At 41.9% G+C, this 53,500-nt stretch overlaps 1 protein-coding gene and 1 long non-coding RNA gene across 2 annotated transcripts; both read right to left on the bottom strand.

Moving 5' to 3' along the window:
• Positions 1 to 2,027: 2,027 nt before the first annotated feature.
• LOC101946216 (C-type lectin domain family 1 member B-like) lies at positions 2,028 to 8,445 on the bottom strand. Its single transcript, XM_065571895.1, has 3 exons — positions 8,267 to 8,445; positions 4,918 to 5,016; positions 2,028 to 2,611 (listed from the first exon to the last, which is right to left on the bottom strand). The coding sequence occupies exons 1-3, from the start codon at positions 8,385 to 8,387 to the stop codon at positions 2,265 to 2,267; spliced, it is 567 nt and encodes a 188-aa protein (XP_065427967.1). The 5' UTR covers positions 8,388 to 8,445; the 3' UTR covers positions 2,028 to 2,264.
• A 13,425-nt stretch (positions 8,446 to 21,870) lies between these two features.
• On the bottom strand, positions 21,871 to 25,350 carry LOC135976434 (uncharacterized). The gene is made up of 3 exons (XR_010593544.1): positions 25,199 to 25,350; positions 23,452 to 23,558; positions 21,871 to 22,580 (listed from the first exon to the last, which is right to left on the bottom strand). It is a non-coding gene; the product is annotated as an uncharacterized LOC135976434 (long non-coding RNA).
• Positions 25,351 to 53,500: the final 28,150 nt, after the last annotated feature.

Here is a 53,500-nt window from a genome sequence, read left to right as displayed (position 1 = left end):
AGTGCAGAATTGGGTCCTTAGATTGAAACCATATTGTACAATCACTGCAAATAGTACTCAGACATGTAATCAATGTACCAGCATTAGCTGCATTCCATATCACTACTCTAATTGATTTCAATAAGACTACTTGTGAAATAACGTTGCACATGTGTGGAAATGTTTGAAGGATTGGGCCCTAATCTACTAATTTAGGGAGTGCCACTTGTGAGTCACAAAACTCTGGAACTGCTAACTTAATCAGCACTCATTCCTGAAGCATTTCCCATAGTCTGCCTTGTGTCTGCCTTGCAAAACATGCATGCATGGTAAATAATTTTTGGGGGTGGGGGCGGGGGGTATGCAAGTAAAATATTGCTTTCATTAAAATATTGTAAGTTCAGGTTAGTAGAATTTGTGCCTTCGCTGGTAAATTTTCATAACAATTTTGCAAGCATGACTCAAATGTAAAATGTATTCATAGTCAAGGAAGAATGAATAACTTGCACCAAGTTACCTTGATATGGCTCACATGTCAGTTACTCAGTTCCATACCCTTGCATGACAATTGCTTTTAAATGTTCTACAAGTGTTGGCTGCAGATTTTTTTTAAAATGCCCGAAGAGCAATAATTGTTGCCTCAAAGAAGGCAATAACCTCCAGACACACAGACCAAGACTCCCCCTCACCCCGCGTTTAAATATGCGCCCCAGTTAGGCTCCGAAATAAGTGACCCAATTTTTCAAAAATGAAACTGATGGGTGCTTTGAAAAACTGAGACACTTACTTAGGAACCTCTATAAGGATTTAGGGCTCTGATCATGTTCCCATTGAGATCAACGGCAATGGTATCCTTGAGTTCAGTGATGCAAGATAATGCCCTATGTGCCTATCTTAAGCACCCATTCTTTAAAGTCTCATTCCTAATATTTTAATAAATACTCTGTCCTTCTATAGCACATTCTTCCAAAATTTTGCAGACAAGTTCATTATCAAATGCCCTTCTTAGCTAAGAATTTACAGATAGGGAAACTAAGGCAGAGAGAAATTAAGCAACTTGCATAAAGGAAGTCTGTGGCAAAATAATAATATTTAGGTCTTATAAAGAGAAGTCAGTGTTTTAACCACAAGATCTTTCTCTCCCTCCTTTGAATTTAATATCAACACATAACAAACATTTGGAGAATGCACTGGAGTTTTAAGGGCTCACCAGATACTAGTAGGCTGGCCCAGATCACATGAGAAGTGAAATATGAGTCTGATTCTGTACTCATGCAATATTTGGAACTTAGGCAGGGCCTTATTTAAAGTAAAATACCTGTTTCCTACCCTTATGGCTTTAAAGGAATCCTGTGCATTGCTAAAAGCACATCAGGGATTTCCGTCTAGCTTATTGGGTGGCCAGAGGAACCCAGACCAAGAAACCTCTCTCTCACACAGAAATCCCCCATTGCTAGTCCCTAGCCCTGCTGCTCCCCCCCCCCCCCCCCCGACACCCATCCAGGCTGGCCACATGGCTCCTTCTTTGCCCCTCCCCCAACCAGACCCTCAGCCCTGGCCTATGCTGCCTCCCCGTCCCCCCCATTATCCCCAGGATCATCCCCAGTGTCCTTGGTGGACCCTCCTTCCTCCCTGCTCACTTTCCTCCCTCCCCTGAGCCCTCTCATTTTGCCCCATTGCTGCAAGAAAGAAGCTCCCCTTCTTAATCACAGGCAGCAGCAGGAAGAGCGACTCCAGAAAGCTCAAGCAGGCAGGCTAGGTGCCTGAGCACAGCTGGTGGGCGGGACAGGACAGGGACAACTTCACTCCTACCCCCTCTGGAATGTGCCCCCCAAGGCATCTGGGGAGGGGCATGTGACCATTCATGCCCCTCCCTAGTGTCTTCCCTGGTGAATACCATCTGGTCCTGGTGACTTATTACTGTTTAGTTTGTCAATTTGTTCCAAAACCTCCTCTAATGACATTTCAATCTGGGACTGTTCCTCAGATTTGTCACCTAAAAAGAATGGCTCAGGTTTGGGAATCTCCCTCATATCCTCAACCATGAAGACCGATGCAAAGAATTCAAGAGCTCACATTACAGCTACAGCCCTTCTACCTATGGATACCTGAAGACTGGATGTGTTTCCCCTGGTTAATGATAGTAAGCAGCCACAGCGCTTGAGCACTCTTGGCCTTTGCTGGTCATAGGAGAGTGAGATACTCACATCTGTTATGTGGCAGTGGAAAGCACTGGTTTGAAGGACCTTTCACATTACATTGCCATTGATTCCTTCTGTCAGTTTTTAAATGTCTTTTATTACCTTCTCTAATGTAATGCATTGTCTGCCAAGTTTCCCTTGATTCTGACCAAGAATACAATGCATAGGTGGTATCATTTTATCAGTGGCAATATGAACATGCAATATAAAACCTACACCCATTGCCGCATTCATTCCTCGTTTGGTATCTACAGTAAGTGAAGAAGGAAAAGACATTACCAGTTCTTCCTTGTTTTCTATTTTAAGAAGTCTGGAATCATGAGAAGAACAATAATCTTTACTTCCTTGCCATGTTTTCCATTCAGTAGACAGGTGGTAACAGACTTGTCCATACCAGAACCAATTCTCTGGGCAAAGGTTGCATTTGTGGCCTTGAAAAGAGAATACATATTTCTGTGCTCATGGCTGATGCTGATTAATACTGAATATTGTGTAACGTACTGGCTGTTCTGTGTCACCACTGCTCTACCATGAGGCCTCATATCCCACTAAATATGCATGGGTGGGTGGGTATGGGTGTGTACAACTGAATTCTCTTGGTTAGAATTAGACTTATATGTTCCCATTGCCATCCAGGAGCCCAAACGTCTGCACTGAAATTTTATAGCCCCTCAGCCCAAGCTCCGTGAGTCTGAGTCCGTTGACATGGGCCAGCCACAGGTCTTTTAACACGGTGTAGACATAACTTATAACTGCTACATCCTTTCCAGCAGTACCACTGCCAAGCCAGTTATTCCCGATTTGATTGTTTATTCCTAAATGAAGCCCTCAAATCTATATCACTAGCTTAGTTTCCCAACGGTATCTAATTACTCTGAAATCTAAGAGCTGCGGTATGTGGCCAGGCCAAATCATTTTACTATTAAAAGAACAATTGTGGAGAAAGATGTAAATGTTGCAAAGGAATAATAAATGAAGTCATGGGAAATCTAGAAGCAGCAGTAGAATTTTATCTATATAGCACAGATTATTTTTCAGTCCCTACTGACACAAGGAACTGACTGAGATGAGGGATAATTTGTATATATTAGACTTCTGACTCACATTAGTAGAAATATTTTTAACCTCAGTATATTGGGACATCTGATGTACCTTCAAGGTTAGACACAGCATCAAAGTTTCTAGATGTGCCAGGGCCTTCTAGGTCTGTAGACAAAGCTGTCTCCCCACATGCAGGGCATGCAGAATTTGTCATGGGATAATCTTATCCAGTGAAAAGTTGTCAGTGGATTTACAAAATCCAGTGCAAGAATAATATCAAATTATAATGAGCTTCCCAATTTTGCTGTTTCATGGATGTCTGGATATCAGGTAAGGTAATGTGGTCAACAAGTCCTGGTGGACTGAAGCTTCTCCGGTGGTTCAGGACCCATATTGGCCACACCAGTCACATTCTTGATTTTCTCTAAGAATTTTGGCTGTAGATTTTATGTTGACAACATTCCACACACACCCCTCCTTTACCCAACTTTCAGATCTTCTTTTATCTCAATATTACTAGAGAGGATTCCCTTGGGAATTTGCCAGTGCTGCTCCATAATTCTCCAAGCAATCACGGATAAGAAAGATAAGTGATTGCTTCCTCCCAGAAGATGCATATGCCCCCTGAAGTATTGAGTCCTTGCTGTCCCCACAGAGTGAAAGGTTGTAACAAAGAGTTAACAGATCTTCTCTCTCTCACTGAGGAAACTGGTCCAGTAAAAAAGATATTACCTAACCCATCTTGTTTTGATGAAGTCTAGATAGATTAGCTTTACTGCATTTCCCTTGTCTAAAAAACAGCTATCTGATCAAGGAAGATCTCAGGTTAGTCTGGTCCCACCACATGGTTACCTCCGTCACGTGTCAGCTGCTGGAGAATCTCTGAGAGGTTTGCATTTTTGGCTTGGAGTAATTCTAGCTGCTGTGAGAGATTTTTCAGTGATGCACTTGCTAAATGTGATGCCTGAGTCACTTAAAAGCAGAATAAGAAAATACAATATTGCTCTTAAAAATACAGTAAGTATACAAACTTTAGCATTATAGAGGAATGAGAAACAGAAGTTTCTTTCATAGTCTTTTTGCCGCCAAAAGGACTTTAAAACAACTGCCGCATTCTTAAAATAAAAATGTGTTATTTATTATGAAATATTTTTGATAAACCACTCTACCTGGGCACATATTTTCTGCCAATGCCATCTGCTGCCCAGGAGCTGGTTACAGCTGCCCAATTCTCCAGCTAGCTTTATGCCAGATATGCAGCCTGCAGGGGTTGTCTAAACTCCTTCAGCTGGGAAGGGCCTATGAGAGAACATCTGCCATCTAGGAACAGCTGGCCTGCCCCTGACACACACTTTCATGAGGTCTGCAAGGAAGAGCTATGATGGATGCTACCCTATGCTAGTGGAATTCCCAGCTGGGCAGATATAGGTAGTTTCCACACCCTTTGTGTGGGTCAGAGGATCATTGTATAATAAAATATAACCATATTTATTTAGGGTGAAAGTCACCCCTCTGCATTTGAATTTTTACTTATCACTGAACTATATTAAATAGTTTTATAAGGAGAATGGCTCTCAGTTGCACTGGAGTAAATATAGAATCTCTCTCCTGTAGTCAGTGGCATTAACTCCAAATTTTCATCAGTGCCAGTGAGTGCAGAATCTGTCCCTTAGACTTTTTCCTTGTAAATACTTACCCTGGATACCCAAGATCCCTGCTGTTACCAGCAGCGTCAGGCAGAGGATCCCCAAAATCAGTGCTGTGCATCGCCATTTGGAAGGCAAAGGGATGGATTCTAACAAAGAAAAGTGAGATGTGAACAGAAAGACGAGAATCTAGTGTCACTCTGGAGTATATTTGGGTTGTACCTGTCTAAGCTAGGAGCCCACATAATTGCCAGTGACCAAATATCAGTACCTACCAACTCCACTCCCCATGAGATTTGGCTATGTTGCTCACCCTTCTCCCTATAAGGGTGCTTCCTATCCAGTCTCATGCTTAGAAGTAAACAGGCCAATCACAACATACCATTTATTATTGTTGTGTTAAACCAACAACAGGAGGTCCCTAACCAAAATCAGAGCCCTAGCATGCTAGGCCTTGTACAAACACAAAGTAAGAGGCAGTCCATGCTCTAAAGACATTAGGATCTAAATTTAACAAAGGATGAGAGGGGAAACAGGTGAAGTGATTTGCCCAAGGTCATACATCAGGTCAGAGGCAGAGCTGGGAATATAACCCTCGCCTCCTATCTCCCAGCCCACTGCACTGCTCTTCTGTTTGGCTTAATGCCCTTGTCTTCAGTACAGTTATAGCAAAAATGAATTTGGGCCATTAGCGAAATTAGTGTAGAAGGTTGAAAAATGCATAACTTTTTTTTTACATGGAAATTTGGGTTTTCTACTGAATAGATGTAAAGTTCTTATTTTCCATGAAAAACGCCAACCTCTGTATCAAAAAATAGAATACTCAAAAACTGAAACATCATGCGGAGACTAGAAAATTCCCGACCAGTTCTAATATCAGCCAATGAAACATTTTTCAATTAGAAACTGTCATTTAATTGAACCTGTTCCCAAGAAAGGGTCAGTTTTGGTTAATCTAACTAAACAAACAACTCTGAAAAAAGTTTTAAAATTGTCAAAATAGGACAATATATTTATTGTATACTAAAAATTTTATACTAAAAAAAGTTTAACATTTTTTAAAAAGTCAAAATCAAAACAAAATGTTCCAAGATTATTCAAATGAAATGTTGCATTTGAACAAATTAGATTTTTTTCTGGGTTATCAGTTGAAGAAATGTTTTCAGATTTTTACTTTGTCATCTTGTTTTGAGAGAGGAAAAATTTTAACATCTTGAAAACTCATGGGAAAACTGCCCAGATCTACTGAAAATCAAAAATATTCAGCTGAAATTTTTGGTGTAATATTATTAGTTGAAAACGGAAGTTTTCAATCTGAAAGTGTCGAAACATTTTGATTTGGTTTAGCAAACCAAAATATTCTATCATGGGTTAGCCAATTCAAAACTAAATATTTTGTTTTGATTTTCCTGTTGGAACCATTCCATTTTTTGATGAAAGTTTTCAGGTTTGGGGTTTTTGACAAAAAGTAGAAATTCTCCTGGGGTAAAAAAATAAATTCAGATGATCAATATATTATTTGTTGACAATCCTTACATTTAACATTGGTTACTTGACATGGCAAAAAATAGACAGTCTTGGTTTTGCCATGGCCAAAAATAAGAAAGTAATAACTGTACTTGAGAGACAATAAGGGAAAAGTTATGATGAATAATATTTTAATTATTATGAAGTTTATTCTTCATTAGAAAAGATACATGGCTCTTACAGATTGTTTGGGACAGCAATATAGCAAAACATGTAAATAGGGCTGGTTGTCTGTTGCGGTAAACAGAAAATATGCATGGAAATGAGTAAAAGATACAAAATTTTCAAACTTTTATTTAATATTTAACAAATGCTGTAGTCTAAAAGCAGTTTTTTTTTAAAGGTTTCAGAGTAGCAGCCGTGTTAGTCTGTATCCGCAAAAAGAAGAACAGGAGGACTTGTGGCACCTTAGAGACTAACAAATTTATTAGAGCATAAGCTTTCGTGGACTACAGCCCACTTCTTTGCATCCGAAGAAGTGGGCTGTAGTCCACGAAAGCTTATGCTCTAATAAATTTGTTAGTCTCTAAGGTGCCACAAGTCCTCCTGTTCTTCTTTTTTTTTTAAAGTCATTCCCCTATACTCCATGATACGTACAGAGAGCTTGCTTAGAACCAGGTTAATGGAGGTGACAGAGACCATCATTCCCTTTTTGAAGTGAAAAAGCCAAGATATTTTAAAGATTTTGTCATGGAAATCATGTCCCTAGCAAACAATACAACCTGGTTTAGATTATCATGTTCAGCCAGCTAGTTTAATCGGCGCTTGAGAGTAGATTTTTTAAAAACACAAATACCATGTGATTTATGCATTGAGGCAAAACAGGAGTTCTCCTAAGAGAAGGAACGTCCTGTAACAGATCACTTCATTAACTACACAACTCAAATCTCCAGACAAAGAGCCAATCAGCCCTGCACATTTCAGATGACATAGATCACAAAGCACAGCTATACTGTCAAATCCTCTTAGTGTAGATGTAGCTAAACCAGTAAAAGAGTGCTTTTTTTCAGAATTTATACCAGTTCCCTGAATGGAATAATCTACACCAGCATTTAGAGTGATTGCTCTGGCCTGATTTTGTATTGCCTTGTCAGTTAAAAGTTTTCATGTGCCCTTTTTTCATTTGTTTGTGTTTTGGGTCCCCCCCCCCACACACACACACTTAGGACATGTTGGAGCACTCTACAATTCACACCCCCATAGTCCAGAATGAGGGTTTGTGTTAGGATAAGGTAAGAAAAAACAAACATCAAAATACACTGTTATTTTGTGTGTGTAAAATGGTTCTCTAAAACCTTTTAGTAATAATTAGTTATCGCTAGCACTAGAACCCTTTTTGTTGATGCAGGGGTGGTCAGTGTCTGTTTTTTCTGTATCTCAGACAGGTGGCAACCCTACTGGCATAAGGACTTTTTTGCCAGTATAACCCTACTAGTAGGGTTGTGATTTTTCCACATTCCTAACCAATCTTGTTATGCCAGCAAAACCTTTAAGCATAGACCAGGCCTAATTCTTTACTCCCAGACTGGTTACTGTTTAAAGGCCAGAGTGCAACAAAACACTTAGAGCGCACATGATTGGAAAGAAGTCACAGCAGCGTGCAAAAAAGTTATAAGAACTGTAAAATGCTGATGTGACCTGGTGTTTTTAAAGGAATGTCATATCTGAGGAACCCCTTCCCCAAAATGCCCCCAAATATGGATCACTAGCCCTATGCGAAGCCCTTGTAACACTCAGCAAATTTCCAGGCAATCTGAGTACACGTTCTGATTCTAGATCATTTAGAAAAATTGGTTGTTAAACAGTAGACTAGACTCAAGATTAAGAATAGCATTGCTACCATTTCACTAAAATCCCTAGCAAATATCTTACCACTGGGAACATCAGGAGCTTTAGGCGGTGTGATACCTTTGTTTGTTCCTGAAGGTTCATGGGTGAAGGCTGGATTCCTAGAACGAAAATTTAAAATGGTGTATCCATCCTCATCCTCCATATCCACTTCTCTGCTGCCGCCTTCTGAGATATAATACCATGGACAGACACACAGTACAATTGCCTGTTAGAACAGGACCAGCAGTGACCTACAGAGGAAATGTTATACTGTTTGAAGATAGAAACTGAAACCATACATGGGAAGTCCAGCCTGGTAGTTTGAGATGTCCTTCTCTTAGCAAAGTGTTAAGAGCAAAGAGACTTTTGTCTTTACAAGTTAAAGTTACACTGTTAAGCTTAACAGCTCTAAAATCCAACCTCGATTTTTCTTACAAATTGCGTGTAATTTCTCTTTCTCCAAATGTAATGCTGTGCTCATCACCATAGTATTTGATCAGCACTAGAGCTGTCGAGCAATTAAAAAAATTAATCGCAATTAACCGTGCGATTAATCTCACTGTTAAACAATAATAGAATACTATTTATTTAAATATTTTTGATGATTTCTACATTTTCAAATATATTGATTTCAATTACAAGAAAGAATACAAACTGTATACTGCTCACTTTATATTTATTTTTGATTACAAGTATTTGCACTTAAAAAACCCAAAAGAAATAGTATTTTTCAATTCACCTCATACAAGTACTACAGTGCAATCTCTTTATCATGAAAGTTGAACTTACAAATGTAGAATTATGTACAAAAGAACTGCATTCAAAAATAAAACAATGTAAAATTTTAGAGCCTGTAACTCCACTTAGTCTTACTTCTTGTTCAGCCAGTCACTCAGACAAACAAATTTATTTACATTTGCAGGATATAATGCTGCCCGTTTCTCGTTTACAATGTCACCTGAAAGTGAGAACAGGCGTTCACATGGTAGCAGGCATCACAAGATATTTGCGTACCAGATGCGCTAAAGATTCATATGTCCCTTCATGCTTCAACTGCCATTCCAGGGGACATGCATCCATGCTAATGACAGGTTCTGCTCGATAACGATCCAAAGCAGTACGGACCAACGCATGTTCATTTTCATTATCTGAGTCAGATGCCACTAGCAGAAGGTTGATTTTCCTTTTTGGTGGTTCAGGTTCTGTAGTTTCCGCATTGGACTGTCTCAGATTTTGGAAGGCACTTCTGATTCTTAAACCTTGGATCAAGTGCTGTAGCTGCCTTTAGGAATCTCACATTGGTATCTTTGCGTTTTGTCAAATCTGCAGTGAAAGTGTTCTTACAAAGGACAACATGTGCTGGGTCATCATCCGAGACTCCTATAACATGAAATATATGGCAGGATATGGGTAAAACAGAGTTACATACAATTCTCCCCCAAGGAGTTCAGTCACAACTTTAATTAACACATTATTTTTTTAACGAGTATCATCAGCATGGAAGCATGTCCTTTGGCATGGTGGCCGAAGCATGAAGGGGAATACAAATGTTTAGCATATCTGGCACATAAATACCTTGCAATACCAGCTACAAAGGTGCCATGTAAATGCCTGTTCTCACTTTCTGGTGACATTGTAAATAAGAAGAGGGCAGCATTATATCCTGCAAATGTAAACAAGCTTTTTTGTCTTAACGATTGGCTGAACAAGAAGAAGGACTGAATGGACTTGTAGGGTCTGAAGTTTTACATTGTTTTGTTTTTAAGTGTAGTTATGTAACAAAAACAATCTACATTTGTAAGTTGCACTTGCATGACAAAGAGATTGCACTACAGTATTTGTATCAGGTGAATTGGAAAATACTATTTCTTTTGTTTATCATTTTTACAGTGCAAATATTTGTAATAAAAATAATATACACTTGGATTTCAATTACAACACAGAATTACAACACAGTCAACCTGTGGAACTCCTTGACAGAGGATGTTGTGAAGGCCAAGACTATAACAGGGTTCAAAAAAGAACTAGATAAGTTAATGGAGGATAGGCCATCAATGGCTATTAGTTGGGATGGGCAGGTATGGTGACCCTAGCCTCTGTTTGCCAGACGCTGGGAAAAGGCCACAGGGGATGGATCACTTGGTGATTACCTGCTCTGTTCATTCCCGCTACGGCACCTGACATTGGCCACTGTCGGAAGACAGGATACTGGGCTAAATGGACCTTTGGTCTGACCCAGTATGTCTGTTCTTATGTTCTTACAATACAATATATATGGAAATGTAGAAAAACATCCAAAATATTTAATACATTTCAATTGGTATTCTATTGTTTAACAGTGCGCTTAAAACTGCGATTAATCATGATTAATTTTTTTGAGTTAATTGCATGAGTTAACTGTGATTAATTGACAGCCCTAATCAGCAGATATATTTTAACAGAAAGACACAGGACACACATTTGCCTTACCATCCCCCAGCTGGAAGGAAATATTCATTCTTTGTTTGTGTGGGTGGGTGGCTATCAGAGGTGAGATTTTCAATTTCATTCTAAAGGTGAAACATTTGTGGCCTTGATGACTTAGTTCTAGGAGGGAGCTTCATGTTTCTGGACAGCTACTGAGATATCTGTCTCCAGTGCTGTCTGGTGTTACTCATGTGATTGACAACTCCATTGTTCCTGTAGAATTTAGCTGTCAAAAGTTGTCATGGTCACAGAGGAAGAGATATTTAAGTTTGTCACAGTTCAGGGTAATTGTACATCTATTCCCTCTCCACAGTAGACCGAGAGCATCCACTTAAAGGTTTCCAGCTCGCAGCTGTTCCCTCTGGGGAAGAGGCCTGAATGTCTCTCTCTACTGACCAGGGTTTTTTTCAGAACGTACAGTTGTCTGAGTTCACTGTGACATCCCCAGCCAGCCACTCCACCCAAAGAAGCCAACATCTGTGCTTTTCTTTCTCTCAGAAGTTATGACAAGTGTATTGCCAGTGGTTACAAGTTACCACACAGCTCTTTATAAGCAAGCACACTTATTCTGAGGATACAAATACAACATATTAAAAACAAGAAGTGACCCTATACACATGCTAAAAACTTACTAGAGTTCATCCGAACTCCAACCTCGGTCTCTGCTAGGTATCAGTCCTTCAAGACCGACAACTGGGTTCTCCCCGGATTTACAAGTTCATACATGTTTCAGATTCAGAACCAGAACAACAGCGAATAATTCAGTCTTTCCTTTATACAGCATAAGCCTTTGATCTTGAACTCACATAACAGGTGATCAACAGACTATGAACCCCCTTCTCAGGGCACAGCTTCAACAGGCTGGGTTTTTGCATAACTGGAGGTGGGGAGTTGGCATTCACCTCCCCCTACATATTTCCCAAGAAAACTACTTAACGCTTTTTGTTCCAAAAGTCCATTCTTGCCTGGCACATTGTTCAATATAGTCCCTTAACCCCCCCCCCCCACATCTCACATCTGTCACAGCTCCTCCCATGAGACATATACTCCGAGCTCACACCACCACATAAACCATGAATTTAATATAATGGATCCCAAAGATATTTAAACTTAATTCAATACAATCTCCCAAGGATATGTCAGGAAATTGCCATACCTGTCACAAAGGTAACTGGAACTTTTTCCATGAAAGAATTGGCAGATCAGGGCCAAAGACCAAAAATTGACTCAGCACACATCAGTTTCTGTTCCCAAACTTCATTATCAAATGCTGTCAAAATGGCAATAATAAATAATGAAGAGTTTCCAAGCATATATGAAATATATTTCAGTGAAGAACTAAAAATCAGATTCCTGTTCTGCTCACCTAAATTCTTCTAAAACCAGTTGAGATTATACAATGAACTGAGGAGTAGAAAAACAAATCTACTTTCTGCACTCATTGTTTCTCTGGAAATCATGGTAAAGTCTATGGTAAGAGATGTATTTAAAGCTGCTCCTGCTTTATCTTTTTCTCCTCTTAAATGGTGTTTTGAGAATAAGGGGCAGGAAGAGGAATAAAAATAGAAGTAATCCCTAAAGCCAAGATAACTATTAAAAGAGACTAAAAAGCATTATTTCCTTTAAATGGAAAATGTCTAAGTAAAGAGGACCTCACTCAGAGAACAAGAGTAAAGAATGCTTAGAGGCAAAACAAAGTTCCATGTATAGTAAAGATATCTAGACAACAGGACATAAACAGTAAAATTGTTTGATGGGGCAGGCTGAATTCAGAATCAGATGCAAAGCAATAGTCACTCTTCATAAGGCTCCAGATTTAGCCCATCTCCTAGGAAACTATGTTCCAGGAAGCAAGGGCCAAGAGCAGAAAGCTGATTGGTGATGTTTGGCAGTGGGTGTGGTTCTAGTTCCTCACTGGAAGAGTTAATTCCCAAATCCTCCTTTATAAACTCACTGAAAGCAGAATGATTACAGCACAGAATATCAAGGTAGTTTTGCTGAATAGTATAAAAACAACAAATCAATTCCAACAAAGTCAAAAGGTGGTGATTATTCTGAGTTCTCTTTTTGTTTGGGAGATCTCCTTTATAGTTCTTCTTTTTATGTACCTTCTTGTTCCCATTCCAAAGACTTTAGCAAACAGTCCTCTTCTCACAAATATTGCTACTCAATTTGCATAAGCATATGCATGGGCATCTCCATTTGCCAAAATTCCACAGTAAGCAATATAGTAACCAAACACTTGGGATAACTTGGGCTGGAAAGACACATATCTCTGTCTGCCTGACAAGTCATTACGTTATTAACACTGAGATAATTGTGGAAAGTAGGTAAGTTGATAAATATTAACTAGTACTCATGAAGATAACTAGAATTGATTAGAATGAGTTATAGTGCAGACAGATACTGTTGTTGCTCAATCCTGATTTACACCCCCTACTATTCCAGTTTTGGTCTCCCCATATAGCTGTGCCAATGCCCCTCAATCCTGCCCAGCAGCCCTTCTGTTTAGAATAGTCCTGGGTCACCACCGAGCTTTTGTCAATACTCCATAGACTTTACATGCACATCTTCCTGTTCCATTCTAGGTATAAATAGCAGTCTCTGCCCTAAGCATCTCCTGCTTATTTTCAAACGCAGACTAATGAGGATGGTAAATATAAATCAAATTCACATTTACTGGGAAAAATGAATAATACTAAGCAGAAGAAAATAATCTGAAGATACATGCACCTGCCCAATAATAGTAATGAATGAAATAGAACACATAGGCTGAAGAATGTGAATTGTAGCTAAATAAGCCTCATCAATCATTAATAAGCATGTGGTTTTCACATGGACTGCATTAGAAGGCTTGGAAATTTACACTAAACTGCAATCCTCACCCAGTCAAAAACACTTCTGATCTCAAGATTCAGTGCTTCCCTCTCCATTTGCTTCTCATCTGTGCTCCTTGTTTAGATTCTGCAATAAGTATACAGGGAACTGAGCAGGTCTAGGTCAGTGACAGAACTTACACAGTAGTGGAGGAAGCTGTGCCAACTTCTCAGTGTCAAGACATTTTGACTTCATTAGAGGATAATCCCATTCAGTAAAACAGAAAGGCACTTAGAACAACAGCCCTTGCCCTCTGCTACTCAACGGCATCGTACTGTTTTCCTGTCTGGTGTTGCTTGTCTCATACGAGACTGGTTGATGTAGAGCTTTGTAAAGCTATGCGTATTGTTACCAGGACTTTACATGCCACTCCGTTGCCGTGGTTGCCAATACTTAGTAGCATAGCACCGCCCCATATTTGCCATAAGGAAGCCTCCCTCACACTGCTGGCCAAGATCTGTGAGAATAGTGACCTGCCTTTGTATGCAGATCACTTTAACCACCTGCCAGCTCACCTCTCTTCTAGACATCCTTCATGGTCATTTATGCCATCACAGGATATGACAATGGGATCTTCTTGTTGCCAAGAAGGCTAATGGCATTTTGGGCTGTATAAGTAGGAGCATTGCCAGCAGATCGGGGGACGTGATCATTCCCCTCTATTTGGCACTGTTGAGGCCTCATCTGAAATACTGTGTCCAGTTTTGGGACCCACACTACAAGGAGGATGTGGAAAAATTGGAAAGAGTCCAGCGGAGGGCAACAAAAATTATTAGGGGGCTGGAGCACATGATTTATGAGGAGAGGCTGAGGAAACTGGGATTTTTTAGTCTGCAGAAGAGAAGAGTGAGGGGGGATTTGATAGCTGCTTTCAACTACCTGAAAGGGGGTTCCAAAGAAGATGGATCTAGACTGTTCTCAGTGGTACCAGATGACAGAACAAGGAGTAATGGTCTCAAGTTGCAGTGGGGGAGGTTTAGGTTGGATTTTAGGAAAAACTTTTTCACTAGGAGGGTGGTGAAGCACTGAAATGGGTTACCTAGGGAGGTGGTGGAATCTGCTTACTTAGAGGTTTTTAAAGCCTGGCTTGACAAAGCCCTGGCTGGGATGATTTAGTTGGGGATTGGTCCTGCTTTGAGAAGGGGGTTGGACTAGATGACCTCCTGAGGTCCCTTCCAATCCTGATATTCTATGATTCTATGACAATGGGATCTGCTTGGTGTAGCGAACGGGCAACACAACAGTCATTAATCACTCTCTCGTCACCAACACAACCATCTGCCCACTGGGTTTTGATGTGCCAAGGCACCTGTGGTCATCTTTGAACTGGTTCGAAACAGGTCACGGCACTTATGTGGCAAACTTCTTCAAATGAGGTTTTTCAAATGATCCACGATGCAGCTGCTGCCAACTTCAAACTATGTTGCATGTTCTTGATGCATGCCTGCTGACTTATTTTGATGGTGGGTGCCAGCTCTCCACCTGGCTGAAGAAGATGCTATTAAATGGCTGGGCACATTGCACCTATGCCAAGAGAGAGCAGAAAGAGAAAGCGAATCCCATCGGGAACAAGCACAAATATGTCATCTAAGGGCTCATATACTCATAGACTCATAGACTTTAAGGTCAGAAGGGACCATCATGATCATCTGGTCTGACCCCCTGCATGCCGCAGGCCACAAAACCCTTCCCTGGACTCTGCCGTTGAAGTCCCCAATCCTGTGTTTCAGTGACTTCATCGGCAGAGACCCTCCTGCTAGTGATCCCTGCCCCATGCTGCGGAGGAAGGCGAAAAACCTCCAGAGGCTCAGCCAATCTACCCTGGAGGAAAATTCCCTCCCGACCCCAAATATGGCGATCAGTAAGACCCCGAGCATGTAGGCAAGAGTCTCTAGCCTGACCCCTGTTGGCCATTATACTATTTCCGTACCATTGCTTGGTTTTCCTTGGCTACTATGTTTTACCATTAAACCATTCCCTCCATAAACTTATCTAACTTAATCTTAAAACCAGACAGGTCCGTCGCCCCCACCGTTTCCCTCGGAAGGCCGTTCCAATATTTCACCCCTCTAGACGGGCTAGTCTACATTAGAAAGTTTTGCTGCTTTAACTGTATTTACATAGTTAGTGGCAAACCCCTATTAGAAGAATAAGTTATCATATATTAGTATATAGGTCTGTCGCATCTTAGGCGCATTTAACATGCACGATTTCAGCTTTACGCAGTCGGCAAAACCAAACAAAAAAAAAAAAAAGAGAGAAAAATAACTATTTAAATACTGTTTCTGTGGTGCGGGCGATTCCGCCTGCCATTACACTCAATGTAATTTTGACTATATGCGATTTTCGCTTTAGGCACTGACTGCGGAACGTAACCCCAGCGTAAGATGAGACAGACCTGTAAGTCACCTTTATACCAATATAACTGCATCCACACTAGGCCTTTGACTGGTATAAACATAATGGTAAAAATTATATCCCTAACCAACATACTTACATGGTAAAACTTTTAATTGTTGACCAGGCCTATTCAGTCTCCCACTTCCACTCCTGCCCTTGTATGGATAGGAAGGAAGGGAACTTGGCTAATGAAGCACCTAAAGAGATCAGATCTCTTACTGGACAGTCACATGATTGTCTCCATTTTTTCCTCCGAGGACCATTTCTTTTAGGACCATTTTTCCATTTAACTACTACACTTCCCAACGAAGAGACAGATGAAACAGTCATCATTTTTCCAGTTTTAAAGGACTGTGCAGGATTTCTTTGAGAGCCGGTCTATGCTCCTATACTAGTCAGAACAGTCCTCGTTCAGAGACGCAAGAGATTCTTTCCCTCAACACTGAAGCACATTATGCCAGCAGGAGCCAGCCCTGGGTGAGATCACAACAGAAAATGAAAGCTAGATTTCACACTTATCAACAAAAACCACTAGCCATAGAGATGCTGAGCCTACAAAAAACTCCCACACCCAGCTGCTGCTATTGAGCATGAAACTGGGAACCAACCCACACCTAGGCTGGCTATAGCATTCTTCCCAAACTCTCTTCCTTTTACTCCTTCAATCAATTAGTCACATTTCTACGTTAGTGTGAGTCATAAGTGGAACTATGTTCCCATGCAAGGGAATACAAGTAGAGCTGGGTGGGAAATGGCTTCCCATGTGTGAAACTTTTTGCAATTTGAAATATTTTATCATTTTACCTCAGGAAGAAACAGAGGTCTTTCTAAGTTATTCATGAAAAAACAGTGCACCACACTGCCCATGACACAGATATATGCCCTCACCGTCCCCCTTCCCCCATAATAGGCTATAGCTTGGTTATGAGGATACTCACTTCTGATCCAGGAGACAGGTTCAAGTCCCTTTTCTGAATCAGGCAAATCAGGGACTTGAATCTGGATCTCACATAACCCAGATAACCACTGGGCTATTGGCCATTCTGGGGTAACTCATGCTCTCTCTCATCAGATGTTCCTTCCTAGACATGAAAAACTTCCCAGCAAAAGTTTTATAAAAAGTAATAAGTTTCAGTTACCATGAAAAACTTATGTTGAAATATTTCCAACCTGTTCTAACTATGAAAAAGTAAGAAATCCCCTTAAACTGATAGGCTACTTGTACCTTGGGTCCATGTGTGAAGGAGTAGTCAGTATTTGCAGTTTGGGATATACAGAAACAAAAGGAAAAGAATAATAGACTCTACAAGTTCTTCCTTACTGTCTATCTTCAGAAGTCTGGAACCAAGGTTTTATTTGGTAACAGTCCTTTCCATGCTGTATCCAGTTCTCTGGGTAAAGTGTGCACTCTTCTGCTTCAGAAGAAAATACCAATTTAGGAATATCAGGTAGATCAGATTTCTGTGTTGCTGAGTGTGATGCAATCTGAGACCAGGGTCTTTTGATCCACAAACCCTCCTGAGACCTGCTTGTAGAACTGTTCATTTCTCATACTTTATTTTTTGACCATGCCATTTGCAAGATAATTATAACTAGTGAAGAGCTGAGAGTGGGTCATTTTCTTTATACCCCCAGAGTCATTTTTGAAGAGTTTTGTTTTGTTGTATTCTGGATGCTATGGGTAAGGATGAAGCTGACACTGCCCGATGCAGGGCTAATTAATTAGTTAATATCCTGACAGACCCCATACCAGATTCCTTGCAAGAAATGCACACGGATGCAGGCACCATAAGTACATGGGAACATGCATGCGGGGCATCCAGGCTACAGTATTCTGCTTTCTCAGAGAAATAGCACATGTTCACAGCATATCAGAAGTTTGGCAAATTCTGCCCAATATGTTTTCCCCATAAGTGAAGCACTATGGTAACTGATATATTAAGTTAGCAAAAATGATAAACAGGGATCCCAGTGATCCGTTTGCCATGGGAAAATGCAGAGTTTGCATTTTTACAGAGAATCTTTAATTTTTACATTTTGTGAAAAAATAAAAACATATATTAACTACAGTGGATCCCCATTTGTCTGATCTAATTGGGACTGGGACTGGGGCCAGATCGGATAAGCAAAAATTCAAATAATCTGGAGAATGGGGAAAGAGCTTCAACCCTGGGCAGGGACGCGCTGGCCGCTGCTTCCCGCAGCTCTCTTTTGGCCACTGGGAGCTGCAGGGGGCCGTGCCTGAGGATAGTCAACATAAACAAATGTCTTGCGGCACGCCAGTGGATTAGCCTGATGGGCCACATGCCGAAGATTGCCAACCCCTGTTATAGAGTCAAATCTCAGCTAGAAAGAGAGTGGGGAAAAAAATCACTAAAGAAAAACTTTACTAAATCGCTCTCTTTTGCTCTCTCTCTCACTCTATACATACATAAGTTTATTTATAACCAGACATGCCGTCAAAAAATGCAGAAATTGGGCTTGGTTTTGGCTTAATTGGCTTGAGAGTTGCTTGTTTTTGGATTTTTGGATTTTAGCTTGTTGGGCTTGTAGCTTGTTGCTTCTTTTTCTTTTATCAGCTCCCGGCAAACATGGGGAGGGGAAGCAGGGGTAAGGGGGGGAGAGAGTCAGGGGTGCACAGCAGGCCCACCACAATCCCAGACTGCACATTAGGAAGATCTAGTCACATAGAGTGTTGAGATTCTTAGGGATTGGCTTGTTTTGGCCTTGTTTTGAAATGGGATTAGCTTGATTTTTGGCTTATTGTGAAAGTCGGTGTGCTTATTTACCATGTGAAAGTTGGCAACTGTGTTTATAACCCTTAAAACAATCATGAATATCATCAACATTCCTTGTTCAATGACAACACTTTCGGGGGGAAATGTAAATGAAAAATATAAGTATGCATTCACACATGCATCCTTTGGGAGGATTTACCTTTCTCAGTCTCTATGGAATGGTGTCCAAATCCTCTATAGACCTCACCTGTTTTCAGAGGCTACTTACTGGACCAGGACCCATTCATAATATGGCCAGAGGAGAAGGTAGTGGTGCTGTGTGCCTCATAACCCTTAGATCAGTGGTTAAAGTACTGATCTAGGATGCTGGTGACCCCTGGTTCAAGTGCCCCATCTCTGCAGAGGTGGGTAAAAGGACTTGAACAAGGGATCTCCCATTTCTCAAGAGAGTACTCAAACCACTGAGTTATGGGATATTCTGATGTGGAGGAAGGTCCTTCTGTTACCTAAACAACAAAGAGTCTGGTGGCACCTTAAAGACTAACAGATTTATTTGGGCATAAACTTTCGTGAGTAAAACTTTCAACCCAAAGCTCTTCGTAACTTTGTGTGAGGCAATATCGGGAAATAAATCAATGGAGACACAGCCGTCCGACCGATAGATGGCTGGCACAAACAGGACAATACAAGAGTGCTCTCACTTAAAGCTATACTTTACTTAGTTTCAATCACTTACACATGTCCACAACAAATTAGTAAAACACCCCAAAAAATCCCAGATTCATATTTACCCAGGCTCTTGAGGAGGTCTCAACTGAATAACTGCAGGCATCCAGTGGGCAGCCGGCCGTCTGCTGGGGAACTGAGAGGTATTCAAGTGTCCATCGAGCTCAGATTTTCTTTTCTTTTTATAGCCAACTTGTTAGTACTGCATAACTTGTTCATTATCAAAATGGCTGAATAGAAGCTAAGTTAAGTGTGGAGATTTCCAGCCTGTGTGGTGGGCAGTTTCCCATCTGTCAGGCAGGGAAGTTTCTATTAGTTAACCAGCTATATAGCAATAGCTAACTATTACGAGACTTTCCATCTTGCAAAACCACATGCTTTGGGAAAACAACTGAAGACAGGAAGGCACAGGGTCATGTTTACTCCTCTAGGTCACTTACGTCCCCCTCCCGTCCTGGTCTGTTAGTTATGCTAAGCTTTCAGAAAGGCCTCCTTTTAGCTGCTTTCAGCAATAAGCATAACAATTGGTATTCCAGCTGCTGGCAGTGGTTTAAACATGTTACTGGGCTCTGGACTATCAAAAATCTGCACCTACACCTCATTCTCTTGTGTTGAAGCTGTTTAACTGTGGCAAAATAATGAACGAGCAATTGGAGCAGGGGGATTTGACCCAGGGTCTCTTACTCCCTATGTGAGTCCCCTTGCCACAGGACTACAGTCATTCTCACACTCTTGTGTTGGCCCAATGATATCTTCACTATTTAGCCAAAGTGGAACAGCTTCAGCAGGAGATAATGAGGGAGCACTATATCAGCATATTCCACGGCCCTGGTTAGAGCACTTGCCGCAGAACTGGGAGACCACCTGTTCAAATCCTTTCTTCCACTTCGCCAAAGGGAGGAATTGAATGTGGATCTCCCACATCCCAGTGAGCACCCTAGGCTAAAAGTTATAAGGTCCTTTCCTCTAACCATTTGGTGTGAAATGAGGCAGGCACCTGACTCATTTTCACAAGAAATTACTTAGGCACTTAAACCACCTGACCCCAGGAGAGGGGTTTCTATGTGTGGATCGCTAGCAGAGATAGGCACCTCTCTGAAGCCAGGATTTAAGCATCTATCTCTGTGAGGGGGCAGAATTTAGCACACACACCCCTCCTATCAACATCTCCCATTGGGGAGCTTAGGCTGCTCCCTGCCTACCATGCTGGCTTCTGTACTTTGCATTCTAAGGTGTCTGTCTCTCCCCATTCATTGTACAGGGAGCCTAGTTGCCTAGCTCAGGCTGTATGGATCCCAGTGTTGTTTCTGTGGTTTTTCTAGACACTTTTAAGTCTGGTACTATGGTGCTCAGCATCACAGCACCTAAGTCCTTTTGTGGATCTGGGCATGCGTGTCTCAGTTCCCTGTCTGTAAAATGGGAGTAATGATGCTGATCTCACACTGGGAGATCTGAGACATGGTGATTGTTGCAGAGGTTTTCTGGGTGGAGTGCTGGGTTTTTAAGGGCTGGGCAGAATTGTGTTCTTTCAATTCCTGGAAACATTTGCCTGTTTTCCACTCAAGGTGTGGAGGAAATCTAAGCCAGAATCTCTATGAAATAAACCAATAGCAAACAGTTCACCCCTGTACATGCTTTACTTTCCTTGTTCCCCCCCCCCATGCCCTTTCATTCAACTCAACTTTGTCCAAGGAGTCAGGGGAAACTACTGGCTCCAATGAAAGAATTAAATGGTACTGCTGCACATATGTACTTATATGGCCAGGGTCTGAGACAAGCACATACATTTTTTGTTTATTTGAATGATTCCTTGAGGTGGATCATTAGCAGTAAGAATCAAATCTAGGACAGGTGGATCTTAATCCATGAGCCTCTAGTGTCTAATCTGAAAGACTCAGCTCTGTTTGACCAGGCTCTAGCAGGATCATCAATCTCCAGCTGGTCTAGCCACTACCAGAGGGGGACAGCACCACACTGAGCGATCCTGGCTTACGCTTGGACTTCTTTAACGTGATAGTGGGGAAACTCTGCCTTGATGGATTCTTCTCTCCATTTCTAGCCAAAGGAAGGGCTGGGTAAGAGCCCCCATTCTCCAGTGAGCTCTCTTCCAATTTCACCAGAGCAGTGGTTCTCAACCTATTTACCATCGTGGGCTGCATATGCAGCTCTCTGTGTTACATGGGCCACATCCACACAATATATATACGACCTGTGTGGCCCTGAGGATGTCACATGGGCTGCAGCTGTGTGCTGATTGGGTTGCAAGTGGCCCACAGGCTGTGGGTTGAGAACCACTGCATCAGAGTAAGGTCTCTAGTAAGAAGTGATCTAAATCTGCTCCATGGTTTCCTTTCTGATTGTTGTTAGGTGGCATAATGTTATTGGGGACAGGGAGTTAAAGAGGACCGCTCAAAGCCAAAGTAGTAAAAGAATTAGAACATTGTTTCAGTTGTTTAATAGTACGTCATCAAATATGGACATCATAGGTAAAAAAAAATATTCTTGGCACAGGACAAAAAAAAATCACAATTAGAAGCAAAAAAAAAAGAAGAGTTTTTGTATAAAAAATGATATCTTGGCAACAGGAGATAAAAGATTCTCCGTGTGAGATGGGTGAATCCTGGGGGCAGTAGCCTCAAGCTGGCTCCACAGCAGCGTCACATTCTGGAGGCTGGTCTGGATTTTGGAACCGATGAACAATAGCAGCAGCAAGGGCCAAGAAGAAAAGGCTGGTTGGTGAAGTGGAGTGTGGTCATTGCTCCTCCTACTGAAAGAGGACTTTCTGTGAGCACAGCAGAGAATTTTAACAGCATAGTAGGGACCCTGTCCTTTTTTGTGCTCTGCTGAAACAGGACCTCAATGCTCAGAATTTAAATAACTTATGTCGGAGTTGGATGACTTAAGTTGGACTCCATACTCAGCACCATACAAGATGGAGCCTTATAAATATAGGCAACAGTAGAAACTGGATGCTCCAAAATAGGACCTCATACTTTCTATGTTAGTTCTTGTGCCATTACAGAAGACTTTAGCTAAACAGACCCTTTTCACACATACACAAGTATATGCTTTCACAAGAATAGCCCAAGGCTTTTCCGTTTTTCAGTGTTGCACAATATGGACCATGGTAACTTCTCAGACTTGGAAACCTGGGATGAAGAGACATTTTACTGTCAGTCAGACAAGTCACATATCAAAAATTATAAATAGTTACCACGATAACAAAGTATAATTGTGAAGAGCAGAGTAGCTTTTAAAAAAAAAGGAAGTGAGGTTATGAGAACAGTAAGCTAGTAATGTTGACTAGAGTGAAGTACAGGGCAGAGGGATACTAATGCCCCTTATTCCTGATATTCAGCATCCCCAGTTATTTGGGCCCTGGTATTCAACAGTGCTTTTTTCAACACTTCAAAGACCTGACCTGCACAACCTTTCAGTGTTCATTTCAGAAATAATGTAGAAAATTACGTGGAATTGTACCTACAATTGTTTTTTTTCCATAGAAATTATTGGCAGATAAAAAAAATAATTGTTTCCTTAACCTTAGGACTACTGTTGGGGAAAGGAGGGAGAAATCAGGAAAAAAGTCAAAGTTGTTTCCATTTCACAGGGTTCAAAGCCAATCCACTTGGGGGTTTTCCAATTTTTTGGTGAAGTTATCAGAATGATTCTTCAAAACAATTTTGTTTACCAAAAACCCATTTTTCAGTGAACAAGACATTAAAAAAAGTGTAAGCAAAAAAACCCTCTATTGCCATAGAAAGTTTAGATTAAAAATATCAGAAAAAGCAAACATTTAAAAAAAATTAAAAGGCCATTTTAGATTAAAAGTTTTTCATTCCGCCAGTTCTGTCCAGGACATATTCCACCCTTCCTGCTACTAGGCACAAACTGGGAAGCAGGATGATTTATGCTAGATTGCAGTCCTGATCCAGTGAATCACACACACACACACTTCTGAGGTTTGCATCCTGTAAAGATTTGCAATAAATACACAGAGAAATAGTAGCAAAGTCTTACACATCAGTGGTGAGAGCAGTGCCATCTTCCCACTGCCAGTAGCCTTTGGTTTCATTATACAATAATCCCATCCAGAAAGGAAAACTTGTCAGTGGTTTTATGAAGTCCTATGGAGGAGAAAAAAGAAAGACAAAAATATGGTAGAACTGGCAGCAATTTGACTGATAATTTTTTCCATAAAATATGAATTTTCACCAAAATCAAAATGTTTCCCACAGATTCTTCAATACTAGCTACATTTTTTTTTCATTTTCCATTTTGGTTTTTGACAACTGAAAAGTTTTTTGATTCTTGATTTCCAGATTTTTATCTCCCCCATCTCTACTCTTTTCCCCTCATCATTTTATTATTTTTCCTTCTTTTCCCCCATGTTAAAAGTGGGGAAGAAGTGAGAGGGAGACAGAAAGAAAGGGGGAGAAGCAATGAAAAACCTCTTCCCTGCAGTACCCCCCCTTATTTTGCTTTACTCCCCACTTTTCAAGTTGGAAAATAGATTGAGGTAAGGGGGAAGGGGGGGAGCAGAAAACCTATAAAACTAGAACACTGAAAATTTGATTTTTGTTGTATTTAAAAAAAAGTTTTCAAACAATATAGTTTTATTCAAAAATTTGAAAATAATGTTTTACCACCTCTTAAAAAAAATAACACAACTCAGTCTTCTGCCCTTCCTAGAGTTATATGGATTTGAAGGAAAGGAATATGGCTAATGTTCTATGTAGGTCCGACTGCCAGCTGGCTAATCACAGAATTCCTTACACCCAGAAAAGGGGCCATAATATGGGGGGTTTGTTTTATAAAGACACTTTCCCCCAGTTTACCTCCCCTCGTCTCCATGGAGGAATACAGTGATTCCAACTGAGGGGGCTGCATGGGAGCTAGAGTCCCATCCACAAACAAGAATCCTTAATTGCAGTGCTTTTAACTTGAGTTGTCTGGTCTGCCAGGGTGCATAGGCTAAACCTTGAGTTAACACATCTCATCTGCTGCTAACATGATGACTCTATAGTTTGGATGCAGGCTAGCTCCACTTGTGTACTGCTAGTGGGAAGGCATTAGAGAACAATTACCCCCATGTGCCTAGAAAGAACAGAGAAGTTCTCCCACAATTCACTGGGAAAGAACTCAGAGAAACTCAGCTTACTACTGTGCTAAGAATCATGGGATACACCCCCAGAAGTCTTGGTGGTACATATAGAGGAGTTGAGTGCTAGTGTGGACACAGCAGCTCCAGTGTTATTTCACACTGTGTCTGCTCTCACTCCAGCTAGACTAATTCAAGAGAAATAACTCTAGTATAGATAACTTGTGTTAAAACTGCAGTGAAGCCATACTCTCAATTTCTTTAACTGCTTAAATCAGTGATAATTCTAAATTCTTTCCACTTCTCGAATACACGAGATTAGCTAAGGGTCCCTTTGGAACTGAGGATACAGCTGGTATGGATGAGGGATTCAGATCATGCCAATGTCCATATTATGAGTAGAAAAGGTACTGTTATCAAGACAAATCTTATTTTCCAAGGCTATCAAGTAGGGATGAATGGAGAGTGATAAGTTAATAGCTCTGAGGGGTTTGGACAATTTTACTGTTTGTATCAGTCCAATTTGATATGTATTTTCCCCATAAAATCATATGGCAATATGACACATCAGTGCATTATATAACCTCTTCCTCCCCCATCTTTGACAAATCAGTTATTTGTAGTTTGGGATATACAGGAATTCTAAAGAAATGAAATAGAATTTACCAGCTCTTCCTTGCTGTCTATCTTCAGCAGTCTGGAGCCCAGAGAAGAGCAATATTCTTTACATACAGACCAAGATTTTATACCAGGAGAAATTTCATAACAGTCCTTCCCATGCTGTATCCAGTTGTTTGGACAAATAATGCATTTGTCTCCTTCAGGAAAAAAAGATATGTACAGAGGGTCAGATCTGATTGAGAGTCAGTTAGAGATTGGGTTCTCTTTCCAACAAATCCACCTGAGAGCTGATACTGATACTCCACTCTCTGACTCTACAATGTCTAGTATTAATAGTCAAAAATACCAATTTATTTTCCTTAGAATTTTTAAAAATCGTTTTTCAAAATTTCCTGAGATTTTTTTTATTTCCTCCTCTCCCATTCCCCTTCTCTCACACATTTTTAGTGGCAAAAATATTAAAAGGGAAAATGAGTGGGTAAACAAAGAGATAGCAAGATAAGGGAAATGATTGCACATTAAAAAAAGAATGTTTATAACTTTTCATCAAAAATGAAACATTTCAAATAAATCTAATTCTGAGAAAACTGTTAACAAGAGAGAGAAGGTAGATGATGTATCATCTTTTACTGGACCAACTTCTATTGGTGAAAGAGACAAGATCTCGAGCCACACAGCTTCTTCTTCTTCTTCTTAACTAGCAGCTCTTTGTAGCTCGAAACCTTGTATTAAATTAAATTAATGGAGATATCCTATCTCCTAGAACTGGAAGGGACCTTGAAAGGTCATCAAGTCCAGCCCCCTGCCTTCACTAGCAGGACCAAGTACAGATTTTGCCCTAAATCCCTAAGTGGCCCCCTCAAGGATTGAACTCACAATCCTGGGTTTAGCAGGCCAATACTCAAACCACTGAGCTATCCCTCCCCCCCGGGTATCTTGGTATCTTTCACCAAAAGGAGTTGGTTCAATAAAAGATTATGGGCAGCATGTATAAGAGGTTAAACCTCCTCAAAATAAAAAAGGCTGGCCATGTAGGGGGAAATTCCAGATGCGGGTTACCTCCCTTTGGACGTGCATTGGCCCGCCACCTTTACATCCTGCGAGCAGGAGCTCCAGAAGCTACCTGGAAGTTGTGGGGGGGGGAGGGGGCACCAGCAGCTGAACCATGGCTCTCCCCCCCCCCGATCTGCCCCTCCCCATGGTGCTGCACTGCCTGCCTGCTTTCCCCTGCCCTTCAGCTGCAGTGTTTCCCCTCCTGCCCATGTGCATGTGGACCAGGGTGCATGTGCTCTCCCTTGGTGGTCCTTCCCTTTCCTACATCAGCCTGCACTGGGCTGGTGGACCTTCTCGTCCCTCTACCTGCCTTTCCACATACCCCTGGTGCAGTTCTCTGTCTTCACCCTATTGTTTGGTCATGTCCTGCACCCTTGCTGTTCTCTGCTCCTCCCCATATTCCCCCTATGGGATCTCCTCCCTCCTGAAGTTGTTGCTGCTTTCCCTGCCACACCCATCTGCCCCCAGCTCTTTGTTGCTCCCTGAGTGAGTGGCAGGTGGATCTTGAGAGTGGAGAAGGAAGCCTGGGTGTGGCTTGGAGGAAGGGCAGAGGGGGACAGGGCCACGGTCTGGGCACGGGTGGGCCCTCCACTTCTAGGGAGCTTCTGGTACTCCTGGATGTAGCCTTCCCAAATGGAAGACTCATGTGCCACCTATGTAAAAGATGTTACCTCGCCCACTTTGTCATTCTAATATCTTGGGACCAATACAGCTACAATACTGCAAACAGTTAAGAAGAGAGGCAATTATCCATCAGAAACTGGTGGAGGGAAATTTGTTGATCAGCTTTAGTTATTAGTACTTAGCTAAGATTGTGTCATTTTCCTTGGAAAATTGCTTAGCACACAATACACCGGGAACAAGTACAGTCTAGACACCATATGTCCTTATATCCTCATGTACCTTATGTAACCATCAGACAGCACTCTCAAGATGTCTGCTACTCTCTTTACTGTCATTTACATAGCAATTTCCAAACAAAGATCTCAAACTGCTCATTATATTTTTATAAAGGGGCAATGAGTTGAAATAACTGTTAAAGAGCACAGCCGTGCTATATTTGAGAATGAGAATTTGCTTATGTGAGACTGTAAAGAATAAATTGTATCTAATTAGGCACAATGTAGTTAGTTAATATTTTTTAGCCAAATGTTAAACTGGCAGGATACTAGAACAATATTCCTGTTTATCAGGTTTGTGGGAAATGGGTCTGCTTTTGTTGCAGGAGACCTCAGGAGTTCTTGTTTACCTATCCCATGTGAAAGACACTCCCTCCAGCATCACAGTTCTCCCTACAACACTGCTTAAATACAAAAACAGTCCCTGTCCCATAACGCATGAGTAAAACGGTGGAAAGTTAATGGGAGGATGTTAGCACGAGAAACTTCTCCCAACTCCTCCAGCTATCAGACAAGTATGTTCAGTTATGCCAGGTCTCTTCCAAGCAGGTTTGTTCTCTTGCACAAGTGAGTAAACAAACAGAAAATCATCTTTTAATTCACTCTTTCTTCTCAGGCTTCAGGGCCACCCCCTCAGAGTCTCCAGCACCTTGCACCAGGCAGCTTCCGAGCTCTAGTCAGCTCAGTTCCCTTCCTGGAGCAGTAGACTCAGGGTTGCCTCCCTGAGCACTTAGTCCTTTCCTTTGGGACTCACTGCAGGAGCTAGCTCCACTCTACCCTGTCTTTCCATCCATAGGCACTGCCTCACCCAATCACTCTCTCCCTTGTTTGGCCTCTAATAGTCCTTTATAGTCCCAGATGTACCCCCAACCCCTTCTAATTGGCTGGATTAGGCTCACCTACTGTGACACAGGGGCACTAGGCCCGGTCTATTGACTGGGACCAGCTACCCTATGACAGGAGAACAAAGAGGAGGCATCCTGTTGCTATGGGAAGTGAAGAGAAGCAGTTGGGTGTGCTGGAAGGGGAGGAGTGAGGGGCTGAAGCAGAAAGAGTGGAAGCTTAAATTGCCCACTCCCCCAGAACTCCAGGCTGCCCTTACAAGTTTTCACTCCCTTTCTAGTGAGAGAGACAAACTGTGAGATGGACAATATGCCAAGATTATATAAGGCAAATTGTAGAGCTGGTTTGGAATTATCCATTGAAATGTGTGATGGAAAATTCCCCAAAAATCAGTTTACTCTGGGAAATGTTGAATTTGCTGAAATTGCATCTACAAATAGCTGACTGAAGCACACAGATGCTTACTGCATTAAGAGTCCCCAGTTCAGCAAAGCTGAACATGTTACAGCATTCTTAGGCCTGATCTACAATTAGAAAATTAAGTCAGTTTAACTATGTCACTCAGGGTATGAAAAATCCACATCCCTGAGCAGCATAGTTAAACTGAGCTAACCCCCAGTGTAGACAGCACTAGGTCAGTGGAAGAACATAGCTACCATCTCTTGGGGAAGTGGATTACCTCCATTGATGGGAGAACCCCCTTGTTGGCGGAGGCAGTGTCTTCATTGAAGAACTACAGTGGCGCAGCTGTGCAGCTGTAGCATTTTAAGTGTGGACCTACCCTAAGTTATTTTGTCCCCAATGCAGCAAAGCTCCTAAGCACATGCTTACATTGCACTGAAATTAATGGGATTGACCCACGTATTCAAGTGCTTTGTTTAATAAGGGCCATAATGACTGAGAAACTATTTGCAACAAACTCATATTACTTGTGACTAGAAATCCAGCATTTGAATGCTGCTTTCCAGAGGTGAACAGCTAGTGAGTTAATTCGCATAATGCCCCTCAATCTCTCTGTTCATTAGCAGCTGATGTTGATTAAGAACCATATTCTGTGTTGAGATAGGATTTAATGTTCCTGTATGGAGTAGGTAGAATAATATTAATTGAAAAATTAATTCAAGAGTTTTTATAATATTTTTTAAAAAATATATTTTTCTTCATTTTCATCCAATTCTCTTCCTGCAACACATAATGGGATAATTCTCTGCTGGCAAAATACCATTGACTTCATTAGAGTTATGTCAACAGAAAATGTAGGCCCTTACGTATGTTATCAGTTGTTTCAGAAGTTCTGTTGAAAATTACCAAGACTAAAGTTAAATACAAGAATCACAGTTGTCTGCCAAAGGCAAGGTCCTGTACCTTTTGACTGCAAAGTTTTCAAGAAATTAGTATTCTGGACTTGAAGATGATCTCTCTCCCATGTGAGGTTTTCTAGGATTTCCTGTAACTCACGAGTTTGGTTTTCCAGGATAATTTGCTGGCAGGTAAGATTTTCCAGAATTACCTGCTGCTGGCTGAAGTTTTGCTGCCATCTGCATACTAGACGTAAAATCAGAAAATAACATCCCAATGGCTTGCAAGATAGAAGGACAAAGAGATGTAAGTTTATTATTTCCAGTTCTAATTATTTTTTATGTTAAAGAAATAATTAAAAAAAATTACACTACTAAGATTGACAAAAAGTCCTGTGGCATCTTGTAGACTAACAGACGTATTGGAGCATAAGCTTTCATGGGTGAATACCCACTTTGTCAGACGCAGCCTGACGAAGATTCTTCTTTCATTTTAAAAAATATTTTTAATGTTCAAGGCCTGTTCAAGGAAATCTGGGGTCTCCTGTGAAGCCATATGCTTAGGCGCCCTGAATGCAAATGCCAATGTTCAGTGTGCGATCTCCCCTGACACACCTACTCCAAACTTCCATACCTTGCCATTTGTGGGACTATAGGAAATTATTTTAGACATGCTGTGTCTACTTGTGGAGAGAGTTAAGGGAATACTGGATAAAGGTTTCCTTTTAAGTAGGAGAGGCTGACAAGCAACAACATGCCCCAGTAAGGGCCATGATAAAGGGGGAGCCATCTCAGTTCCCTGGGGGCTCAAATTGTTACTACAGAGTTCTCAGTCACCACAACGATTTTCATACTACACAGTATGGAGTAGCATAGCATGATCAGCAAACTAGTATTTTCCATCTCTTAGATGAGATCTTGGCCTTCTGTAAATGTAGCGTTACTGAAAGATGACAAACTGCCAACCTGAACAGCATGGGTCATCATTGTTTATCTGTGGCACAGGTAAAGCACTGGTACCAAGGCTGCTGGCTTCACTACATTGCCCCATGGATGTGCCTCCTCTTTGTTTTGGAGAGAACACCATTTTGTATGAGCGATGAATTGTTTCCATGACCTATTCACATTTTAGTCTTCCTGCAGAGACTGTGAACCATGGAGATAATCACCCCCAGCTGTGGTGCTGGTTGTTGAGATGGACACCTGCTCATTGATATCCATCTGTTGTGTATAGTCTTATACTCGGTCTGTAAGCTTGTTGGGGCAGAGCCTGTCTTTTTGTTATATAGTTGTATAGTATATAGCAAAATGAAGTGGAGTCTCTAGGTGCTACTGCAATGCTAATAATAAATAATTCATTTCACATCCAGTTGCCAGCAGATGGCAAAAAATTGTGCTTTTAATCTCTCAGAGTGACCTGGATTTGAATTTCTGACCCAGAGATTAAAATCTATTTCATTACAAGTGTCATAAGCCAATGGGAGAGGTGAGTTTCAGCACAACTGAAATATCAGGCGTAAGGTATATCAGATTGGTCATTAAAAAACTGAGCCCCCCCAAATCAATGGCCGCTTTTGAAAACATGGGTTTTAGTGTCTTCTCTATAGTACTTACCCAGGGCACCCAAGAGCCCTGATGTTACCAGCAAAGGCAAGCAGAGGATTCCAAAGATTACTGCAAAGATCCTCCACAGAGGAGAAGGAGAATCTAACAGAGAGAGCAAGAACAAAGACAGTCAAACCGAGTCCCTCTCCTGAAACCCTGGGGTCAGACTGGGGCTTGTCCAGACTGCAGCAGATTCTCAAAGCCAGAACCCACCCAGCAATTCCCTTAGAATATCTGACCAATAGTCCATCTAGTCCACTGTCTTGTCTTCAGGAGTGGCCCATATCAGTTCTTCAGAGGACAGTGTAAGTTCCCAGTAATGGACAACTATGGAATAGCCTGCCTATACAGGAAGTTTCTTCCTAACCCCCAGCAGCTGGCTTATGCCATGAAACATTGAGGTGGATGTGAAATACAGCAACCTGCAAAATAAGAGCTCAATAATTCTGACAACCAATGAGTGGTGGGGAAAACAGACTTCCTCTTTGGCTGGTAAGTCTGTGAACTCTCCAAATCTGCATGATTATTTCCTGCATTTGGATCCCAAGTCTCCCAGTACCATGACATTAGCAAGCACAATAGAAAGCAAACATAAAACTTTCCAACTCCTGAAATACCCCATTAGAAACAATCGACAGATAGTCGATGAAGTACTTTGACTATGGTCAGTACGGCCAGACCAGAACATAGGGCCCCTATGTAGCTCCAACTTCCCACCCCCATGTATCACTGCCCATTTGGAGTAGCAGTGGCAGGACAATCCACTCCCTTCTCAGACAGAAGTTAACACCACACTGAAATTAATAGGGCAGCTCACACTTCTCAGAGCCATTGTTTCAAGCTCTTTGCAGATTCAGACAGGTGTAAATGCATTGGTTATGGCCAATTCACATTTTTTAGCCTTTTTCTTTTTTTCACAAACATGAGGGCTAGAATTTTTTTTTAATTAAACCTGGGATTCTAATGTAATCACATGACTCCAGGAGATGGGGTCCTAGGCATGAGCCTTTAGAGCCTATGTCTTAATGTGGTCCTAAGTAAAACTCCAGCATGTATAGAATCAATAGCTTGCAATGCAAGGTACCTTTGTTCTTGGTGGTCTCAGCTCTTTGTCTGCTTTGCTTTTGAGTAGGAGTGTGAAATTTCAGTTCTGAGTAGGTCACCTCCTGCTCGTTCATTCTGGGGGGGGATATAGGATAGAAAAATTAGACTCTTCTTTGGTGGGCTGAGGTGGGTGATGGGGTTGAATGTGGAATTGACATGACAGAGCTGTGTATTTCTGTCACAGAAAGCAAACAAACAAATAAATCACAACCTTTATTATGCCCTAATAGATTGGTCTATGGAAGCCAGAATATTGGGATGAATTAAAATTTCATATTGAGCAGGGTGTTCAGTAGGTAATTCTTATAATTTTTATCTGCTTCCAGAAAACTTAGTTAAGCTGAAAAGAAAAGTTGTTAGAACATATCAATAGCTAAAGCCAAACAAACCCTAAGAAAACTGAAATAAAGCAACTTGATTCCCTGCAACTCCCCACCAAAAAACACAACTGTAAAGGATGATTGCACTCTCCAAAAATGTGTAAAAATGGCACTTACCCAACCAATTCATTCTATTGTGTGTATTTAGCTGCTGTCTTTATTAGCAAAAAAAGGTTTCATACTTTTTACTCCTGCTCATCCTGCAGACCCTAAACAGCTCAGATGGGTTTTGCCTCATGAAACAATAGTCAACAAGCTCAGGCTTTGAGTGAGAGGGCAAGAACCCTGCACCAAAAATGCCTAGCCCGTGTTCTCCACAATTAATATGTAAGGACTGTCAGCAAGATTTCAGGTGCACATATTTTGTATAGGAATAAAATGTTTGTCTTGATTTCATTTTGTTGGGCCCTGTCTATATTTCTAACCCTTTTATATGACTTCTCCAACTCCTCTAGAGTTCAGAACACTTTTTCTTTTAATATCATTTGAAAATGTTAACATGCTAGTTACACCCTCTTCCACATAAATAATGAGAGAATTTATCACCAATTTCTTTTAACGCCCCCCTCCCGCCCCATTAGCTGCATACCCTGCATTCCATATATTGTATTTATTAGCTTTTGTTCCTGTTCCCTCGGCAAGCTTTCAGTTCAAGAGACAATGCTGATTTCTAAGACAACTCGAATTAACTTTACAATAAGATTTCTTGAGACTTTTTACCAAAGCGTTTTCTGAAACCCATATATGTATCCCATTGCTTTCCTTCCCTGGTTGGTAGTGATCTTGTATATTTGCAATAGAATGACATAGAACACACAGCAATAAATGCAGAAGCAAAATGCTACAGGGACTGCTCAAAATATTACATCCCAAATATGTTTGTCACTTGTACTAAGTTTTACCAGAATTAAAAAATATAAAAGTTATAAATGCATTGAATCCAATTACAACTCATATAATGAACAGGACAGGAGAGGTAAATCACAGCTATGCCAATTATTTACTTTAACAAGGAAGACAAAAGACCACTTGGTGGCAATACCTGTATATATGTCCAGAGGTCTGTCAAGTGGATTTCTGGAATAGAACTTTAAGAGGTGCACTTGTGTATTCAGTCCTATATAGATGTCCTCAGGGAAAGAATAGAGTTGAGAATCTATCCTGTGAGAAGATGGTCAATGTGAGCTGAGACAGAGGGAGAATTCTTTACTCTGCGATGTTCCAGCTGCATCTGCACAGGAAGCTCTCACTGTGCTAAGGTGAAGTGCGCTGCCCCTGCACAAGGCGCTCAGAACAAAGGGACTTTCACTTGTTTGAATAACTAATGAGGCCGATGGTGTTAATTTCAATGCCTGGTTGGAGCCACTGAGATGCTTGAACTTCTGCTGTAAACAATTGTGTCTACCAAAGACTTAGCTCGTGTCCAAACATTTTTTTAGAATACAGTTTTACTCCTCCTCAGGATGGGATCTTTGCCAATCTGTTCTCTAAAATAGGACTTCTGTAACATATTGACTGCACAAAAGGAGATAGGGGAACCTCTCTGCTGCTTCATCTTTTGAATTTTCCCTAGTCTCTGTCAGAACCCTCCATATCAGAACCCTACAACAAAACTAATTGTCATGGGCACAGCAACATTGTCACTAGAAGAACCAGTGGGAGCAGCACTGGCATCAGCAAAATCAGAATCAACATCAGAAGAGCCTTTGAAACGAATGACTTCAGTATCAGCATTCTCATAGTCTCTCTTATTCCTTTTACTAGTCACTTTAGTGCCAAGGTCAAGAGCAAAAACAGGCACGGGACAAAGACAGTTTCTGACTTGGGTCAGTGGGCAGATAGTGGGAAATGCCACTAGAATGTGACATGGGAATAAAAGCAGGAACCAGGGGTGAAAGTAACATAGAGGACTTTCCGATACAAGGCCCTGCTTCAGGCCCCCGAAAGGGGCGGGGCCTGAGGCAGAAGGGGCGGGGATGTGGGTCAGCCTCTCCCAGCCAGCCCTTCTGCGCTGCTCGGCCCACACCGCCTGGGGCTCCAGCGGTGATATAAAGGGCCCGGTGCTCCGGCCGCTGCCGTGTTTGCAGCACCTTTTACATTGCCTGGCCTTGGGGCAGCTGCCCCTTTTGCCCCCCTCCTCTCCCGCGGTGGGGCAAAAGGGGCAGCACTTTAACGTTGGCTGTATACGGGCCTGGACCAGCAACCACTTCTTACCGGTCTGCTGTACCAGCCCCTACCAGCCCACTTTCACCTCTGGCAGGAATCCAACCCAGACACCACAGTGCTCTTAAAATGGAGGAATCTTAGATTTCGGCCTTTTCTGCTCTACACAGTTTTGTCAGGAAAAGGCAACTTTTGTCGATAAAACTGGCGGTGTACACACTACAATGCTCCTGCCACCGACAAAACTTCCCTGCACCAGATTCTTTCTCAGGATTGGTTGTTTTCAGCTGCTCTCTGAACTTAATGAGACAGTGTGCTGACACACTCACTCTCCCCCCGACAGCCACTCCATCTCTGTCTCTTTCTCACACACACACTCCATGTCACACACTCTCCCCCTCCATACACACACACTTCTGTGGGCTTCTTGTGTTACCGTTCAGAGATGTCAGTTTGGTCATATTACCAAGTGCTACTTTAAAAAGTGATTTCAAATGTGTTACTTTTCGGGCACACGCAGCAATCATTACAAGGTTCATAGCATGGTGCAAGCAAACAATGCCAGGCTCAGCACACAACAGCAACACATATTATTGTGCCTCAGTGTTAATATGCTCCTTCAAGGCAAGCCCCAGCCAAGTAGCCCCCCATTGGGCTCCTTTTACAGCCTTGTGGTCATAACACACAGCACAATACTGAACAGCAGTGCAGGATCCATGCTTTCAGACAGAGATGGCTGGGTTGCAGGTTACCAGGACAGTTGAAAAGTGTCTGTCAATCTAGTAGGATGCCCATGGAATGATGGGATTGAGAAGCCTTCATCATGTGATGCTGTACCTGCCCCATAAGGCATAGCAAATTGTCACTGTGCCTCAGTGGTTCCCAGCTGAGAATACCAGCTTCGGGACAAAGCGCTGAAAAATAGGTCACACCCACCCCAAACTGGTGGTTTTTCTTCCATCAAATATACCAGGCCAGTAACAAAAGTAAACTTCTATGGCACCACACTGGTTAACAAGAATTCAGAAATTCAGCCTCCTTAGGTATCCCAGCCCTTGTTTCACCACCCAGACACTGGACTTAATGATGAGTGGCTATTTAAAACCAATTAAATCAAACAAAGGGTTCTTCTAATCCCAAGAGGTCACCCACACAGCCAGGCCAATATATAACTCAGATCTTACCCAATAATCATGTTGTTGCCAATCCTTTAGAATCTAATATTATAAAGGTTTATTTTTAAGAGAAAAGAAAGAGGATAAAGTTATAATGGTCAAGGAAAACAAATGCATACACTCATTGCAAAGTTCTTGTATCAGGCTTGAAGCAATGATGGAATAAACTGCTGGCTTGTAATGTCTCTGGTAACTTCACTTCCAAAAGATTGAAAGGTCCTCAGGCCATTGGGTGGAATGCTCCTTTTAGTGTAAGTACATAGTCCAGAGATCAGAACAGGAAAGTGGCAAAATGGAGATGCTTCCAGGGCCTTTTATAATTTCTCTCATGTGGAGGGAATGCCCTCAGTCTTAGTTTGTGGAAAAGTACTGGTACAAGACGGAGTCCAGGGTCACATGAGCAAGTCACATGCCCTTGCATGCTTTGATGAGTCATAGAGGCAGCCATTACCTCTATTCTGTCTAAGGTGTCCACAGGAAGGCTCACTGAGTGGGGATAAGCTTCTTCTATGGCTCACTGTGTTTGTTAATGGGTCATCAACTTGAATGGTCCAGTCACAATGTGCTGGTTAGACTGGATGTAAACTACCTGGTGGGTGTTACCCCAGGTGCAAACACATCAATAGAGTGAGATCTCAAAACTGGAGTCTCAGATACAAAACCAGCCTTCCCTCAAACTTCCATGTGGCTGGACTTTACAAAAACGAGACAAGCCATTTGCAATGCACACTTTACTTCTCTACAGAGGAAAAAGAACAGTAAATGATCTAAATTCCTACATGCCACAGGGGGCTACAACAGTGGTAACCTTAACTCACCCAACAATATTGTTAAACTATCCAACCACACACTTAGCCTGGCAGAAGAGTCTGTTCTATCTTGGAGACTCTCTTTCTGCCCCATCACCCCCATGCACATGATACAGTTCTGCAGTGATCTGGAAGCCTACTTTCGCCATCTCCTACTCAAGGAATATTTTCAACACACCACTGAACAGTGCACTGACCCACAGGAACCCTCCTACTAGCATGACAAGAAGAAGAATTCTGTGTGGACTCCTCTTTATGGTCAAAATGACAGACTGGACTTCCTCATAGAGTGCTTCTGCATACGTGCACAGGCTGAAATAGTGAACAATGCCCCAGAACCTCAGCCATAAAGAACGCAACGCCATCCACAGCCTCAGAAACAATTCTGACATTATAATCAAAGGGGCTGACAAAGGAGGTGCTGTAGTCATCATGAACAGGTCGGATTATGAACAGGAGGCTGTCAGGCAACTATCCAACACCACATTCTACAGGCCTGTGATGGGGTCGGCTTACCCCGCACTAACCCAGACAGGGTTAAGCCCCAGCTGTTGACAGTGGAAGTCTCGCCTCCCTGGCAAGACTGAGCATGCTCCAAGTGCTCTAGCAGTATAAAGGGAAGGAGACGGGCTCATTCTGCGCTGGAGGCCTCAGGGGAAGGACCTGCCAAAGAAGCTCCTGCGGAGGGCCAGCCACAGTCTCTGAATACGCCAGGAATCGCAGCCGTCCACAGCCCGCCTGCACCCCGGCGACTGGAGGAGACCCTAGAGATGACTGTACCTGCAGAGCACAGGGGAATCGATGTCTCATGAGAAACCTCATCACAGACTCAGGTAGGAAGTGACCCAGGGAGGGTGTCAGAGTGGTACCTCCCACCCAGGGAAACTCAGTGTGTTTCGGCAGGACCCCCCCGCTGAGTCAGTGTCAAGCAGCTACGCCACTGTTAGGACCCTGGGTTGGGGCCCAGTGGAGTCAGGTGGACCCGGGCCCCCCTACCAGGGCAGCCACACCCCAACGCTATAGACTCCGGCCCCTAGGCCACGCTGCCCTGCACCAAAGGGGGTGCTATAGACTCCGGCTGCTAGTCCATGCTGCCCTGCACCAAAGGGGTGCTATAGACTCCGGTCGCTAGGCTGCGCTGCCCTGCGCTGAAGGGCGGCTTTATGGACTGTGACTGATAGTCCACGCTGCCCTGACCCCAGGAGCGTGGACTGTCACATGTGGTGGAGAATGCAGGCATCGCCCGGGACCTGCTGAAAGGTCCAGAGTAAGGAATCTAGATGGCAGGAGCCCCACCGCCATGTAAGATGGATACAGAGACGCTTCTGAAGTGATTGAATCAGCTGGAGAATCAGCAAGAGCAGGCGGCCCAACAGCGACAGACTGTGACTGATAGTCCATGCTGCCCTGACCCCAGGAGCGTGGACCGTCACAAGGCCAGTATCCTCCAATCCCACTGAGGACTACCAAAAGTAACTACACCATCTGCTCAAGAAACTTCCTGCTATAGCACAGGAACAAATCTATACAGACACACCCCTAGAGCCCCAACCAGAGGTATTCTATCTGCTACCCAAGATCCATAAACCTGGAAATCCTGGATGCCCCATCATCTCAGGCATTGTCACTCTTACAGCAGGATTATCTGGCTATTTGGATTCTCTCTTCAGATCCTACTCTAACAGCACTCCCAGCTATCTTCGAGACACCACCGACTTCCTGAGGAAACTACAATGCTTTGGTGATCTTCCTGAAAACACCATCTTGGCCACCAGGGACGTAGAAGCTCTTTACACCAATATTCCACATGAGGATGGACTACAAGCTGTCAGGAAGAATATCCCTGAGGAGGCCACGATACATCTGGTGGCTGAGCTTTGTGACTTTGTCCTCACCTACAATCATTTCAGATTTGGGGACATTTCAGATTATGTAACCTCCTTCATAAATTACTGGCAGCTCTACTAGGCAAGCATTGTTTTTTGCACAGATTCGCCAGTAACTCATTAAAGGATTGTGGTGCCTTCTGGTGCAAGAGTCCTCCCCATGAAATAGATTAAATCTCAGGGCTTAAACAAACTGGGGCCTCTCTAGAACATTTATCATTAAGTATTACTATAAATAATGGTAACTAGTTGAGTAAAGAGTGTATGTTGTTCATTTACTGCATCATCACTGCTTTTCTAGGTTGTTCACTTCAGGTTTCACCAAAAACCCATTGAAGTCAATAAAAAGAAGCCCGCTGACTTCAGTTGGCTTGGATCATAGCCATGTTTACTAATGCACCTGTCAGAAATTGATAAGAGGTCATTAATGCAAAGCAGTGAGATTAAATAGTATTGGAGGGATAAGTACACAAAAAGACATAGGCCAAGATTTTTAACACCTAACTGATTTAGTAGTCTAAATCTCATTTCAAAAAGCATTTAGGGATTTAGGAATCTAAATACAATCCGCTCTCAATGGAATGTAGACTCCTACGTGCTGAGAGCAGCAATGCCTAAATAACTTTATAAATCTAGGCCCTAGACACCTAACTACTATTTTAGGCACCTAAGCCCAACATTTAGATGCCACTGAGATCCTCAAAATCCCTGATCAGATGCCTCCTAATTCTGTAGGTTCCTAAAGTCCTTTCATGGACGTGCTTTAGGCCACACCCCTCTCCTCAGCATTCCTACCGGTTAGCTCCCCAATCAGTGTGTTGGCTTTTGTGGATCCCATTCTTAGGTGCCTAACTCTCCATACACATTGCATAGAGAGCCTGGACATCTAACTTGACAATGTGGATTCCACTAGTTGGCAAGGAATCTTAAAGGTTTAGTGCTGCAACACTGAGAATTGTGTTGTCTTAGACTGTGTCTACACTATGGAGACAGCCTACACTGACAGTATGGGAATATCATCTCCCTGAACGAAGTTGGCTACGTTGACAGAACCATTCTTTCATTGATATAGCTACATCTGCACTGGTGATTATGTCAACATAGCTATGTTGGTCAGGGGCGTGGTTTTTCACACCCCTGACCAAAGTAGTGATGTTTACCTAAATTTTAAGTGTAGACAAACCTTAGTTTCTTTAATAGATCTACTCCAGAGTCTTTTCCCAATTATTTCTGTCCTATGAAGATTTTAAGGTCAATATTTTCAAATTTGGTTTCTTAAAGTCGGGCACCTAACCAAGTGTCTGACTTTCAGTAGTGCACTCACAGCTCTTCTTGTCTTTAAGTTTTGGATCCAATTTTTACAGAGCATTTTAAAGACTAAAAGTAGAAGTGATCAAAGTTTGTTCTTTGAAAAGGTTTTAAATTACAAAACCCATTTCAAACAATATAAACATTTTTCATGAAAATTTAATATCATTCAAAATTTCTCATTTCAAAATGAAATTTGTCATTTTAAATTGAATTGAAAACTTTTGGTTTTCATTATTAATTTCCTTCCCTCTTCCCTTTCCCTCTTTTCTTCACTAGAAGTGCTGGAGAGGGGAGAATGAAAACCTTTGGGGGGGGGATCATGTTTTCATTTCAAAAGGAAACTGAATTTTGTTTAAATAAACAAAAACAAAAAAATCCACTCTACCAAAAAAAATAATTGGCAACATTATTGCATTTCCTTCAAATTGTTTTGCAGACGATAATTGCTATTTTGACCAGATCTAATTAACACATCAGAGAGCGAGAGAGAGAGAATGACTTCTATTTTAGATTATTTGACTTAGAATTAACATTACCCAGTGTTTTCTAAAGTGATTTGACTTTCCTCTAGGTGAAAACATAACAAGCAAAGTGGATGCAGTTTTTATTGAATTCTACAAAAGAACAAGTTTTTGTTCCCATCTCCCCATGACATAGATGACATAGTATATACAGTAACTATATAAAACTGAAATAAACCATGAAACTAGTCTGAGAACATAGAATCACATAGTATACTTATCTGAATGAAAAGAAACAGATTTTTTTTTCAGTTTCCACTCTACTGGGTAATCAATATTAATATCACTATTTGTAGCAGGCAATAAAGGCAGTTCAATTGACAGTAAACAGGAAAATGTTTAGTGGTAATCTAAAATTGGCGTAACTGTACAGTGTTTGTGCAAAATGGGTGCAGAGGTTTCCCAGCCCCCCAGTGAAGTGAGATGTTCCATTAAGATTGTGGCTACCAAGTGGGTTTGACTATAAAGACTTCCGTTGCAAAGAGCTGTCGCAATTTAGTGCTATCTTGCTTGACCCGCCCTGCAAAAAAAATAGCTGCAGTGGAACAGCAGCAGCTCAGTTTCTCACAGACACTAATACACAGCCTCAAGGTGTTCACTGAAAAGCTTAACTAGATCAGTTTAAATGTTACAGTTATAAAGCAACAGCATCTGCAAACCAAACTAGTTAGACACTTTTACTAAAGAATTGCAATTGTTCAAGTTCATAAGTGAATCTAAGGCCTTTTCTGCACACAGACTTGCGCCAGTGTATTTAAAGGGGACGGATTAAATCACAGTGCACATCAGGGACCCTGCCTGCAGCCCCAGGCCCAGCACTAAGACCAGTCTGCTGTAGAGCTCTGCATGGGGACACACTCTGCAGCTGAGGATACCTGAGGCCTGGCTCCAGCCCCCAATTTAACATCATTGCCAGGCTGTTCTGCAGCCTTGCAAGAGGGACACTGCTGCTGCTACTGCTTCTTTTCCTCGGGACCTGCTCCATCCCAGAATTAGTACCTGACCAGGTTGTTCTATCGCCTGCAGGGAGAGACAATCAGCTGCTGCTGGGGACACGAGTCCTGGCTGCATCCCCCAACTGATGCTCTTTCTGGGTTGCTCTATAGCCTTGGAGGGAGAGGAATCCTGCTAGCTCTGTCGGGGAAACACCAAAACCTGGTTCCACCCACTACTTACATCATTGCTGACCCAAAACACAGCTCTGGGTGGTCTCCTGCTGCTGCAGAGTGACCATGAGGCCTAGCTCTAAACTCAGCATTAATCTCACTGTTGGGCTGGTTACAGGGTTCCCTCCCCACTCTGAACTTTAGGGTACAGACTTGGGGACACGCATAAAGACCCCGTAAACTTATTTCTACAAGCTTAGGTTAAAAACTCCCCTATTCCTTGGATTAAGTAGCGCTGCCACCACCAAGTGATTTAAACAAACATTTAGGGAGGGCCACTTGGAGCCCTACCTTCCCCAAATATCTCCCCAAGCTCCTACACCCCTTTTCCTGGGCAGGCTTGAGAATAATCCCCCAGCTGAGAACCAGGAGACAAAGAGTCTGTGTGGAAGGATGTTCCCTGCTGTTTTTTTCATCTATGAGAGCCTTTTTTTGATTCCCCGCTTCCCCTTTTCTGTTTTATGATGCTGTTTACTGTTTAAATGCAAAGTAAGACAAGCATACAACCCTTTGTTTAGGACAGCCCTGTTTGCCAACTTCTGCCTGGTAGGTCTGTGGGGTTTGGAACATGTGCTAATAACAACATCCAGGGAAATCTTAGAACTTCACATACAGCGTTGCTACATATATTTCACCATGACAACGCTGACCAAGTTATGAATTTTCAAATAATACCTCACAAGGCATGCCTTGTACAAAGATTATTACAATTGTATGCAGGATGTGAATACAGGTGCGCAGTCTGTGTCATAATGGGTCCACAACTGATTGAGATTATATTCAAAAAGTAGTTGTCAATGGTTTGCTGTTAAATTGGGGAGACCTATCTCATGGAGGTCTCACAGGAGTCAGTCCTGGGTCTGTTACTGTTCAATATTTTCATTAATTACTTGGATCATGGAGTGGAGAATATGCTTATAAAATTTGTAGATGACACCACACTGGGAAGGGTTGCAAGCACTTTGAAGGACAGGATTAGAATTCAAAATGACCGTGACAAATTGAACAATTGGTCTGAAATCAACAAGATGAAGTTCAATAAAGACAAGTCAAAGTAATACACTTTGGAAGGAAAAAATAAATGCACAACTACAAAATGAGGAGTAATTGGCTAGGTGATAAGACTTCTGAAAAAGACCCGGGGGTTATAGTGGATCACAAATTGAATATCAGTCAACAATGTGATGCAGTTGCAAAAAAAGGCTTATATCAGTGTGGGGTGTATTAACAGGAGAATCGTTTGTAACATACAAGAGGTAATTGTTCTACTCCACTTAGCAGCTGGAATACAGTATCCTGTTCTGGGTACCACACTTTAGGAAAGATGTGCACAAATTGGTGAGAATTCAGACAAAAGCAACAAACATTCTAAGAGGTTTAGAAAGACTTACCTATGGATAAAAGTTTAAAAAACTGGTTATGTTTAGTCATGAGAACAGAAGACTGAGAAGGGGACTGATCACGGTCTTCAAATATGTTAAGGACTGTTACAAAGAGAATCAATTGTTCTTCGTGTCCACTAAAGGTAGGACAAGAAATAATGGACTTAATCTGCAGCAAGGGAGATTTAGGTTATATATTAGGAAAAACTTTCTAACTATAAGAGTAGTTAAATTCTGGAACAGGCTGCCAAGGGAGGTTATGGAATCCCCATCATTGGAAGTTTTTAAGAACAGGTTGGAAAAACACCTCTCATGGATGATCTAGGTTTACTTAGTCCTGCCTCCGTGCAGGGGACTGGACTTGATGACCTCTAGAGGTCTTTTCCAAAGCTACATTTCTATGATTTTATAAATGTAGCAATATATCCATGAAAGAAAGATATTTATAGTAATTTATAGGAATCAAAAATACAATGGGAACATAATAGATTCATGGATTAACCCTTTGTGCTATCTCAGGTGATTTTGCATTAAAAAGGTGCTTTATGATGAGGTACTACAAGTCAGTACTTCTACGGGGAAAAGCACAGGTCCATTCATTGTACAAGCAACCTTAATACTGGCATAACCTTGAGTGCTTGCCTTTGTAGACTCTTCTTACAGACCCAGCAGTCTACCACCCCCACCTCTGGAGTAACAGCCTTGTCCAGCTATCAACTAATGTGCAGTAACTCGTCACTTAACATGGTTATGTTCCTGAAAAATGCAACTGTAAGTGAAACGTTGGTAAACAAATCCAATTTCCCCATATGATTTAATGTAAATGTGTGGGGTTAGGTTCCAAATAAATTTTTTGGGGGCAGACAAAAAGCATTATATACTGTACAGTACTTTACTGTACTGTGATTGGGAGGTGCCCCAGGCTTACCCCACACAGGCACAGCCTGCTGCAGGCAAGGACGCTAGGAAGCACCTTGTGCAGCCGCAGCAGCAGCTTCCCTCGAGAAGAACAGGCTCAGACTTTGCCGGGAATCTCCAGGCCTGCCTCTTCCCATCCCCGCTCCACTCCAGGCCCATCTTTTCCCACCCCTACTCCACCTCCTCTTCAGAACATGCCGCGTCCCTGCTCCTTCCTCTCCCTCCCAGAAAGGCCTAAGCTCCACCAAATAGCTGTTTGGTGGTGGGGGAAACATTGGGAGGGATGGGGAGGAGGCAGAGAAGAGGGACTTGTGCAATGCTTCCTTTTAAAATCGCTGCTCTTCCACAGAATCTTACAAGCAGTGGACAGAGCAGGCAGCCAAACAATGTTATAAGGGAGCATTGCACAACTTTAAATGAGCATGTTTCCTAATGGAGCAGTGACGTAACTTTGAAACAACATTAAGCAGGAGGATGTTAAGTGAGGAGTTACTGTAGTCAGCCCTGTAGTTCACGTGATAGCAATTTGTACTGCAGAGCTGAAAGTTCAGGATTCAGGTATTGCTCATAATGTGGTAATTATATGTAATAGAACTTATTTTTTTCCATTTAAAAAAATTACATTTTAAAAAACTGACAGGGGAATCTTACAACTTCATGCCACACATATTTTACCAGGACAACACTGACCAGCAAATTATGAGTTTTCAAATGATACCTTACAAGGCATACTTTGAACAAAGATTTTTACAATAGTGTATAGGGAGTGAATACAGCGATGTATTCCATCACGCTTGTTTTTCATTTTTGAATGTAATCATTTGGCACCTGCCAACCTCAAGCATAATTCCCTTGGTGTCCACTGTCCGCAAGCATCATCCCTCAGTGTTCTTTGTCCCTCCAGCTTGATTCTTCATTGACTTTCTTGCTCCATTCTATCTCCCCAATGTCCATATGTTTTTTTTTCTCCATCCTTTACAGGTAGACCACTTTCCAGTGCTTGAATGAATTTATACCAGCATCTCTAGGCTAACCTGGCCGCTCTGCTTTTTAATACCAACCTGACATGGATCTGCTAGGTAGCAGGTGGTTGGTGCTGCTGACATCATAGCATGGTTACATCATATCCTTTGATGAGATATGTCAGGAGCAGGAAGGTCTCCTGTCTGAAGACTCTCACCTGGGGGTGCTGCAGGGATGAATATTATATCTGCTTCTCTTCAATACTGATAGGAAGCTCCTGGGAGAGATAGTGAGACACCATGGACTCAGCTTCCAACGGTATCTCAATGACATTCAACTCTATATCTCATTCTCAACAGAAGCAACCACCACCAGTACTAAAATGTCAGAATGCCAGCAGGAAATTAGCTCATGAATGAAGAACAGCTGGCTCCAGCTCAGCCTAGGCAAGACCAAAGTCATGCTTGCTGGAAAGGAGAAACACTTTGAAACACTGGCCAAGATGTTATCTCCATCTTCCTTTGAAGACATACAGTCAGGGCTGGCTCCAGGCACCAGCCGAGCAAGCTCGTTCTTGGGGCGACAGATTCTAAGGGGTGGCATTCCCTCCAATCTTATTGGCTGCCCATTTTTTTTTCTTTGCCGCTTCGGCCGCCCTGCACCCAGAGTTTTTGAGGTTTTTTTGCTTTGCCTCCGGGTCCAGCCGCCCTGCGCCCTGGGAGGTTTGGGGTGGCTTTTTTTTTGCTTTGCCTCCGGGTCCGGCCACCCTGCACCCTGGGAGGTTTGGGGGCGGGGTTGCTTTGCCTCCGGATCCGTCCACCCAGCGCCCTGGGAGGGGTTGTTTTTTTTGTTTTTTTGTTTTGCTTTGCTTCCGCATCCAGCTGCCCTGCGCCCTAGGAGGTTTGGGATTTTTTTTTTTGCTTTGCCTCCAGGTCCAGTCGCTCTGCGCCCTGGGAGGTTTGGTTTTTTTTTTTGCTTTGCCTCCGGGTCCAGCTGCCCTGCAGCCTGGGAGGTTTGAGGGGTTTTTTTTTGCTTTGCCTCCAGGTCCTGCTGCCCTGCGCCCTGGGAGGTTTGGAGCTTTTTTTCGCTTTGTCTCTGGATCCGGCCGACCTGCGCCCTGGCGGGGTTCCATTTTGGTTTTTTTTTTTGCTTTGCCTCTGGATCCAGACGCCCTGCACCCTGTTTTTTGTTTGTTTCTTTTGTTTTTGTTTTTGCTTGGGGCGGCAAAAAAGTCAGAGCCAGCCCTGCATACAGCCCCCTTTTACCAGAATTTTGTGAGGCCTTAGAATGCTGCTTAACTCCTCACTAAGCTTAGAAAACCTGGAAACCTCAATTTCAAAACATTCATTCTTTTATCTCAAGCTTACTAGGAAACTCAGTCCCTTTTTCTTGGTTGAGGACCTGACTGCAGTGATCCATGGATGTGACACCTCCAGGATGGATTACTGTAACTCATTGTAACATAAGGTCTGGTACAGAATGCAGATGACCACCTTATTCATGGCTTAGGCCCACATCAGTCCCTTCAGTCAGCTTCCAATGTTAGTTTAAGGCCTTGATCCTAATTTCAAAGCAATGAATGAAACAAGCCCGAGCTACAGCAAAGGCCACATTTCATTCTGTGAACCCTCATGATGGCTGCATTCCCCTGGGATGATGCAGATCACAAAGCTCGGGTTGAAACTTGTGAGAGCTGGGGACAAGGCATTGTCAGTAGAAGGGAACTGTCTCTGGAACAATCCTCCAGAGGAGATCAAGCAAACCCAGAGCCTGACCATTTTTAGGAAACATTGCAAGGCCTTGTTCTTTGAGAAAACCTTTTCACCACAATTCAAACATTCCTTTTATTCTCAAATCCCTACTAGCTCCCCTTCTCCCACAAACCCTCCCCAAAACCAAAAACCTGCCCCAATCAGAATTTTGTCCCCTAAAAATGAGAAGTGCCAGAGACTCCATAATTTCCACTAAAGGCTTTGCTATTACTCTTGCTATTGATTTTATGGGGAAGGTGCTCAGATATTATGGTGATGGGAGGCAGTATAATATCTCAAGAAGATGTCTGAAAGCAGAGGCTGTCACTCAGACAGCATTAAAATGATGTTTCTGTCCTCATCGTACATGTCAGTCCCTTTAGGTGCCCTTTCCTGGTACGTGACTGTCTGTTACAAGAGATACAGCAGCAGCCTATAGGGGAAATATTAATTTTGTTTGAAGTTTTTGGTGAAAACCACACAGGAAGTGTCAGACTTCTGCTGCTATTTTGAGATGCCCTGCCTTTACACGATGCATTCAAAACAAAGGGACTTTTGATTCTAAGAGTTAAGGTGACTGAGATAAAATTATCATGCCTTTTTTATGCCCATATATCTTCTTCCATATTCCATGCACTTTCTATGTGTGCTTAAAATATTATTGGAACTGAACAATTATAGGTGGGAAAGGATAATGACGTCCTTGTATTTTAGTGTCTTTCAGCAGTTTTCAACCAGCTGTATGGATTCTGTTTCCATCTCTAATAATCAGTCATTTGTCGCAGTTTCTGTGGTGCACAACTTTCACAGTCTAATAGTTTACCATTTCATCCCACCTTGCAGAAAATTGCCTCCCACCAAAGAGCAGCAGCTCAGCCTCTCACACATTTTCTAGTGTCAGAGCAGACTATCTACTAAGCCAACATGTTTTAATCTAGAGCCAGTGATGTGCTGGGGGCTCTGATATATTCCCTGGAACCCCTTGTTAAAATTCTGCCACAAGACTAAAAGGGAAATGGGGATGCTTTCCCTGCATCTTGTAGACCTCATCTCCTCTTTGTATGATGTTAATTCATCCCTGACAGAGACAATTTACCATATTCCTGAAAGATCTTAAAAAATTAGAGGGGGTAATTTTTTTAAAAAAATATATTTAAGTTTGTCAAGAAAATGGGGTTTTGATTACTGATGTTTTAAGAAAAAATATTTTGTCAATTTTTTTTCATTTTACAAAATCATTAAAAAAATTGTCAAAAGACAGGGTTTTTTTTTTAATTGTCAAAATTTTCCATACTGAAATTATGGGGAAAGTTCCACTTTCTCTTCCTCTCTTTCTTTTTCTCAGGGAGAAAGCAAGGGAGGGGGCGGGGGGGAATTATTTAATTATTTCCCCCATTTTTTCTACTTCTTTCTTCCTTTGTCCATTAGAAAACAGTAAAATGGGGAGAGAAACTGAGTTCCCTGATCCAATAGGATGTGAAAATACTTTGAAATGAAAATATTTCTGTTTTTGGAATGGACCACATTATACAGGTATTTTCCAACAATTTCCTTGGTTGCAGAATGCATCGTGGCATGGTTTTCTGGACAAAGGCTTCGCTCTCCTTTCAGATTGCAGAAACAAAAGACTATGTTATAGTATATAGCATATGCTGTCAGTGTATACTGACAGTTTTCATGAATAAATTGTAAACATTCCCAGCAAATGAAGATTTTATGTTTGTTTCTTTCCTTACCTGTGGATACAAGACCAATTTTTTCAATGGGATGATAAATGAATGGAGTCCCCTGTTCCTCATCCTTCCTGTATGAGAGGATATGCTCCCTGGCACATGGACCATATTACAGGCTCAGTGGGAAATTTGAGTGGAAAGTCCTTTGTTAAAAAATTGACAACAATTCTTGGGCCACACTAGTTACAAATCCAGAGATTTTTTCCCTTACCGGGGAAGAGTAAAAATGTGAAACTGGTTAAGTGATTGCTCTGTATTGGGAATGTGCTTTCAGATTCCTGTAGACAGCTGTGCCATCTGCCAAGACCCAGGGTTCATTGTCTGCCTTGCGGGATAGTCTGATCCAGTGATAAAATGTTTCAGTAATTTTATGAAATCCTGTATGGGAAGGAAACTCAATAATTTAACTGCCATGCACCCAATTCTGCAATCTTATCAATGTATGGACAGAAGGGAAGAGAAATTGTGTGGGAAGTTCTGGCCTGCACTTGCCAGAGTTGTCCGATAATTACATTTCTTCTTTTCTCTGGGCAAATTTACGTATAAAATCAGTAGAAATTTAAATAATTTTCATTGCAATTTAACACCCTTTTCTCCCTTGAGGTCCACTTCACAGTTCAGCCACCATCCTGTTAGTATCTGTTAATAAATATTAATGCCTGTATTCCTTTTCTTCCTGTAGATTTGATTTATTTATATATTAACAATGAGTATATTGAATTCTAAGGCCCAGAACACTAACCCTTGACCTATAAGTAACCCTATATAGGAATTCTATGTGTTAGAGTATATTTAATAATCCTGGTTGCTTCTATGTCCATAGAACTTCAGATAGTCCAGGAAACCTTTTCCTTAAATATATAATGCTTATATAAGCATATATATATATATATATAACCTGGGTAACTGATCGGGGATAATTGTCACAGCAGATATGGAGGAATGATTATGGGGGAAGAAGGACCCACTGTAATATATTATACTAAAGAACTGTTGGTCCTTTCAGCTATAAATAATGATGTTTTTATACAAATCTGGTGAACTGAGAATGTATAGAAATAACATCAGAACATATGTTTCTTTTGAAAAAGGGTTTTCTTTGTTTGAAAAACATGTATAGTGACACTGGCGTGGGAACTGAGTCCAGGAATGAATCTGATGCATCCCTCCAGTTACAGTCAAGAAGAGACATAGAGCCAGCTTTTTATCATATAATCACAAAAAGGGAGTAATGTATCTATTCTTTCTGTGTTCTGTATAGGGATGTACAAATTTCTGACAATCTTTGACCCAAACATAACTCATTCCTCTTCCTGGTTCTTTCTAAATCTCTTAAAGGGTGTCTCCCTGTTAGGCATGTGGGTTAAACATACACAAAATGGCAAGGAGGAGGATCTCACTCACAACTTTTAGCCCAGTGATTAGGGTCCTGACCTTGGATGTGGGAGAGCCCAGGTTGAAGTGGGGGTTCCTCAATCTCTCTTCTTGAATCTGTTTCACTGTGAATAAATAATGAGAAAGTCATTGAGGCAAAGAGAGGAAGCGAGCCTGGGAATGATTCTGTAGCCTGGTGGTTAGAGCCCTCACCTGGGGGAGAGACACCCAGGATCCAATTTCCCTGCTCCAATACTTTTTAAAATTATGTATCTAGAGTGGAACAGTTTCAACTGGAGACACTGAGGGAGCCCAGCTTCACAATAGCCCAGAGGTTAGATTACTCTGACAGGTGCGAGACCCCTGTTCAGATCACTTCTCCGCATCAGGCAGAGAGGGGCCTTCAACTGTGGGTCTCCCATACCCCCAGTGAGTACCCTAACCACTAGGCTAATGGTTATGAGGGAAGTTCAATTGCCTAACCCCGAGAGAGGGTTTGCAGCTGAGAATCCCAAGCACAGGAAGTTGCCTTTCTCCAGACCCAATTTAGACACCTATCTCAGAGAGGGGTGGGGCTTAGCACATACCTCTTGGCTTGCTATCTCTCATTGGCTAGATTTCGTGAGGAGCTGCTTAGTACGCTTGATTTGTGAATCCTATGTCTCCCCATTCATTGTCTAGGGAGCCTGGGCACCTAACCCAGTGATTCTCCAGGCACCTAAGAATTAGGCACAGTATGCTCAGTATCATCACACCTAAGTTTTGTTGCTACTCTAGTCTCTAGTGACCTAATGAATGAATCGTGATTCACACTCGCACATAGAGAACTCTTGTGAGAACTGGCCCAACCAATTTACTCTGACTGGGAGCTCAACTGTAGAAAGTGTATGAAAGTTCATAAAATGACACAATAATCTATAATAACAAATGTGGATGGGAAAAGGTATGAAAAGGAGACAGAATGACTGAATTAGTCTAAACAAACACGCCTCCTGATATCATTGAAAGACTGTGTTAAGATCATGGCTGGTAAATAAGAAAATGTGGGCCTGGAAATTAATGAACCAAAACTGGTGTGTCAAATATTAGGGGAAAATGAGGAAGAACAGACAGAGGCTACTGGAGCAAGCTACACCATCATGGTTGCCACTACCAGTCCCTTATGTGCCCCTTTTCATCCTAATCCTGAGAGACTTCAGAGCCATTAGTGATCTTTGAGAACTAGTGGAGGATGGGAGAGATCCCAGAAGACTGGAAAAGAGCAAATATAGTACCTGTCTATAAAAAGGGGAATAAGGACAACCCAGGGAATTATAGACCAGTCAGCTTAACTTCCATACCCAGAAAGATAATAAAGCAAATAATCAAACAATCAATTTGTAAGCACCTAGAAGATAATAAGGTGATAAGTAACATTCAACATGGGTTTGTCATTAAAAAGTCATGTCAAACCAACCTGATATCCTGTTTTGACAAATTACCAAACCTTGTGGATGGGGGGAAGCAGTAAATGAGAGATATCTTGACTTCAGTAGCGTGTTTGATACTGTCTCACATGACCTTCTCATAAGCAAACTAGGGAAATATAGACTACACAAACCTACTATAAGGTTGGTGCACAACTGGATGCAAAACCATACTCAGACAGTAGTTGTCAATGGTTTACACTCAAATTGGAAGGGCATATCAAGTAGGGTCCCACAAGGAGCTGTCCCAGGTCCAGTTCTATTCAATATCTTCATAAATTATTTGGATAATATCATAGAGAGTACAGTTATAAAGTTTGTGGACAATACCAAGTTGGGAGGGGTTGCAAGTGCTTTGGAGGACCAGATTAGAATTCAAAATGATGTTGACTGGAGAAATGGTCTGAAATAAATAGGATGAAATTCAATAAGGACAATTGGAAAGTACTCCACGTAGGAAGAAATAATCAGTTGCACAAATACAAAAATGGAAAATGACGGCCTAGGAATAAGTATTGAAGAAAAGGATGTAGGGGTTATAGTGGATCACAAACTGAATATGAGTCAATGTAATACTGTTGCAAAAAAAGCCAATGTCAATCTGGGATGTATTAGCTGGAGGGTTGAAAGCAAGACAGAGGAAGTAATTCTTCATGCTACTCAGCATTGATAAGGCCTCAACTGGAATACGGTGTCCAGTTCTGGGCACCACACTTCTGGAAAGATGTGAACAAATTGGAGAAAGTCCAGAGGAGGACAACAAAAATGATTATAGATCTAGAAAATATGACCTATGAGGAAAGATTGGAAAAAAAATGTTTTTTTTAGTCTGCAGAAGTAGATAAAAGATTTTATAAAGAGAAAGGTGATAAATTGTTCTCCTTAACCACTGAGGATAGTGCAGGAAACAATGGACTTAAATTGCAACAAGGAAGATTTAGGTTAGACCTTAGGAAAATCTTCTTAATTGTAAGGGTAATTAAGCACTGGAACAAGTTACCTAGGGAGGTTGTGGAATCTTTGTCTTTGGAAATTTTTAAGAACAGGTCAGACAAACACCTGCCAGGTAATGGTCTAGATAATACTTAGTCCTGACTCAGTCCAGGGGACTGGACTAGATGACCCATCAAGGTCCCTTTCAGTAACACTTTCTCTTTTGGGGTCAAAATGACTTTTTGTTTTGACATTTAAGTTAGTTGTAGTAAAAATACAAAATAAACATCTTAAAACGTCTAAATGAAAGATTTCCATTGACCTGATTTTTTTTAGGTTTTTGGTTTGCAATATTTTGACTTTTCATCCTGAGTGGGGTGGGAAATGTTGCAAATTCTCACAAGACCGGAAAAGGTTTCTGGCCCAGCTTCAGTCTTAATTGGGTTACAGAGCATCCCTCTCTACACCTGGGCATTGGGGATTCAGTATGCTGGACCATTGCTGTGGATGGAGGTATGTGTGGCTCCCTCCCCCGCCCATGAGGGTCCTGAATGGCCTCTTTGTTGTAATCCAGATTTTGTCTCTGCCCAGATACAAGTGTTGTTTTTTATCTGAATGCAGCATTTGTTTCTGGGATTAATTCCTGCCTCCTCAATGGCTGAGGAAGGAAACTGGAGTTGGGCCTTGTGTGAGGCAAGTAAGGTTCTCTTAGGCCTGTGGCTTGGGACCCACTTAGTGAACCTGGGATGCCCCCACCACAACAGTGTGTGTGCCTCTTCCATAACAGGGTGAGGTAACTCTGAGAACAAAATGTCTGCTCTTGCTGAAGAAAGGCAGAGTTCTTAGCAATTTTAAGGTTCAATACACAGGAAAAAATGGCATCACAGGTTCGTGGCTAAATGTACCACAGTTTGGGCTAGTGAGAGCACAGTGAGGGTGCTCTGATTGGCTGTTCACCAGTCCAAAGGTGAGTGGTTTATCAAATGAAGTTGCTGTGCTCATTCTGACTACCTCAGTCCTTCTTGCTACTAATTGACATTTTCTGTGATTGCAACAAAATATTTGAAAATTACTATAAATGGCAATAACAATAAATGTGATATATTAGGCCAGGGCCAGGGATTAATCCAAGAGTTATCTTTGTGTTTAGGAATCAGGATACACCAGGAAATGATTTTCATGGTTTTTCATCCTTCCTCTGCCAGTGCAGTGGGCTCTGAGTGAATAGCTTTCTTCTCACAAATACAGGGGTTTGGCTCGGCACAAGAATTGGACTTGGCTCCTCTACTGAAAGAAAAGTACACAGTGCTGTAGAGTACCATGTTGGGTGATTGTAAACCTAGGAAGGAAAGGCACAACTTACTGCCTGCCAGTGACATGTATGAATCCCCAGCAGTGGTACTCATTCTGCAGTTAGTAGGGCAGCAGGTGGGCGAGATGGGCACAGTTTCTAAAACAATTTGTGAATGAATCTAATGTTCATGAAAATCAAGAGGAAAAAGTGTTGGAAAAAATTGGGCTGGGCATAGACAGCTTCCTATCACAGCTCTGCCAATATCTGACTCCGGAGCTGTAGCACGCCTTGCTATTCCAGCCCAGGGCTCCCCTGGCCAA

Source organism: Chrysemys picta, chromosome 1, assembly GCF_011386835.1.
Source record: "Chrysemys picta bellii isolate R12L10 chromosome 1, ASM1138683v2, whole genome shotgun sequence".
Taxonomy (NCBI): Eukaryota; Metazoa; Chordata; order Testudines; family Emydidae; genus Chrysemys; species Chrysemys picta.
Note: the sequence above shows the minus strand (reverse complement) of the source record. Positions and strands in the feature narration are given on the sequence as shown.

Coding starts and splice junctions, on each gene's coding strand:
- LOC101946216 (XM_065571895.1), bottom strand. CDS start 8,387: ATGGAGGATGAGGATGGATACACCATTTTAAATTTTCGTTCTAGGAAT. Junction 5,017..8,266: donor AGCTCCTGATGTTCCCAGTG/GTAAGATATTTG, acceptor TTTCTTTGTTAG/AATCCATCCCTTTGCCTTCC. Junction 2,612..4,917: donor AGGGATCTTGGGTATCCAGG/GTAAGTATTTAC, acceptor TCTCTTTTCAAG/GCCACAAATGCAACCTTTGC.